Raw genomic sequence first — 72,089 nt, 5'->3', positions numbered from 1 at the left:
ACTTGTTATTGTACACACTTTTTTAAAATGGGACTGTTTTATTAGTTTTCAGGAAAATGTAAATCAAAACCACAATGCAAAATTACTATACACCCAACAGAGTGGCTAAATTTTTTAAAAGCAGACAATATTAAATGTTAGTAAAATATGGGGAAAAATGAATTGTCACAACTGCCACAGTAAAGTAAGTTTGCACAAATACCCTGGATAAAATGTTTGGCAGTATCCACCAAGCTGAAGTTTATAGTATGACCCAGAAATTCCATCCCTAGTTAAAAAGCCAACAAAATTTGCTGTGTATGTTTACAAAAATGAAAACGACCTAAGTATCCATCAATGGAAGAGAACATAATTAAACTGAGGTGTAGTCAAACCAAGCAGCATAGCAGTGAGAGTAAAAGAATTACATATAGTAGTGTTGATGCATCTCACAGACATAATAATGAGGGAAAGTGACCAAACAGATGGGTTCCTACTCTTTGATTCCACTTATCTAAATTTCACACTTTCCATATGTATGCTATAATTCAATTACACCTTCTAAAATTACAAAGAATATTCCTGCCTCTGATTCTGAGACTGCACATTCATTGCCCTATTTCAGAGAGTTCTGACCCTAATAATTTTATATAAATATATTATTTCATTTGCTTCTATATGATACAAATTGAATCACAAATTAAGTGAATTTAAGGCAAGGGGTACTGGATGAAATCTGTAAATAAAACAATGAAAGCCTTTCTCTAAATTATATATATATATATACTTTTTTTGGTATTGGTATCTCCAGTCTTTCTTTGGACAGAATTCCACTCTTCTCGAATTTAAAGTATGTTCAATTATAAAAGAAACATTTATCTAAAATACTTAAGTCTCTATTACTAAAAAATAGTAAGTTAGTGCAGAGATGGCAAATACCCCCTCACAGACCACCACCCTCCCTGGAATGCTCTTGGCAGAGAGAATGAATCAGCCACATACGCTACTCCATTCTACTGAGCTTGACAGCTCAGCCTTCTACTCAAACAGCACTTAGGGAAGACACAAGGTATAGAGCAAGGCTGACAGGAAATGCGGAGATTTTCCCTTTTTCATCACCTACTTTCACCTCCTGCTTGTTTGACCCACCCTGTCTTTATGCTCCATAGTGGCCTCCTGTTCTGCTGCTTCCTCGGGACAAGTCCTATCCATTAGGGCAGTGAAAAGATTCAGAGTGCCGTCCAAGTCTCATCGCCAGAGTGGACCACGCAATAGAACACGGACGTGCTACGACATTGCTTATTCCCTCCACAGGCTCCACTCAAGGTCAACAGGAGAAGCGAAATGTCAGCTATACAAAGAGGCTCTCTCCAGAACTCAGCACCCAAAGTCCTTTACATCAACTCGAATTCTTCCCCTTTCCCTGGTTGTGAGAAGGTCCTTTCAAACTCTCCCTCAGGGGAAATCTAACAAGAACACATGGCCCTACTTCTAATTACTCTTTACTTCACTGGCAGACATTTTTTCTCATTATAGTGCAATTATCATCAACTGATATCTCTTTTTTTTTTTTTTTTTTGGCTTTACGCGGGCCTCTCACTGTTGTGGACTCTCCCGTTGCGGAGCACAGGCTCCGGATGCGCAGGCTCAGCGGACATGGCTCACGGGCCCAGCCGCTCTGCGGCATGTGGGATCCTCCCGGACCGGGGCACGAACCCGCGTCCCCTACATTGACAGGCGGACTCTCAACCACTGCGCCACCAGGGAAGCCCCAGCTGATATCTCTTAAAACCAAGGCAACCAACGGGGGCTTTGGCCAAGCCCTTCCACTCACTTTGGTCATTCTTTCTGTGCTCTCAGCTCCTCTCACCTGTATGATTAATAAAAGTATGCAAACTATTCTATTGTCAGCTTATTTTACTCTTCTCCCTCCGTGAGGTCTAACCTGAACATTTTCTACAAAAAAATTCCCAAATGTATCTCCTTGATGCTTTCCCCCTTCCTATTTATTACCATCCCTCTGCACAAGACATCCCACCCACCACAGAGAGCTGGTACTACTAAGAGGCTGCTGTCACCTGACACTGCTCACTGCCCACATCCAAAAACCTTTGGCCCCGTGATGCTTCAGTTCCTGCTTCCTTTCCATGCTTCACCTCTTCACTGCTGCCAGCTTGTCTGGCTACAAACTCACCCATCAGATCATCAAATCGGATTTTGCTCCTGTAGTGCCAGCCATGCTGCTCTTCTGAAACAATGTGCATTTGCCCAAAGGACTATGCAGAGGTCCGGTTTGTAGGGACAATGTTTATAGTTAAATAACATATAGAAAAAGAAATGCTGCAAGAGTGAGCAAAGATACCTAGTTTTTAAGCAAGAGATCACTTGGGAAATATTTGTTAAATAGGAACAGGAGAAATTGTCTGTAACGTAACTGCTGAGCTAAAAGATAATGGATACCATCTCGTCAAAGGAGTGGCATTAATATATACGGTCGGAGTTTTACTCTCCAAACAGTATAGGATAGTTTATCATGATTATTAGTTAGGACGTTCATTTTTGCACTGGTAACAGAGACCCAAGTAAACTGTGGTTTAAGCTAGAGGACCAAACATCATAAACTAGATAGATGTTTATTTCTCTCTCACATAATCCCATCTGGTGTCGCAGTTCAATTCTGCCAGGTCTTCAGAGGCCTGGACACTTTCAATTTTGCTGCCAAATATTTCTCATACCATCATTAAGGTGTGACCTTTGTCTCTGGTCCAAGACAGCTTCCTTTCCTTGTCTACAAAACAGACAAGTATAAGGAGAAAAGGGAAGGAGGTGCCAAGTTCCTTCCATTCAAGGGCACACCTGGAAATGACACCCATCACCCTTGCTCACATCCCACTGGCTAGAAAGGAATCACATGGTCACACCTAGCTACAAGTTAGAATTGAAAACGCAGTCTCTATTTTGGACTACAAATCTGGGCATCTATTGTTACAGAAGAGGTGAACAGATTTGGGGAGAGAACTAGCAGTCTATGCCATAGCATTGTTTAAAATAGTCATTTAGCACTAAGATAGACTTTGTGTAAATAATTATTGAAGCTGGATCACATACCCAGAGATTCATTATACTACTTTATTTATGTTTGAAAATTTCATAGTTAGGAGTCCTAAAAAATTAATTGCACCAGCATATATGATGGGATTTTGTTGGTATTTAAGAAATAGGATCTGGCAAGGTTCAATAAGCAAACAGAGGCTTAAAAGCGCTTGCTCATAGTTTCCCCTCTCTTGCTGCACTTGGAGACTAGGGAATGAAGCTGAGCTAGGCTGCTGGTGAGTGAGAGTCCACACAGAGGAGAACAGGGGTGCCTCAGCTGATAGCTTGCCACCTACCAGTCGTGTGAGTGAAGCTGTCCTAGCTGGTCCAGCTGCGATCCACAATGCTAGCCAGCCACAGCCCCGTGACAGACAGCAGCCAAAGCTGAGCTGCCCTAGATATCATCACTGGGCAGAAAGGGATGTGGGCTTTACTGGGCTTTGCAGGGCTCCAGAGGAGCTGGACTACCTGTGTGGTACTGTCTCGCCTTCATCTGAGTCAACCGTTAACACAAAAGCAGAAACAAACAGAAAAAATACTGACCTGATAATTCTTTGAAATTGCTCAATGAAATTTCTCAATCTCTGTATCATGCTGGTGGCTCCAGGGTGGACACAAATACCCAGAGTGAGGATTCTGTTTCTAAGAGACAATTTTTTTTTTTTTTTCTGGTGAAAAGGGTTTATTCAAGAAGAGGTTACATGAAGAAGGACAAACAGGACAATGGAACAAGCAAAGTTTCAGAGAGGACATTACTGGCTCAATCCCACTGGGAAAGTCCGGAGACAGTGTAAGTAACCCTTAGATTTGTCCTGATCAGGACACAGGAGCTGGAGCATTTAGCCTCCGTCAATTTTAAAGACTATCCCCAGGGCGTGTACATTCCCAGGCATCTCCCGACTCCTTATTCACAGACTGAGGGTAGTCCACTTGCCCGTGAAGATTTAAATATGATTGTCTCAAACTACCACAATCTTATAGTGAGAAATAAAGTACCCTTCAACTGTAAGAGACAATTTTTGATTCAGGCTATTCCAAGCACTGCCCTTCTCATCCCACTTGTGCTGTAGGGGCTGCCAGGGGCCAGCACACACACCCACTGTTCCCACCAGTTCTTCTTCCAAACTCCAGAGAAGGAAGGTGGGTGCTCTCTGATTATTTCTTTTAAAGAACATCGTGCACAACTTAATAAATCTAGAATTTGATTTTGTCATTATTCCTTTCTTCTTGAAAATTTTTAACTCATCCCTAACCTGACGCCCCTGGCTAACACATGGCACCTGCCCTCTAGCAAATGAGACAGTATTGAGGACTCTAAAGGGTTTACCAGAACAGCGCTTCTCAGAGAAGACTCATTAGCCCTGAGGGCTGATGAAAACTCTCCCACTCATATGCTCTGGAGCCTTAGAAACTTGAGGCAACTGAGGTTCATCTCCTTTATTTACGCAGTGAAGATAATAAGTCCTCTAAAACCAGCCTTAGTGAAGTAGGCATCAAAACATAAGTGAAAGTGATCGCTATTCATAAGTAAAGGGTTTTTTTCCAGTTCTTTCTCCTCCTTAAGTTTAATGTTTGTAAGGATTTAGGGACAGTTTGTTTTCTTAAGTTCTATAAGTTTCCCCTGACCTCATGATGCTGGCGATAAGAGGAGGGTTGCATTCAGAGCTTCATACTGCGTCTTCTGACTCTGCATCCACCCACAGTTATAAGACCTCCACTTCCCCTTATTGGATATGGTATCCTTATAAACTCCTGGAAGTTCTCAGAGGTGTTTCCTGAACAATCATCATTTTAGTCCTTTCAGACACTAGGTGACTTTTACCATGGTTATTCTTGCTGCTCCCCTCTCTGGTAATCTCCCAGGTCTCCGAGGCTCACAAAGCCGTCACCACAATTAAGGTCACCTCTCTAGGAGAACTGCAGTGGCCCAAGACATATATGGAAGATGCTGCTAATTTACGAGTTCTTCTCTTGCCTTTGGTTATAATCAGCTCAGCTATTTTTCTGTTTGGAATTCATCCCCATTTTTTCCCTTTTAACCTAGTACATGTTATTATCACAACAGAGTGCTGTCAGCTGTCACCTCCATTATGAAGGGCAGACGGGCTCTCACCACCTTCGTGTTACATTCAGCTTGTGGGTGTTGGCGCTGGGCTTCTAGTGTCCCCACTTAGTGAGGCTTTGATGAGCTTGCTCTTCTGACTTATTTGTAGCCCTTTATTCAGAACACTCAGACGTGAGTCCATGACACTGGGCTGGAAGAGAACTTGAGAAAAGGATATTACACCCCAAATCTCCTTCCTCTCTGATTCTAATGCATGATTCTTGAATCAAGCTACTGCTTCTCATGTCTTCCTTCCTTCATCATAACTCTACATAGGAGGTGCTTCTGCCCTTCGTGCAAATAGTCTCACCCCGTCACTCCTCTGTGCCCAGGCACTTAGGAATTCAAGGAATGACACAGCTCTGGCCAAATCTGAAATAGCCACGACACTTCTTTTTGAGCTCCTGTCCCTATAAGTGACAATCTCTTCTCACAACCTTATATGAAAAATGAAATACCACGGATTAATGAGCTAGTTCAACTATTCAGTTTACTTTAGTTTGCCATTTGCCAATATTTGTGGATTGCTACTATATACAGAGAGAACATCATTGGGATTTGGTGCAGGTACAATGTGAACTCTGAACTGGAGAAATGTCACCATATAATCATCTTTCATGGAAGAGAAAACAAGACCATTATAATTGTCTGTATGTTCTCCTTTCTCATTGAATTTCTTGTTCCTTTTCTTCTTGGTTCTCTGTCTTATTTCTGGATCTTAATAAATTCAAAAGAGATTGTTTACTACTTAACATTTCTTTGTTTTATACCTTGAGCTAAATACCAAGGAAAAAAACATTTCCAGTCAATCAAACATACCAAGTCTTCGCTATAAAAAGAGAGAAGAATATTCAGAACGTTCCAGACATAAAACTATTCCGATTTTTAATCCTGTTTTACAGAAATTAGAGACTTGGCTCTAAATTGAGCTGGATATGACCTGCTTCACCTAACTCACTTACCATTAACAATGGGAAAGAGTTTTAAAACTCCCCAATACCTGTCAGCTCCTGTTATTAATAAGAAAAGCATTTCCATAATCCCTCACCCCAAGGGCAGTTTCATTACAGTTTCAAAGTTAGTATAGAGAATTCTGCTTGAGATGTAATAACTTTTTAAGAAAATCTGATTTTAAAAGAAATGGAAACTAAGTATAACATTATGTTTGTGAGCTATTCATTTTTTAAAGGAAAATTCAAAGGGATGGAAGTATGCTCATCTCATGAATTTGTACTAAAAATTGTAACTGCTTCGTTAAAGAGATATGGAATAGCAGGTGGCCAGGAAGTAGTCTTTATTAAATGGAAAATCTCTTGACCCTGAGTCACCAGCTTTTCAGTTTTCCTTTAGAGAAGGAAAGGGTTAATTCATATTCTTTCCATTTTTCCATGAAAGAGAGGCTCTAGGTTCTGAATTGCTGAGTTCAGTGCCAGGGTTGCACAAAATAAAGACGGATCATATTACAAATCCTTTCATCAGCGTCTCAAAGGGCTTATACCCATTCAAATACCACTGTACCCTTCCTGAGTAAATAAGTATGCAGTATGGTGTGAGAATAAGAAATTAAGTCTCCCTGCAAGTGCCTTTTCCCATTTGTTTCACTTTGTCTTAATTTCTTTGCAATCCATTCAGTACCACAAATTTAAGATAAAGGAGGCTGGACAGTCGGGTATTTAGCAGCTTTGGACATGTCACTCCAAGTAGAGAAGGCTTCCTGATACGTCAGCCAAAGGAAAGCATGGCAGAGCCCCTGGGAGCAGCTTCGAGGACTGTCCCCCCTGAGACTCTTTGACCACAGATTTGGTCCTCAGATGACATGTATTTCTCTCCTAGCACTTTGACCTAAATAAATCTTCATCCTTTGAAGGGAGGGACTGAGCACAGGAAATGGGGCAAAATCAATCTGAACCAAAGCTGATGACGCAGGGCATTTTCGGTAATGAGATTGTATTGGCAAGAGCCAGTTCCCAAGGAGAGATCTGAGTTAGGGAAATATTCCTGAAAATAAGGCCAACTCCTTAAGTGACCGTGAAAAAGGATAACAGATATTTGGAGATACAAGTTACAATACTTTTTTAATATTTGTGTTTTATACTCATAACCCTGTATTCAAAGCCAGAAAGAATCGCAAGGCCAACTTTTATTCTAAATCTAATAGCTGTATGCAGCCATATGCACTGTGAATCTTAGTCCTATATTTATTTCCCTATCTTTAAGTCCCCTCAAACATGTATGTTAACCTTCACTATTATGTTCTCATTTGCCTTGAATGATTACAGAATGAGGGAAGATGGCAAAAACCTAAAGAGAGAACACAGACGAAAGAATATGTTAAAGGAGTTGGGGCCATGAAGAGCAATAAGACACTGTCCCTGTTCTTAAAGAATTTACAGACTAATGAGAGAAAACCAGAAACAGAGAAACATATCATTTCACCATAATATGGCAAGTGCTATGCAAAGATATACCCTGGATGTAATGTGGGTTCAGGATTGGGGTATCAGTAATGACAGTGAGATTTGCTGTGCTCCCATCTGCTTCTCCTTAACTTTGCAGCAGCCTTAAAAAATAGCAGTCTCACTACCGAGATAGCTGTGAAACACAGCAGCCTAGTGGACACTGGAGGGGGCAGAGTGTGTTTGAAACACTGCAAAAGGCCCATCCCCAGAGAACTGTCACTATTTGTCCTCTCTGGCAGCTCTCTATAAAAGTCCCATTCACAGGATTTATCTTCAGGTGACATCACTCAGAGGGAAAATTCCTAATCCCAGGGCATTTGTCAAAAGCAGCAATTGTTTAACCTCACAGATGCCTGAGCTAGGGATATAGTTTAGGAAATAAGAGGCTTCCCAAAAAACTTAAGAGGAAATTCTAGGGAATGAAATGTCTATAGAAGGTTTTGAAAAGTTCTAACATATTCCTGGGGATCTAGAAGGCCATGTACACGCCAATAAAGAACCGAGAAGACCATAAGCTCTCATTCCTGGCTAACCTTAAGGCTCTTTGCAAGTAGTAAGTGAAAAATAAGGTGGAGCTGTAAATTGCCAAAGTGCTGAAGGCATGCCACAACAACCTAACGAGTGGGAGATGGACTGCTCAAGGCATTTAAGGAAATCTCTGTCCAATCATGATTTGCCCCCTAGGCTGACTGAGCAAAGACTTTAGTGACCACACGCAACAAAGGATACAGACATTACACAACTACTTCAGAAAACTCATTAAACAAACAACAACTAACAAAAACAACAAACTCTAGGTAGGGGGAATACCTGATTTCCAAAAGTGCCACTAAGAAGAGAACGCAACAAAATATACAGAAAAACCACAATTAAAGTGAAGTACTAGAAAATATCTATTTGACAGAATAGAAGATAATGGAGCTAAAATGCAAATATACTGTAAAACACTGAAAAGTACTGCCATAACTTGAACAACTGAATTTTCTCTAATTGTGCAATTATCTAAGAATTTATAGTTTTAAAGGAAATTTTACACCTTATAATGCTTTAATAAAGTTCCACCTTGCAGCAATGGAGTTTTCAAGAAAAAAAGAAGATAATGGCAAAATAGAAAAATAAAACACAAATGATATAGAAAAGAAATAACAAAATGGCAGATGTAAACACTACCTTAACAGTAACTACATTAAATTGAAATAGAATAAGTAATCAAAAGGCAGGGTGTGGCAGAATGAATGCAAAACATGATCCAACTATTGACTTTCTATAAGGGATACACTTGAGATTAAAAGACACAAATAGGTTGAAAGTGCAAGAATAGCATGTAAACAGTAGTCAAAAGAGAGTCAAATGACTATGTTAATATCAGACAAAACAGATTTTAAGATAAAAATTATTTCTAGAGACAAAGAAGGACAGTTCATAATGATAAAATTATCAATCCAGCAGGAAGCTATAATCATTATAAACATCAAATTTTTGTTCCTTCTTCAAAATCATGTATGAAGTAAAAGATGTACACATAAACCTCAAGTGTATACTAAGAGTGGAATAATATAAAAATATTCACATAGAGAAAAATATGATTTAATAAGTGCTATTGGTGGAGGGTAGGAAGATTGGGTTACTGTATGAGCTTGAATCCAAGTATTCAGGGATTCTAAGAGCATAGTCATGCCTTTAGCTAGAGATTTGGTGTATTTACCCTTGAAAAGACGAAGAAACACACAAACACACAAACATGCACACACACAGACATGACTAGCTCAGAGTCCACATTCTTCCTTTATGCCTATCAAGAGTCTATAGAAATATAAAACTTTCCAAACTTCAGGCAAGCTCAGGCCCTTGTTCCCTGCAGATGTTGTTCAGCTGTGCTGTGCTGACCTTCAGAAGAAAAGTCTAGAAGGAGGTCAATGGAAAGCAACATTAGGAAACCATGTCATATCGTTTTTTTTTTTAATCCCAATATCACTTAATCTATTTTTCACCTGCTACTTCTTGGTTTTTCTTTCAAATCTTTACTGGAGTATAATTGCTTTAAAATGGTGTGTTAATTTCTGCTTTATAACAAAGTGAATCAGCTATACATATACATATATCCTCATATCTCCTCCCTCTTGCGTCTCCCTCCCACCCACCCTATCCCACCTGTCTATGTGGTCACAGAGCACGGAGCTGATCTCCCTGTGCTATGTGGCTACTTCCCACTAGCTATCTATTTTACATTTGGCAGTGTATATATGTCCATGCCACTCTCTCACTTTGTCCCAGCTTACCCTTCCCCCTCCCCGTGTCCTCAAGTCCATTCTCTACATCTGCATCTTTATTCCTGTCCTGCCCCTAAGTTCTTCAGAACCATTTTGTTTTTTTTTTTTAGATTCCATATATATGTGTTAGCATATGGTATTTGTTTTTCCCTTTCTGATGTACTTCTCTCTGTATGACAGACTGTAGGTCCATCCAACTCACTACAAACAACTCAATTTCATTTCTTTTTATGGCTGAGTAATATTCCATTGTATATATATACCACAACTTCTTTATCCATTCATCTGTGCATAGACATTTAGGTTGCTTCCATGTCCTGACTATTGTAGGTAGAGCTGCAATGAACATTGTGGTACATTAATCTTTTTGAATTATGGTTTTCTCAGGGTATATGTCCAGTAGGGGGATTGCTGGGTCGTATGGTGGTTGTATTTTTAGTTTTTTAAGGAACGTCCATACTGTTCTCCATAGTGGCTGTATCAATTTACATTCCCACCAACAGTGCGAGAGGGTTCCCTTTTCTCCACACCCTCTCCAGCATTTATTGTTTCTAGATATTTTGATGATGGCCATTCTGACTGGTGTGAGGTGATACCTCATTGTAGTTTTGATTTGCATTTCTCTAATGATTAATGATGTTGAGCATCCTTTCATGTGTTTGTTGGCAATCTGTATACCTTTGGAGAAATGTCTATTTAGGTCTTCTGCCCATTTTTGGATTAGGTTGTTTGTTTTTTTGCTATTGAGCTGCATGAGCTGCTTATAAATTTTGGAGATTAATCCTTTGTCAGATGCTTCATTTGCAAAAATTTTCGCCCATTCTGAGGGTTGTCTTTTGGTCTTGTTTATGGTTTCCTTTGCTGTGCAAAAGCTTTGAAGTTTCATTAGGTCCCATTTGTTTATTTTTGTTTTTATTTCCATTTCTCTAGGAGGTGGGTCAAAAAGGATCTTGCTGTGATTTATGTAATAGAGTGTTCTGCCTATGCTTTCGTCTAAGAGTTTTATAGTGTCTGGCCTTACATTTAGGTCTTTAATCCATTTTGAGCTTATTTTTGTGTATGGTGTTAGGGAGTGTTCTAATTTCATTCTTTTACATGTAGCTGTGCAGTTTTCCCAGCAGCACTTATTGAAGAGGCTGTCTTTCCTCCATTGTATATTCTTGCCTCCTTTATCAAGGATAAGGTGAACATATGTATGTGGGTTTATCTCTGGGCTTTCTATCCTGTTCCATTGATGTATATTTCTGTTTTTGTGCCAGTACCATACTGTCTTGATTCCTGTGGCTTTGTAGTATAGTCTGAAGTCAGAGAGCCTGATTCCTCCAGCTCCATTTTTCGTTCTCAAGATTGCTTTGGCTATTTGAAGTCTTTTGTGTTTCAATACAAATTGTGAAATTTTTTGCTCTAGTTCTGTGAAAAATGCCAGTGGTAGTTTCATAGGGATTGCACTGAACCTGTACATTGCTATGGATAGTATAGTCATTTTCACAATGTTGATTCTTCCAATCCAAGAACATAGTATATCTCTCCATCTGTTTGTATCATCTTTAATTTCTTTCATCAGTGCCTTGTAGTTTTCTGCATACAGGTCTTCTGTCTCCTTAGGTAGGTTTATTCCTAGGTATTTTATTCTTTTTGTTGCAATGGTAAATGGGAGTGTTTCCTTAATTTCTCTTTCATATTTCTCATCATTAGTGTACAGAAATGCAAGAGATTTCTGTGCATTAGTTTTGTATCCTGCTACTTTACCAAATTCATTGATTAGCTCTAGTAGTTTTCTGGTGTCATCTTTAGGATTCTCTCTATATAGTATCATGTCATCTGCAAGCAGTGACAGCTTTACTTCTTCTTTTACAATTTTGCTTCCTTTTATTTATTTTTCTTCTCTGATTGCTGTGACTAAAACTTCCAAAATGATGTTGAACAATAGTGGTGATAGTGGACAACCTTGTGTTGTTCCTGATCTTAGTGGAAATGGTTTCAGTTTTCCACCATGAGAATGAAGTTGGCTGTGGATTTGTCATATATGTCCTTTATTATGTTGAGGTACGTTCTCTCTATGCCTACTTTCTGGAGGGGTTTTATCATAAATGAGTGTTGAATTTTGTCGAAAGCTTTTTCTGCATCTATTGAGATGATCATATGGTTTTTCTCCTTCAATTTGTTAATATGGCTTATCACATTGACTGATTTGCATATATTGAAGAATCCTTGCATTCCTGGGATAAACCCCTCTTCATCATACTAAAAAGAACAAAAAACAGCAACAAAAGGAAAGACAGAACCCTAGGAGAAATGGTAAAAGCAAAGCTATACAGACAAAATCACACAAAGAAGCCTACACATACACACTCACAAAAAGAGAAAAAGGAACAAAAAATATCTATATATAAAAAAAAGAGGAAAAGAGCAACCAAATCATTAAACAAATCTACCAATGATAATAAACTCTAAATACTAAACTAAGATAAACATAAAACCAGAAACAAATTAGATGCAAAAAGCAAACCCCAAGTCTACAGTTGCTCCCAAAGTCCACTGCCTCAATTTTGGGATGATTCATTGTCTATTCAGGTATTCCAGAGATGCAGGGTACATCAAGTTGATTGTGGAGATTTAATCCACTGCTCCTGAGACTGCATGGAGAGATTTCCCTTTCTCTTCTTTGTTGGCACAGCTCCTGGGGTTCAGCTTTGGATTTGGCCCTGCCTCTGCGTGTAGGTCACCTGAGGGCGTCAGTTCTTCGCTCATACAGGACGGGGTTAAAGGAGCAGCTGATTTGGGGGGTCTGTCTCACTCAGGCTGGGGGAAGGGAGGGGTTCGGATGCGGGGCGAGCCTGTGGCAGCAGAGGCCAGCATGACGTTGCACCAGCCTGAGGCGCGCTGTGTGTTCTCCCGGGGAAGTTGTCCCTGGATCACGGGACCCTGGCAGTGGCGGGCTGCACAGCCTCCCGGGAGGGGAGGTGTGGAGAGTGACCTGTGCTTGCACACAGGCTTCTTGGTGGCTGCAGGAGCAGCCTTAGAGTTTCATGCCTGTCTCTGGTGTTGGCGCTGATAGCTGAGGCTTGCGCCCATCTCTGTAGCTCATTTAGGCGGTGCTCTGAATCCCCTCTCCTCGCGTGCCCCGAAACAATGGTCTCTTGCCTCCTCAGCAGGTCCAGACTTTCTCCCAGACTCCCTCCCGGCTAGCTGTGGTGCACTAGCCCCTTTCAGGCTGTGTTCATGCAGCCAACCCCAGTCCTCTCCCTGTGATCCGACCTCCGAAGCCCGACCTTAAGCTCCCAGCCGCTGCCCGCCCCAGCAGGTGAGCAGACAAGCCTCTCTGGCCAGTGAGTGCTGGTCGGCACCGATCCTCTGTGCGGGAATATCTCCGTTTTGCCCTCTGCACCCTTGTTGCTGTGCTCTCCTCTGCGGCTCTGAAGCTTCCCCCCTCCACCACGCGCAGTCTGCACCAGTGAAGGGGCTTCCTAGTGTGTGGAAACCTTTCCTCCTTCACAGCTCCCTCCCAGAGGTGCAGGTCCCATCCCTATTCTTTTGTCTCTGTTTTTTCTTTTTTCTTTTGCCCTACCCAGGTATGTGGGGAGTTTCTTGCCTTTTGGGAAGTCTGAGGTCTTCTGCCAGCGTTCAGTAGGTGTTCTGTAGCAGTTGTTCCACATGTAAATGTATTTCTGATGTATTTATGGGGAGGAAGGTGATCTCCACGTCTTTCTCCTCCGCCATCTTGAAGGTCCCCCCACCCCATATCATTTCAATAACGCTTTTGTGTATGTCTCAAGAAATCCTTACTCATTCAGAAATTCTAGTTAATTCAATGCATTCATACAATTACACATGATTCTACAATGGACACTGTGAGGATCTCATTTGTAAGTTTGTTTTTCAATAAAATTTGTGTGAGAAAAGAAAACTGATGGAATGAAGTGTCAGGAAAATTATTGATAGGTCTTATTTTTTTCTGTTAATTTTAATTATCCTAATTAATCTGAGCTCTCCTAGACCTCTCTTCCGGTTCTGCCATTAATCAGTGATTTGACCTTATGTGAGTCACTCTTTATCTCTTTACCTGTCTAATGATGGAGTTGAACTAGAAACCATCTAAGTTTCCTTTCAGCTCCAATAATATTTGTGTTTCTGAAGTAGGGATTAAAGTTTAGTCATAATCTAATTACATGTTGAATTTCCCTTACCCCACCATACTAACTATATTAACTAAATTGCTAATAAACTCTAAACAGCAGAGAAAATGTTTCGGTTTTGTTCAGGGAATGAGTTAAATGAAGAATTGCTAACTTATTTGATTAAATGTTAATTTCACAATTGCCTTTTTATCTATTATTGTCAAAAAGTCCAAGATATAGTTCCCGGCTACAGCCAAATTGCATTAAAAACCTTTTTTGGAATTTTGGAAGGTTGAAAAATAATAGCTAACTATTTCATTTTTAAACTGCTTGCTTCAGAAGTTTTTATAGAATCACTAATAGAAATGTGTTTTCAAAGAAAAGTAGGTTATTTGTTCCTATAGATCTAAAACTGCTTGGCATATATTTCTGAGCCCTGTATAGCCCATGGAGTTGTATGAAATGCTGTGATGCACTCTCCTAGATTATGTAAACCTGTTCTCAGACTTACACCTATCACGCAATAAATACTATGCAATAGATGTATGATAAACGTTATTATCTCCATTAAGTTTTTCAGTTGGCGGTTATACTTTCATTACTATCCAAATACTTTTAAACATGACCCATTTAATGTATGTCCATAATTACAAAAGTAGATAATACCAATATTACGTTTCCTCTGATTCAGCCAAGCATAAATGTGACAAATAGGTTTATTGCTTTACTGTGTTCAGTTCAAATCAGAGATTTAAATTTGAATACTCCTAAATAGCTCTCAACACCCAGGTAGCACTCCCTTCACCATCTGCCAATGTACACGTTTCCTAATATAGAACGCTGCTCCCTCTGGCAAATTCATTTTCTCAATTTTCTAGAAGCTACAAAAAAGCAGAGGCACAGGCTAAAGCCTTCCCTTAGAAATGGTAAACACCTCAAACAATGGAAGTCATCCATTTCCTTGAAAAGATTAAAATACAATTTGGCGAACATAGTTTCTCTGGGCAGGGCCTTCCATCAGTAACATGCTCTGTGGTTGACTAGTCATTTATATGAATCATTTAGGAGCTATTTGAAGACAGATGAGTTTAAATCACAACCTTAAGCAAAGCAAAATAGATTTAGACTTCCCCAAACATCTGTTCATTTTCCACACACTGACTCCATTAAGATAATTCACCTTCTGGAGTAACTCACAACAAGTAGCTCCCTCCACAACACGGAAGAAGGAAAATTCAGTTATGCAAATGATTTCCATTTAAACTCTGCCCAGCGAGCAACAGAGAGTACGTGATGCAAATTGCATGTTAATCACCTTCACATTTACAGAGTTCCAGGAAAGCCAAGGCTGATACGGTCAGATTTTCTGCAGGATTCTAAAATGACAGTATCCTGAGGATGGGAGCCCTGTTAGATCACCCACATGATGGAGAACCAATGGGCTGCTAGGGGTTCCTCTACTGGAATCTACTTCATGGGTGACTTTTTCCTCTGCTGGGATATTAGGAATGATAACATAATACCTGATGATCTTTCTCAAATTATTCAACTTGGCCCAAATTAAAAAGTGACTGTGATTACCTTGCAACTGTGGCTAAAACCACCATTGGTCCTTATTAATTGAGGCAGAGATACTGGCTTTTGCTACTTGGAAGCAGCCCCAAGAATGTCTGAGTTAGAAAAAAAATCACTCCTGACTTCTTGTGAGATTTGAGATTCCATTGATCATGACCAAGAAGATAATTCTACAGCTGAAAACTTTGATCGGGTGATACCAGTATTTGGGACTTCTTCAAGGATCTCATGTGCTTAGAGTAGCAAATTCTGGCACAGAAATGTCTTTTGAACATCTCTGGTTTTAACACATTTACATATATATATATATATATATATATATATATATATATATATATATATACCATCCTTTATTTTCCCAAGGGCTTTCTATTTAGAGTATTTTTAAAGTACTGAGGACCTACTTCTGGGCCAGAAACTGTACTAAACGGTGTATAGTTCCATTTAATCTTCAGAACAATATTATGAAATAGGAAACATTATATTCATTCTACAGTTAAGGTTTGGCTTAGGGAGTTTAAGTTATTTACACCAAAAGCAAGGACAAAGCTAGAATTTAAACCCTGGTCTGAATGACTTTCAAACTCCATGCTGGTACTGATATGCTACTCTAGGTTCTGCGTAGCAAGAAACAGTTAGGATCACCTTGGTCTCCAAGGGCATAAGGTTTGTTCCTCCACCTCTAGGTTTAGTTTGAAGTGTCTGTCTAGAGTTTAAAACTCACATGACTGGAACTTTCTTCAAAGGATTCTAAACAATGGGCCTGGGTGCCAGGCAGGTCTAGTTTTCAAAAGTTCTTCAGTTGATTCCAATGCACACTTTCCATCAAGAACTACTGATATCACTATATGTGGAATCTTAAAAAAATGATACAAATGAAGTTATTTACAAAACAGAAATAGACTCACAGACATAGAAAACAAATTTATGGTTACCAAAGGGAATAGTGGGAGTGGACAAATTAGGAGTTTGAGATTAACAGATACACACCACTATATATAAAACAGATAAACACAAGGACCTACTGTGTAGCACAGGGAATCATATTCAATATCTGGTAACAACCTATAGTGGAAAAGAATATATATATATATATATATACACACACACATATATATGGATAACTGAATCACTTTGCTGTACATCTGAAACTAACATAGCACTGTAAATCAACTATACTTCAAATAAAAAAAAAAAAGAACAACTGATCACATAATGTAGTAATCCTGTCACATGGGAGTCCATGTACACATTCTCAGACATCCTTGGAGACACACAGGAAACTTTAAGGTTGTATTCTCATTTCAAGAGCAATTTTTTAAAACTACTCTTTAAGTTAATTCTTGATCTGGATAACCAAGCCCTGCCAGCTGACTTTACTCCTTTCTATTGGTTTCAGCTTTCTATTTGTAATCATTAATTTATTCACTCAACGGATATATGTGAGAGTTCAACAAAGATGGCAGAGTAGGAGGACGTGCTCTCACTCCCTCTTGCGAGAACACCAGAATCACAACTAACTGCTGAACAATCATCGACAGGAAGACACTGGAACTCACCCAAAAAGACATCCCACATCCAAAGACAAAGGAGAAGCTACAATGAGATGGCAGGAGGGGTGCAATCACAATAAAATCAAATCCCATAACTGCTGGGTGGGTGACTCACAAACTGGAGAACACTTATACTACAGAAGTCCACCCACTGGAGTGAAGGTTCTGAGCCCCACATCAGGCTTCCCAACATGGGGGTCAGGCAATGGGAGGAGGAATTCCTAGAGAATCAGAATTTGAAGGATAGCGGGATTTGATTGCAGGACTCTGACAGGACTGGAGGAAACAGAGACTCCACTCTTGGAGGGCATACACAAAGTAGTGTGCACATCGGGACCCAGGGGAAGGAGCAGTGACCGCATAGGAGACTGAACCAGACCTACCTGCTACTGTTGGAAGGTCTCCTGCAGAGGTGGGGGGTGGCTGTGGCTCACCATGAAGACAAGGACACTGGCAGTAGAAATTTTGGGAAGTACTCCTTGGCGTGAGCCCTCCCAGAGTGCACCATTAGCCCCACCAAAGAGCCCAGGTAGGCTCCAGTGTTGGGTCGCCTCAGGCCAAACAATCAACATGGGAGAGCCCAGCCTCACCCATCAGCAGTCGAGCAGATTAAAGTTTTACTGAGCTCTGCGCACCAGAGCAACACCCAGCTCTACCCACCACCAGTCCCTCCTACCAGGAAACTGGCACAACCCTCTTAGATAGCCTCGTCCACCAGAGAGCAGACAGCAGAAGCAAGAAGAACAACAATGCTGCAGCCTGTGGAAGGAAAACCACATTCACAGAAAGATAGACAAAATGAAAAGGCAGAGGACTTTGTACCAGATGAAGGAACAAGAAAAAACCCCAGAAAAACAACTAAAAGAAGTGCAGATAGGCAATATTCCAGAAAAAGAAGTCAGAATAATCATAGTAAAGGTGATCCAGGACCTCAGAAAAAGAATGGAGGCAAAGCTCGAGAAGATGCAAGAAATGTTGAACAAAGACATTAGAAGACTTAAAGAACAAACACCTAGAAGACTTCAAGAACAAACAAACAGAGATGAACAATACAATAACTGAAATGAAAAATACACTAGAAGGAATCAATAGCAGAATAACTGAGGCAGAAGAACGGATAAGTGACCTGGAAGAAAGAATGGTGGAATTCACTGCCATGGAACAGAATGAAGAAAAAGAATGAAAAGAAATGAAGACAGCCTAAGAGACCTCTGGGACAACATTAAACGCAACAACATTCGCATTATAGGGGTCCCAGAAGGAGAAGAGTGAGAAAAAGGACCCGAGAAAATATTTGAAGAGATTATAGTCGAAAACTTCCCTAACATGGGAAAGGAAATAGCCACCCAAATCCAGGAAGCTCAGAGAGTCCCATACAGGATAAAGGCAAGGAGAAGCACACCGAGACACATAGTCATCAAATTGGCAAAAGTTAAAGACAAAGAAAAATTATTGAAAGCAGCAAGGGCAAAACGACAAATAACACACAGGGGAACTGCCATAAGGTTAACAGCTGATTCCTCATCAGAAACTCTACAAGCCAGAAGGGAGTGGCATGATATACTTTAAGTGATGAAAAGGAAGAACCTACAACCAAGATTACTCTACCTGGCAAGGATCTCATTCAGATTCGATGGAGAAATCAAAAGCTTTACAGACAAGCAAAAATTAAGGGAATTCAGCACCACCAAACCAGCTCTACAACAAATGCTAAAGGAACTTCTCTAAGTGGGAAACAGAAGAGAAGAAAAGGACCTACAAAAACAAACCCAAAACAATTAAGAAAATGGTCATAGGAACATACATATCGATAATTACCTTAAACGTGAATGGATTAAATGCTCCAACCAAGAGACACAGGCTTGCTGAATGGATACAAAACCAAGACCCATATATATGCTGTCTACAAGAGAGCCACTTCAGACCTAGAGACACATACAGACTGAAAGTGAGGGGATGGAAAAAGATATTCCATGCAAATGTAAATCAAAAGAGAACTGGCGTAGCAATACTCATAACAGATAAAATAGACTTTAAAATAAAGAATGTTACAAGAGAAGGAAGGACACTACATAATGATCAAGGGATCAATCCAAGAAGAAGACATAACAATTATAAATATATATGCACCCAAAATAGGAGCACCTCAATACATAAGGCCAATGCTAACAGCTATAAAACAGGAAATTGCCAGTAACACAATAATAGTGGGGGACTTTAATATCTCACTTACACCAATGGACAGATCATCCAGACAGAAAATTAATAAGGAAACAAAGCTTTAAATGACACAATAGACCAGATAGGTTTAATTGATATTTATAAGACATTCCATCCAAAAACAGCAGATCACACTTTCTTCTCAAGTGCACACAGATCATTCTCCAGGATAGATCACATCTTGCATGACAAATCAAGCCTTGGTAAATTTAAGAAAATTGAAATCATATCAAGCATCTTTTCTGACCATAACACTATGAGATTAGAAATGAATTACAGGGATAAAAACGTAAAAAACACAAACACATGGAGGCTAAACAATACGTCACTAAATAACCAAGAGAGCACTGAAGAAATCAAAGAGGAAATCAAAAAGTACCTAGAGACAAATGACAATGAAAACACGATGATATACAACCTATGGGATGTAGCAAAAGCAGTTCTGAGAGGGACGTTTATAGCTATACAAGCCTACCTCAAGAAACAAGAAAAATCTCAAATAAACAATCTAACCTTACACCTAAAGGACCTAGAGAAAGAAGAACAAACAAAATGCAAAGTTAGCAGAAGGAAAGAAATCATAAAGATCAGAGCAGAAATAAATGAAATAGAAACAAAGAAAACAATAGCAAAGATCAATGAGGCTAAAAGCTGGCTCTTTGAGAAGATAAACAAAATTGATAAACCATTAGCCAGACTCATCAAGAAAAAGAGGGAGAGGACTCAAATCAGTAAAATTAGAAATGAAAAAGGAGAAGTTGCAACAGACACCAGAGAAATACAAAGCATCAGAAGAGACTACTAAAAGCAACACTATGCCAATAAAATGGACAAGCTGGAAGAAATGGACAAATTCTTGGAAAGGTATAACCTTCCAAGACTGAACCAGGAAGAAATAGGAGATATGAACAGACAAATCACAAGTGATGAAACTGAAACTGATTAAAAATCTTCCAACAACAAAAGTCCAGGACCATATGGGTTCAGAGGTGAATTCTACCAAACATTTAGAGAAAAGCTAACACCCATCCTTCTCAAACTCTTCCAAAAAATTGCAGAGGAAGGAACTCTCCCAAACTCATTCTATGAGGCCACAATCACCCTGATACCAAAACCAGACAAAGATACCCCAAAAAAGTAACTTATAGAACAATATCACTGATTAATATAGATGCAAAAATCCTCAACAAAATACTAGCGAAAAGAATCCAACAACACATTAAAAGGATCATACACCACGATCAAGTGGGATTTATCCCAGGGATGCAAGAGTTCTTCAATATACACAAATCAATCAATGTGATACACCATATTAACAAATTGAAGAAGAAAAACCATATGATCATCTCAATAGATGCAGAAAGAGCTTTTGACAAAATTCAACACCCATTTATGATAAAACTCTCCAGAAAGTGGGCATAGAGGGAACCTACCTCAACATAATAAAGGCCATATACAATAAACCCACAGCAAACATCATTCTCAATGTTGAAAAACTGAAAGCATTTCCTCTAAGATCAGGAACAAGACAAGGATGTCCACTCTCACCACTATTATTCAACATAATTTTGGAAGTCCTAGCCACAGCAATCAGAGAAGAAAAAGAAATAAAAGGAATAAAAATTGGAAAAGAAGAATTAAAACGGTCACTGTTTGCAGATGCCATGATACTATACATAGAGAATCCTAAAGAGGCCACCAGAAAACTACTAGAGCTAATCAATGAATTTGGTAAAGTAGCAGGATACAAAATTAATGCACAGATATCTCTTGCATTCCTATACACTAATGATGAAAAATCTGAAAGAGAAATTAAGGAAACACTCCCATTTACCACTGCAACAAAAAGAATAATATACCTAGTAATAAACCTACCTAGGGAGACAAAAGACCTGTATGCAAAACACTATAAGACACTGATGAAAGAAATTAAAGATGATACCAACAGATGGAGAGATACACCATGTTCTTGGATTAGAAGAATCAATATTGTGAAAATGACTATACTACCCAAAGCAATCTAAAGATTCAGTGCAATCCCTCTCAAATTACCAATGGCATTTTTTACAGAACTAGAACAAAAAATCTTAAAATTTGTATGGAGACACAAAAGACCCCCAATAGCCAAAGCAGTCTTGAGGGAAAAAAACAGAGCTGGAGGAATCAGACTCCCTGACTGCAGACTATACTACAAAGTTACAGTAATCAAGACAATATGGTAGTGGCACAAAAACTGAAACACACATCAATGGAACAAGATAGAAAGCCCAGAGAGAAACCCACGCACCTATGGTCAACTAATCTATGACAAAGGAGGCAAGGATATACAGTGGAGAAAAGACAGTCTCTTTAATAAGTGCTGCTGGGAAAACTGGACAGTTACATGTAAAAGAATGAAATTAGAACACTCCCTAACACTATACACAAAAATAAACTCAAAATGGATTAGATACCTACATGTAAGACCAGGCTCTATAAAACTCTTAGAGGAAAACATAGGAAGAACACTCTTTGACATAAATCACAGCAAGATCTTTTTTGATCCACCTCCTAGAGTAATGGAGATAAAAACAAAAATAAACAAATGAGACCTAATGAAACTTCAAAGTTTTGCACAGCAAAGGAAACCATAAACAAGACGAAAAGACAACCCTCAGAATGGGAGAAAATATTTGCAAATGAATCAACGGACAAAGGATTAATCTCTAAAATTTATAAACAGTTCATGCAGCTCAATAGCAAAAAACCAAACAACCCAATCCAAAAATAGGCAGAAGACCTAAATAGACATTTCTCCAAAGAAGACATACAGATGGCCAGGAAGCACATGAAAAGCTGCTCAACATCACTAATTATTAGAGAAATGCAAATCAAAACTACAATGAGGTATCACCTCACACCAGTTAGAAGAGGCATCATCAAAAACTCTACAAACAATAAATGCTGGAGAGGGTGTGGAGAAAAGGGAACCCTCTTGCACTGTTGGTGGGAATGTAAATTGATACAGCCACTATGGAGAACAGTATGGAGACTCCTTAGAAAACTAAAAATAGAATTACCATATGACCCAGCAATCCCACTACTGGGCATATACCCTGAGAAAACCACAATTCAAAATGACACATGCACCCCAATATTCATTGCAGCACTGTTTACAATAGCCAGGTCATGGAAGCAACCTAAATGCCCATCAACAGACAAATGGATAAAGAAGATGTGGTACATATATAGAATGGAATATTACTCAGCCATAAAAAGGAATGAAATTGGTCATTTGTTGAGACGTGGATGGACCTAGAGACTGTCATACGGAGTGAAGTAAGTCAGAAAGAGAAAAACAAATATCATATATTAACGCATATATGTGGAACCTAGAAAAATGGTACAGATGAACTGGTTTGCAAGGCAGAAACTGAGACACAGATGTAGAGAACAAACATATGGACACCAAGGGGGGGAAAGCGGTGGGGTGGTAAGGTTGGTGGTGGGCGATTGGGATTGACATATATACACTGATGTGCATAAAATGGATGATTAATAAGAACCTGCTGTATAAAAAAATAAAATTCTAAAATTCTAAAAAAAACCCAGATATATGTAATTCCTAATATGTGTCATGCAATGCACACTGGTAGTCACGGCAATAAACACATTTTTTCATTTGCAAAACAGTGTTAAAAATAGTGACAACCTGACAGGTTTGCTGTGAAATTTAATGAAAAGTGCTTAAAGACGGGTTTAACATAAAAACTCAATGAACGTTAGATATATTTGTTATCTTTTATTCTTTCATGTAAACAAAAGTTCTAAACTTCATGTAGTACTAAGTGCTGTGAACAAAATAAAACAGGGTAAAGTAATAGACACTGGTAGATGATGGGGGTAAGATAAAAGCACTGCTTGGTGAACTGGGAGGTCCTCTCTATTTAAGTGATCTTTAATCAAAGGCCTAAATAAAGTGATGGAGCAAGCCACATAGCTGTGTAGAGAAGAACATTCTAGGTGAAGGAAAAAGCCATTGCAAACATTGTTGGGCAGGAATAAACTAAGGGGTTCACATTCCTTTACTCATTTAGTTACAGGTGATCATGGGACAGAGTGTAATTTTTGATGCAGTGTTTCTCAAAGGGCTAAAAATCTTATTATGGATGGATTCTGCATCCCCACCCCCAGTTTATACGATGAAGCCCTGATCCCCAGTACTTCAGAATGTACTTATATTTGGAGATAGGGTCTTTACAGAGGTAATTAAGTTAAAATGAGGGCATTAGGGTTGGTCCTAATCCAATATGAATGAAAATTTGGACTCAGACATGTACAAATGGAAGACAATATAAAGACACAGGAAGGAGATAACCAGCTATAAGCCAAAGAGAGAGGCCTGGAACAGATCCTTCCTTCATGGCCCTCAGAAGAAAACAACCCAGGCAACACTTTGATCTTGAACTTCTAGCCTACAGAACAGTGAGAAAATATATTTCTATTGTTTAAGCTGGTCTATGGTATTTTGTTATGGCAGCCCAAGCAAACTAAATACAGGCCTGATTCTCAAGAATAAAGAGAATTTTTTCCCTTCTATTTATTATTCAAATTTAAAAGTTTATACTTAAAAGATTTTGATCTACAAAAGGATAGTAAATGCTAATTCAGATTAGATTTCCCAAGGCTTTTGTCAAGTGGGTTGGTGAAATGGGAAGAAGTCTAGAAGCAAACTAGTCTTCTAGGAGTTGGGGCTCCACTGACATCTTTGAAAGCTTCCTGAACAGCACAGGATTAAGGTTTCTCAGGAATGGATTTAACTCTGTGGAAAGAGTACAGAAAAAGTCCTCTGGTAAGCCACCAAAGACTTTCATTCCTCTTATCATCACAAGGTCCCCAGCCTTCTGGATGGAGGACAAGTTACTGAAAGTCATACCATTTCTGAGCCTAACCCCCCAGGCTGTGTACTCAGTAGGAACAGGCCAAGGTTGGCATCTAAGAATTAGAAGTGCCAGGGTTGTAACAAAGAGGAGCATGGTGAGTAGACTGGTGTTATACCCTTGGAAGTGCCTGGCCAGCAAAAGAGAGCTATGGGGCTTCCCTGGTGGCGCAGTGGTTGAGAGTCCGCCTGCCGATGCAGGGGACACGGGTTCGTGCCCCGGTCCAGGAAGATCCCACATGCTGCTGAGCGGCTGGGCCCATGAGCCATGGCCACTGAGGCTGCGCGTCCGGAGCCTGTGCTCCGCAACGGGAGAGGCCACAACAGTGAGAGGCCCGCACACCACAAAAAAAAAAAAGAGAGAGCTGTGGCTGAGAAAACTGGGCCACGTGTTCATCAGGACTGGAGGGACAAAAGCAGGAACAGGAACAGGAGGAAGAGCTGCCAATGGGGAGGCCCGTAGACGGGAGTGGACACTGAAGCCAGACCTAACGGCTCCATCACAGACGGGTTGCGTGGGTCTCTTTAAAGGATGAGAAAGTGCACTCTATCAAATGGAGGGTGGGTGCTTAAGGGGTGGGACTGGTTCTGAAAATAGACACACTGTAGGGCAAAGACTTGATTGCAATTTAATGGAAGTCGTGCTCAAGCAACCAGAAAGAAAAAAACATTTTCACCAAGAATAAGATGCTCCAGCAGGCAATGCTACAATGGCATCTCAGAGTGCTGGTTGCACCAGAATCTTGGTGGTAAATTAAAATGGAGCCATAATCATTTGGCATTCTAACGCTGGCATGCTATAATTAAGTAATGATTTGAACCAATGGTTTTATTAAGTCTCTCTGCACAAAAGCCGGCACCTGTCTTCAATTCCTGCTACATTCATTATATTTAGCTCCTGCTTGATATTTCCTAGTAGAAAGGCTAAATGTCCACAGTTTCCTTTACTTGTTTATAAATATTAATATAATGGTTTAAACTAAAATATTGGAAGTGTATCATTTATTAAAATATAGTCAAACCTTCTTAGAGTGAATCAGTCACACATAAAGAAAAAAATAATTTCATATATAGATTCACGTTATGAAGAAAATGGAACTGGTTAAAAAGACAGAAAACGACTCAGGGACTGTCTATTTGCTTCTCTAGGACAAGGACATTTGAGCAGAGATAAGAATAATGAGAAGGATGCACCCATAATAAGGTTCAAAAGAAAATCATTCCAACCAGAAGAAACAGGAAGTGCAAAGGCCCTGAGGTAGGAATGAACTTGACATGATTGGGTGACAATAAGAACAGTCTAAACATTAGTGTGTGAGGGGCAAGAGGGGAAGATGAGATTGGAAAGTCAGGCAAGGGATGGATTATGCAAGACTCTGTGGGGTGAAGTAAAGAATCTGGATTTTATTCTAGTTGCAATCAGAGACTCCTAAAGACCTTTAGCAGGAAGGTGATATTATTTGATTTATTTTTCCAAAAGACCCCACTGGCTTCTCTGAGGAAACTGCAAAGGAAGCAACAAGACCAGCTATGAGGCATTATCAAGCCAAACGATGAGGTTGGCTTGAATTACAGTTTGGTTAGTGATGATGGTGAGGATAAATTACTAATTGACCAAGGGATGTAAGGAAAAGAAGAATTATAGGAAAGTCAAAGAGGAATCCTAGGCTGGGGGCTGAGGATAGCAATACAATTTATAGAGATGGAAAATCTAAGGAAAGAACAGATACGATGGGAGGGGCTATTAATAGTTCTGTTTTGATCATGTTAACTTTGAGATGTCACTTAGGCCTCCACATAGAGATATTGAATAGACAGTTGAATATATGAATCTTGTGCTCAGATTAGAGTTTTGGACTAAATCTATAGGTTTGGGTTCCACTAGCACAAATATGGTACCCTTTAGAGACACAGATATGAACGAGATCACCTAGGGTGTGAATTAAATAGCCAAGAGAAGAAGCTCTGGGTCACATCTACATTTTGATATCTGGTGGAGGGATGAAGCCAGCAAGGGAGATGGAGAGGAAATGGCCAATATAGTAGGAAGAAAACCAAAGAAAAGAGCATGGTCAACCATTACAAATGCTTCTAGGAATTCAAATTAAATAAGGACAGGGAAATGACCATTAGGTCTGGGATTAAATGGGAGAAGAAGGAAATAAAGACTCTGAGTGAAAAAGAAGACTCACAAAGTTGTTCTTTGAACAGAAAACAGACAAATGGGCTGGAGGATGTTCTGAGGCCAAGAGAAAGGATATTTTCTAGGAGATCAGTATTAATGAACATATGGTTAATCCAATAGGAATAATCCAGTGGAGAGATGTTGATTGATTGCATTAATGAGGCTAGGCTAAATTATTCTGTAGTAAGAAATAAAAAACAAAATCTCATTGGACACAATAAAATTTTACTGCTTACTCTCAACTGTAGTCACTGGAGGAAGGGGTCTGGGAGTGGGAGTGCATTTCTCTGTTCTGGGTTTTGCCGTCATTCAAAGAAGCCCCTTCCACCTCAACACAAAGCATCTAAATTCCTTTAAGGGAAAGAGAGAACATAGAGGTCATGCAGAGGGTTTGACTGTCAGGTCTAGGAGTGGTGCCCATCACTTCTACCCACGTCCCATTGGCCAGAGCTCATTCATTTGGTTCCACTAATACAATAAGAAAATGAGCAAAAGGTCCTCCAATGTATTCAGGGGAAATGAATTGGTTTTGATAAATACCTATCACTGTCACTGTAAATGTCCCTGCTTCTGGTTTCCAAATATGCATTTCATTCTTTCTCCCACACATAGAACATGCTCACACCCTCCCCGAGGAGGCAACCTGGAGATCCTGTCTGCATCGAAACTAGCTCAAAGTCTAGGATTTCTGAGTGAGCTTTCCATTTACATCTGCACGTGGCTCTTTATTGTACAACAAGCTATGAACTAAAAAGACAAGATACCCTCTTCCACTCCCACATACAGTGTGCAGTTGTGGGAAAGGGAAAAAATAACCATGTAGACACTTCCAGTCAGAAATGGAAAAAGTGGTGACGCTTGGCAGGCACTGGTCTCTAGCAATTCTGAAATACAACTGGGCTAGCTTTGTGAAGGTCTTCAACCATGGAAGGCATGAAAGCTTCTTGAATTGAACCCAATTCTGCTCTCTTCAAGGAGGAAATCGCCTGCCCTTTGTTCTTCATGATTCTAGACTTCAGAGACATTCTTTCTTGTTTACTTATCCACGTTGGCCACATCTAATGTGGGTGTTGAAGAGGTGCCCTTTTGAGAGCTACACAGCTCACACAGCCCACTTCCTGCATGAAGGATGTTTTAAGACTCAGTTTAGCTTTTTTTAAGCAAGGCTCAAGAATTCTTTGGCAGCAAACTCTCTAATTAGTATGCTTCTGATTTATTTGCTTCTAGTTAGATCCATGTGCTATTAACTATATTCAAAGTTCTTTTGTAGATCGGGATCACAGATTTTGTATTTTTTCACTTCCTCACCCCCATGCCTGCCCCTCTCAACCTAATGGCAACTACCTTGAGGCTACAAGGCTTGAGTGGACAGGCCGTTTCCCTGACTCAAAGCTGGTCTCTGACTCAAAGCTGAGTCACTCCATACAACTAAGAAGTCTCACTGGGTCTTGGTCTTTCAAGGTCTTTTCAAACCACATCTCTTCCTTGGAGTCTAGAAGCAGTTGACTTTTCCAACTCTGCAGGATCCTGACTTTCTAGAACTTATTCCCTTTCTTTTTTGCGTATAAACTGTCCAATTATTACTCTTGTTTATACCATATTTTATAGATTATAAGATGCATATTCATTTTAACATCTTTGTGATTGGGCTGCATTTCATAATTGATGTCATAAAAAGACATTATATCAAAGCTTAATTGATGTGTTTCATCCTTTCTGAGTGGTACACAAAATAAAGGCGTCTTGCAATCTGTGACATGTCATAGTCTGTGAACTTTAGAAATAATTTGCAAAATGAAGTTAATAACAATCAATTTAAACCTGCTAACATCATGGTTCAGTCCCTTCCTCTAGAACTGTAGGCTCAGCACAAAGTCCTCTAAGTGATCACAGGTGTCAGTTTTGCCAAAGTTTTGCCACCTCATATATGGATCTTCAACCATCTAGATTTCTATTTTTGTTTGCTCACCACTTGCCACCCAACTGCTAAGCAAATATCATGGTACCACTAGTCAGGCACAGTGATTTTCTCTGTCACATCTGAGAAGCTATACACATGCTTGCATGATTTGGTTTGGCCTTTTGCCCCTGTCCTTCCATAACCAGAGCATGCCTCAAGTAAAATCTGATCCTTCGGTCTAAGTCCCAAGATAAGACACATGGAGCAATGCTGAGCACATGAGACAAATCATAAAATCCAAAAGATACTCAGCCTAGACGGTTTTAGATGATTTCCATTACCCATTCAAGGATCAAAAATTCTTTTTTTATGCAAATTGCTTCACAGACTACAAATAAATAAAGGAAAACTACAAACTCAGCCTATGAGGCTAATGTGACATTTATACCAAAACTAGATAAAGATAGCACAAGAAAAAATATTTAAGTCAATCTTACTTAAAAATATAGAGGCAAAAATTTTAACTCATACAAGTAAAATAAATTTAGCAGTCTGTTAACAAAGAATTCACCACAATTAAGATGGGTAATCCCAGGAAAGCAAAGATAATTCTACATTAAAAAAAAATCTATTACTATAATCACCAGAAAAACATATTACAGGTGGAAAAAACGTAATTCTCTCAACAAATGAAAAAATCATGTTACAAAAATAATTTCATGATGAAAACCTCTAAGCAAACTAAAAAAGAAGGAAAAATATTTTTCTTAATGAAAGTTAAATATCAAAGAAAACCACACTAAATTTATTTCTTAATGACCAAACCTTAGAGGAATTCCTTAAAACAAAAGTATAAGAATGCAAATAAGATAGTTTACATTCAGCAATATACAAGGCCCTAGACAAGATAAAGAAATAAGGTGAAAGAATTTAAAAGTAATAAAAAAAATGTGTCCTGATTTGCAAACAGTATAACTGTAGGAATTCCTAGATAATCTGCCAAAAAACTAGTAGAACTAAAATAATTCAACAAGGTTTCTAGATGCAACATCAGAAAGTGAGCAGCCTTCCTTACACCATTAATAGTTCAGTTAGAATATAGAAAACAGTTAATTTATAATATCAACAAATAATTTTTAAGATGTGTAGAAATAAATTTAACAAAAGATTTTTGAGACCTTGATGAAGAAAGTTATAAACCATTACTAAAAGGGGAAAAATTCAAAGAAGCTGCCCTAGATAAATGAAGAAATAAACCATGTTGATGAATAGGAAGAATCAACCTTAAATTGTCCCAAATTTTTTATTGAATGCAATAAAGTTTCAATGACAGGGTTTTTTGGTTGCTTTGTATCATATTGTTTTTGTGGAATATGGCAAGCCAAGTGCAAACTACACATGGAATATAACAGATTTTGAAGAAAGTAGGAAAATTGTTCTATCTGATTGCAAGAACCATAACTAAGTTACAATAATTGAGACAGTCTGATACCAGCACAGGAATAGATGGCTTACTATATACACACTACTGTATATAAAACAGATAACCAAGGACCTACTGTATAGCACAGGGAACTATACTCAGTATTTTATAGTAACCTATAAGGGAAAAGAATCTGATAATTATCTGAATCACTGGGCTGTACACCTAAAACTAACACAATATAGTACATCAACTATATTTCAATAAATAAATAAATGCCTACATCACCTCTACCAAAAAACCCCAAAATTCCAGTAGATTAAAAGTATAGAATTGTTGGAGGGGAAGATGGCGGAAGAGTAAGACGCGGAGATCACCTTCCTCTGCAGACACACCAGAAATACATCTACACGTGGATCAACTCCTACTGAACACCTACTGAACGCTGGCAGAAGACCTCAGACCTCCCGAAAGGCAAGAAACTCCCCACGTACCTGGGTAGGGTAAAAGAAAAAAGAACAAACAGAGACAAAAGGATAGGGATGGGACCTGCACCAGTGGGAGGGAGCTGTGAAGGAGGAAAGGTTTCCACACACTAGGAAGCCCCTTCGTGGGCGGAGACTGCGGGTGGCGGAGGGGGAAGCTTCGGGGCCGCAGAGGAGAGGGCAGCAACAGGGGTGTTAAGGGCAAAGCAAACGCACAGAGGATTGGTGCTGACCAGTACTCACCAGCCCGAGAGGCTTTTCTGCTCACCCACCGGCGCGGGAGGGGCCGGAAGCTAAGGTTCGGGCTTTGGGCGGATCCGAGGGAGAGGACTGGGGTTGGTGGCGTGAACACAACCTGCACGTGGTTAGTACGCCACGGCTAGTCGGGAGGGAGTCCGGGTCAAAGTCTGGAGCTGCCGAAGAGGCAAGAGACTTTTTCTTACCTCTTTGTTTCCTGGTGCGCGAGGAGAGGGGATTAAGAGCCTGCTTAAAGGAGCTCCAGAGACGGGCGTGAGCCGCGGCTAAAAGCACGGACCCCAGAGACGGGCATGAGATGCTAAGGCTGCTGCTGCCGCCATCAAGAAGCCTGTGTGTGAACACAGGTCACTATCCACACCTCCTTTCCGGGGAGCCTGTGCAGCCCGCCACTGCCAGAGTCCCGGGATCCAGGGACAACTTCCCCGGGAGAACGCACAGCGCGCCTCAGGCTGGTGCAACGTCATGCTGGCCTCTGCCACCGCAGGCTTGCCCCGCACTCCATACCCCTCCCTCCACCCCCGGCCTGAGTAAGCCAGCGTCCCCGAAGCAGCTGGTCCTTTAACCCCATCCTGTCTGAGCGAAAAACAGACGCCCTCCGGCGACCTACACGCAGAGGCAGGGCCAAATCCAAAGCAGAGCCCCGGAGCTGTGCGAACAAAGAAGAGAAAGGGAAACCTCTCCCAGCAGCCTCAGAAGCACCGGATTAAATCTCCACAATCAACTTGATGTACCCTGGATCTGTGGAATACATGAATAGACAATGAATTATCCCAAATTGAGGAGGTGGACTTTGAGAGCAAGATTTATTATTTTTTCCCCTTTTCCTCTTTTTGTGAGTGCGTATGTGTATGCTTCTGTGTGAGATTTTGTCTGTATAGCTTTGCTTTCACCATTTGTCCTAGGGTTCTATCTGACCGTTTTTGTTTTTTTTTTTCTTTTTCTTCTTAAAAAATTTTTTTCCTAATATTTATTTTAATAAATTTATCTTATTTTATTTTATCTTTCTTTCTTTCCCTTCCTTCCTACCTTCCTTCCTTCCTTTCTTTCTTTCTTTCTTTCTTTATTTCTTCTTTCTTTCTACTTTTTCTCCCTTTTATTCTGAGCCGTGTGGATGAAAGGCTCTTGGTGCTGCAGCCAGGAGTCAGTGCTGTGCCTCTGAGGTCGGAGAGCCAACTTCAGGACACTGGTCCAAAAGAGAACTCCCAGCTCCAGGTAATATCACACAGCGAAAATCTCCCAGAGAACTCCATCTCAACACCAGCACCCAGCTTCACTCAACGACCAACAAGCTACAGTGCTGGACACCCTATGCCAAACAACTAGCAAGACAGGAACACAACCCCACCCATTAGCAGAGAGGCTGCCTAAAATCATAATAAGTCCACAGACACCCCAAAACACACCACCAAACGTGGACCTGCCTACCAGAAAGACAAGATCAAGCCTCATCCACCAGAACACAGGCACTAGTCCCCTCCACCAGGAAGCCTACACAACCCACTGAACCAACTTTAGCCACTGGGGACAGACACCAAAAACAACTGGAACTATGAACCTGCAGCCTGCAAAAGGGAGACCCCAAACACAGTAAGATAAGCAAAATGAGAAGACAGAGAAACACACAGCAGATGAAGGAGCAATATAAAAACCCACCAGACCTAACAAATGAAGAGGAAATAGGCAGTCTACCTGAAAAAGAATTGAGAATAATGATAGTAAAGATGATCCGAAATCTTGGAAATAGAATAGACAAAATGCAAGAAACATTTAACAAGGACCTAGAAGAACTAAAGATGAAACAAGCAATGATGAACAACACAATAAATGAAATTAAAAATACTCTAGATGGGATTAATGGCAGAATAACTGAGGCAGAAGAATGGATAAGTGACCTGGAAGATAAAATAGTGGAAATAACTACAGCAGAGCAGAATAAAGAAAAAAGAATGAAAAGAATTGAGGATAGTCTCAGAGACTTCTGGGACAACATTAAACGCACCAACATTTGAACTATAGGGGTTCCAGAAGAAGAAGAGAAAAAGAAAGGGACTGAGAAAATATTTGAAGAGATTATAGTTGAAAACTTCCCTAATATGGGAAAGGAAATAGTTAATCAAGTCCAGGAAGCACAGAGAGTCCCATACAGGATAAATCCAAGGAGAAATACACCAAGACACATATTAAACAAACTGTCAAAAATTAAATACAAAGAGAACATATTAAAAGCAGCAAGGGAAAACAACAAATAACACACAAGGGAATCCCCATAAGGTTAACAGCTGATCCTTCAGCAGAAACTCTGCAAGCCAGAAGGGACTGGCAGGACATATTTAAAGCGATGAAAGAGAAAAACCTGCAACCAAGATTACTCTACCCAGCAAGGATCTCATTCAGATTTGGTGGAGAAATTAAAACCTTTACAGACAAGCAAAAGCTGAGAGAGTTCAGCACCACCAAACCAGCTTTACAACAAATGCTAAAGGAACTTCTCTAGGCAAGAAACACAAGAGAAGGAAAAGACCTACAACAATGAACCCAAAACAATCAAGAAAATGGGAACAGGAACATACATATCAATAATTACCTTAAATGTAAATGGACTAAATGCCCCCACCAAAAGACACAGATTGGCTGAATGGATACAAAGACAAGACCCATATATATGCTGTCTACAGAGAACCACTTCAGACCTAGGGACACATACAGACTGAAAGTGAGGAGATGGAAAAAGATATTCTGTGCAAATGGAAACCAAAAGAAAGCTGGTGTAGCAATTCTCATATCACACAAAATAGACTTAAAGACTATTAGAAGAGACAAAGAAGAACACTACATAATGACCAAGGGATCGATCCAAGAAGATATAACAATTGTAAATATTTATGCACCCAACATAGGAGCACCTCAACACATAAGGCAAATACTAAGAGCCATAAAAGGGGAAATCGACAGTAACACATTCATAGTAGGGGACTTTAACACCCCACTTTCACCAATGGACAGATCATCCAAAATGAAAATAAATAAGGAAACACAAGCTTTAAATGATACATTAAACAAGATGGACTTAATTGATATATATACAACATTCTATTCTAAAACAACAGAATACACATTTCCTCAAGTGCTCATGGAACATATTCCAGGATAGATCATATCTTGGGTCACAAATCAAGCCTTGGTAAACTTAAGAAAATTGAAATTTTATCAAGTATCTTTTCCGAACACGCTATGAGACTAGATATCAATTACAGGAAAAGATCTGTAAAAAATACAAACACATGGAGGCTAAACATTACACTACTTAATAACGAAGTAATCACTGAAGAAATCAAAGAGGAAATTAAAAAATACCTAGAAACAAATGACAATGGAGACACGACGACCCAAAACCTATGGGATGCAGCAAAAGCAGTTCTAAGAGGGTAGATTATAGCAATACAATCTTACCTTAAGAAATAGGAAACATCTCAAATAAACAACCTAATCTTGCACCTAAAGCAATTAGAGAAAGAAGAACAAAAACCCCCCCTAAGTTAGCAGAAGGAAAGAAATCATAAAAATCAGATCAGAAATAAATGAAAAAGAAATGAAGGAAACAATAGCAAAGATCAATAAAACTAAAAGCTGGTTCTTTGAGAAGATAAACAAAATTGATAAACCATTAGCCAGACTCATCAAGAAAAAAGGGAAGAAGACTCAAATCAATAGAATTAGAAATAAAAAAGGGGAAGAAACAACTGACACTGCAGAAATACAAAGCATCCTAAGAGACTACTACAAGCAACTCTATGCCAATAAAATGGACAACCTGGAAGAAATGGACAAATCCTCAGAAAAGCACAACCTTCCAAGACTGAACCAGGAAGAAATAGAAAGTATGAACAGACCAATCACAAGCACTGAAATTGAAACTGTGATTAAAAATCTTCCAACAAACAAAAGCCCAGGACCAGATGGCTTCACAGGCGAATTCTATCAAACATTTAGAGAAGAGCTAACATCAATCCTTCTCAAACTCTTCCAAAATATAGCAGAGGGAGGAACATTCCCAAACTCATTTTACGAGGCCACCATCACCTTGATACCAAAACCAGACAAGGATGTCACAAAGAAAGAAAACTACAGGCCAATATCACTGATGAACACAGATGCAAAAATTCTCAACAAAATACTAGCAAACAGAATCCAACAGCACATTGAAAGGATCATACACCATGATCAAGTGGGGTTTATTCCAGGAATGCAAGGATTCTTCAATATACGCAAATCAATCAAGGTGATACACCATATTAACAAACTGAAGGAGAAAAACCATATGATCATCTCAATAGATGCAGAGAAAGCTTTTGACAAAATTCAACACCCATTTATGATAAAAACCCTGCAGAAAGTAGGCATAGAGGGAACTTTCCTCAACATAATAAAGGCCATCTATGACAAACCCACAGCCAACATCGTCCTCAATGGTGAAAAACTGAAAGCATTTCCACCAAGATCTGGAACAAGACAAGGTTGCCCACTCTCACCACTCTTATTCAACATAGTTTTGGAAGTTTTAGCCACAGCAATCAGAGAAGAAAAGGAAATAAAAGGAATCCAAATCAGAAAAGAAGAAGTAAAGCTTTCACTGTTTGCAGATGACATGATACTATACATAGAGAATCCTAAAGATGCTACCAGAAAACTACTAGAGCTAATCAATGAATTTGGTAAAGTAGCAGGATACAAAATTAATGCACAGATATCTCTTGCATTCCTACACACTAATGATGAAAAATCTGAAAGTGAAATCAAGAAAACACTCCCATTTACCATTGCAACAAAAAGAATAAAATATCTAGAAATAAACCTACCTAAGGAGACAAAAGACCTGTATGCAGAAAATTATAAGACACTGATGAAAGAAATTAAAGATGATACACATAGATGGAGAGATATATCATGTTCTTGGATTGGAAGAATCAACATTGTGAAAATGACTCTACTACCCAAAGCAATCTACAGATTCAATGCAATCCTTGTCAAACTACCACTGGCATTTTTCACAGAACTAGAACAAAAATTTTCTCAATTTGTATGGAAACACAAAAGACCCCGAATAGCCAAAGCAATCTTGAGAACAAAAAGCGGAGGTGGATGAATCAGGCTCCCTGACTTCAGACTATACTACAAAGCTACAGTAAGCAAGACAGTATGGTACTGGCAAAGAAACAGAAAGATAGATCAATGGAACAGGATAGAAAGCCTAGAGATAAACCCACGCACGTATGGTCACCTTATCTTTGATAAAGGAGGCAGGAATGTACAGTGTAGAAAGTACAGCCTCTTCAATAAGTGGTGCTGGGAAAACTGGAGAGGTACATGTAAAAGTATGAGATTAGATCACTCCCTAACACTATACACAAAAATAAGCTCAAAATGGATTAAAGACCTAAATGTAAGGCCAGAAAATATCAACCTCTTAGAGGAAAACATAGGCAGAACACTCTATGACATAAATCACAGCAAGATCCTTTTTGATCCACCTCCTAGAGAAATGGAAATAAAAACAAAAATAAACAAATGGGACCTAATGAAACTGCAAAGCTTTTTCACAGCAAAGGAAACCATAAACAAGACCAAAAGACAACCCTCAGAATGGGAGAAAATATTTGCCAATGAAGCAACGGACAAAGGATTAATCTCCAAAATGTATAAGCAGCTCATGCAGCTCTATAACATAAAACAAACAACCCAATCCAAAAATAGACAGAAGACCTAAATAGACATTTCTCCAAAGAAGATATACAGACTGCCAACAAACACATGAAATAATGCTCAACATCATTAATCATTAGAGAAATGCAGATCAAAACTACGATGAGATATCATCTCACACCAGTCAGAATGGCCATGATCTAAAAATCTCGAAACAATAAATGCTGGAGAGGGTGTGGAGAAAAGGGAACACTCTTGCACTGCTCGTGGGTATGTGCATTGGTACAACCACTATGGAGAACAGTACAGAGGTTCCTTAAAAAACTACAAATAGAACTACCATATGATCCAGCAATCCCACTACTGGGCATATGCCCTGAGGAAACCATAATTCAAAGAGAGTCATGTACCAAAATGTTCATTGCAGCTCTATTTACAATAGCCCGGAGATGGAAACAACCTAAGTGTCCATCATCGGATGAATGGATAAAGAAGATGTGGCACATATATACAATGGAATATTACTCAGCCATAAAAAGAAACGAAATTGAGCTATTTGTAATGAGGCGGATGGACCTAGAGTCTGTCATACAGAGTGAAGTAAGTCAGAAAGAGAAAAACAAATACCGTATGCTAACATATATATATGGAATTTAAGAAAAAGAAAGTCATGAAGAACCTAGGGGTAAGACAGGAATAAAGACACAGACCTACTAGAGAATGGACTTGAGGATATTGGGAGGGGGAAGGGTAAGCTGTGACAAAGCGAGAGAGTGGCATGGACATATATACACTACCAAACGTAAATTAGAGAGCCTGTGGGAAGCAGCCGCATAGCACAGGGAGATCAGCACGGTGCTTTGTGACCACCTATAAAGGGGTGGGATAGGGAGGGTGGGAGGGAGGGAGACGCAAGAGGGAAGAGCTATGGGAACATATGTATATGTATAACTGATTCACTTTGTTATAAAGCAGAAACTAACACACCATTGTAAAGCAATTATACTCCAATAAAGATGTAAAAAATATATATAGAGATAGATAGATAAAAAAACAAAACTTCAAAACGTTTAGATTGAAATACAGGAAAATATTTTCATAACCTTGGGATGAGAAGGGATTGTTTTAAGTACATATCCTGAAGAAGATTTTGAAATGTTAACTACATTAAAATTTTAATCTTTTATTGAAACTTCAAACTCTGGTTTTGCCCTTTGACTTGTATTCAGCTGTGTCTGCTTCCAGGCCACGCCCCCCTAGTCCACTGACCTCTCTGTCAATGCCACGGGAGAAAGGAGAATGTCAAATGCTGTCCTCCCAGAAGTAGTAACTTCAGGATTGGCTATATTGTAAAGACAGATGGTCCACTGCATAGGAGATGGACAGCATGCGCTTCCCACGCAACACTGTTCAACATACTCCCTGACAGAAGGCACTCAAAGTCACACTGTATAATCATTTCATTCTCAAGATTGCTAGACAGTGCCTGCTCCATGTAGCATATTGTCCAGGAAAGAACTGCTTTGGCTTGACTCATAATGATTTTCCTATGATATTTTTCCTTCAGGAAGAAAATAAGTATTAGGAAGCAGGTGTATTTGGAATCAAAGGGAAAACCAGTGTGGGAGAAAAGATGTACATTGTCATCTATCTTTTCCATCAGGCTGCTCTGACACTAAATTAGGAGTTTTCAACGACCTTTTTATGTTCTACATTTAAGCTCCTGTTCATAAACAGGAATGAATTTAAAATATAAAAGATAATACCCAAAGATTCCTACATTTAAAATCCTGCAAGAATTCCTGGTTCCAGATTTCAATTTAGTCTACGCCTGTGGAGACTCCTGGGTGCTTATGTTTAACCAAATCGTATTTTATCTTTGGATTCTCTTCTGCTACAGGTAGAAGAGCTTAACTAAGGCAGTTGCAGCCACCTTTTTATCCAAGTGGGTGCTATTCTAAATTCTAAGATTATGTACAGACAAAGCGATGAGGATTGGTCCTCAATGTTCCCTTGACTGTTATTCCTTCCGAGTGCCAAAGGGAGCCGGGGAGCTAAAAGGCTGTCAGGGACACTCTCTTTAAAACCAGTAACATATCAAGTGCCTCAAATATCTCCTGCTTTCAGCCAATTCCTTTGGCAGACGGCGCAAGTGCTACTGTCACTTGAATTTCTCTGACGGAAGCAAGGAAAGGGCCAGCTAGGTTTTCTTGCATCTGTGATCACGTGGAAACATTGTCATTACCTGTGCTTCCTCCACTGGATTTGACAGCTGTTCAAGCTACAACAACCAGACCTAATTTTTGCTCAGTTCAAGTTAGGTTGTTTTTGTCATTCTTTTTATTATCACAACATGGGGAGCAAGTGGGATTTAAGAAGAAAAGGACATGCATCTTTATATTCAGCTACTTTCTCTTTTCTCTGAGAGGTTCTCTGTTCTCTTTCTCAGAGTTCTGAGAATCTTTCTATTCTGGTTCAGGAAACCAGAGCTAAAACCAGTAGGAAATATGTTTCAATCTCTGCAACAGCACTTCCTGCCATTCTTTTTCCATACTAATCACTATGCACTGAGAATGACAATATCAACTCTCCCCATTATCCCTTCCATATAGTGTATAAATCCCAAATCACCACTTCATTCTTGCAATAATATCCTTTAAGCCCTGTCAGGATTAGCACTGTCTTCTAGGGATATAAAGGTAGATGGAATATGGTTCCCCGCCCAGTAGGAGCCCCAGATTCATGAAGAGGACAGTGGAGAACCAATAAAAGGTGCAATGCTAGGAAGGCTGTGTATGGGAGCACAGAAGGGTAGCACCTGGCCCAGCCTGGAGAAATGAGAAAGGTCTTCCTAGAGGAAGTGACACACCAGCTGGGTCATAAATGAGTAGGAGACATCCAGCTAAGAGGAGAAGGGAATAAGAACAGACCAGACAGAGGGAATGAGAAGCACTAATGCAGGATTTCTCAATCTCAGCATCACTAACATTTTGGGACAGATAATTCTTTTCTGGTTGGGGGGAGGGTTTGTCCTGTCCAGTTCAAGATGTTTAGCAGCAGCATCCCTGGATTCTATTCATTAGATGACAGTAGCATCCCCTTCCTCAACTGTGACATTCATTAATGCCTCCAGATAATGTCAGATTTTACCCCTGGAGGACAAAATTGCCCCCAGTTGAGAGTCATCGCACTAAGCGTGGAAGGAAGAACTAGAAGCAGCGTGGTATAGCTGGAGCGTAAATCTTGAGACAGAGAGTGACTGGCATTGGAGATAAGCAAAAGTCAGATCTTCAAAGGTCTTTATGCCTTTCAGCTCCAGGAAAGTTACTTAACCAAATAAGAGTGTTTCCTCTTTTGACAAATGGGAATGGCAATACTTTTCCCTGAGGAATGTGGCGAGGGCTAAATCAGATCACATATGTAAAGAACTTAGTATAGTGCTTGTCATACATAAAAAGCTTTGTTCCCTCTCTCCTGCTTGGCTCCGCTGTCCGGACTGGGAGTTAGGGTGATGAATTGAAGGGCAGTCAGAGGCCGGAGGGAGAGGTGGGCAGGGCCTCGGAGGCAGGAAGAATTAAGCCACAGGCAGAGCTGATGACTGCAGAGCTGGACGTGCTCCCACCTGGCCAGTGGAAGCGTGAAGTCCTCCATCCCCACACATTGCCCTTACCCAGGGTTTATCTTTCCAGAACACCTGGCTCACGTGTGTTAGTCAGACACACTTCCTTGTCTAATATTTATCTTAACCCAGCAAACAGCTGCAGTGTTCCCTACATAGACACGCCAGGTCATGGAAAAGAGGGGAGCAGACATGATAATAGACAGAAATTTTAGCCTCCAGGACTTTCATCTCAGGGCTGGGGAAAATAGCATCCCTGCTCCTTTTGTCAACAAAAGCTCCCTGTCTCTAAGCCAACAAGGTGAGGTCCAGCTCAGGCAACTATTCCTCTCAGAAGCCTGTCCTGGTGGCTACCCTGCCCCCATCAGAGCTGGCGCTTCCTTTCTCTAAGTGAATCACAGCACTCGCAAAACCCCTCTGTTGGAGCCCTTGGCGCCTTGCCCTACAACTGAACTGTTGGTTGGTTTGTTCACTAGTCAATGACTTAAGTTACTTGAAGGTAGATTCTGTATTTCTCAAATGAGGATTGAATTAATGCACCAGGACACAGAGCTCTGATAAAGCATCTTTCAAGACCCTGTGAATGCAAGCAAGGAGACATTTTAAAAATAGGGCATCTTTGCCCTCTCCACAGGCCAATGCTTGCATGTGAATTACATCCTAGCTAGCACACAACTTGTTTTCATTTCTTTGTCTCAGAGTTTTAACTGCCTGTATTAGTTATCTAGGGCTGCTGTTAACATACTGCAAAATTAAAACAATCTTGGTGACTTAAATTAACAGAAATTTACTCTCTCACAGTTCTGGAGGCCAGAAGTCTGAAATCAGTATAACAGGGCTGAAATCAAGATGTTGGCAGCGTTGTGATGCCCCAGAGGCTCTAGGAACCTTCCGGTCCTTTTGCCTCTTCTAGCTTCTGGTGGTGGCTGTGGGCATTTCTGGGCTTGGGGACTGCAGGACTCCAATCTCTGTCTCCGTGGTCACACTGCCTCCTTCTTTTCTTTGTGTGTAACTCCTCTGTCTCTTATAAGGACACTTGTCATTAGATTTAGGGCTTGGATAATCTAGGATGATCTTTTCATCTCAAGATCCTTACCTTAATGACATCGGCGAGGACCCTTTTTCAAATAAGGGTGCACTCACGTGTTCTGGGGATTAGTCATGGACATACCTTTTTGGAGGCTGCAACTCAAGCCACTATCCCATCCTGCACCCATGATGCAGCATTTAGAAACCCAACTGGCTGTGGCCACATCCTGCATCCATTTAGCCTGTTGGGATCCAGATTCATATAGTTAGAATTAAACAGATAATGTGGGTTCTTCTGAGCATACTTATATATAGTTACATTACATAACATGTGCTTTTTATAGGTATTTCTCTTTGCTTGAGCCCATTGAAAGATTACTGTGCTGAGTTAAGCACATGAGAATGGAGTCCTGAGTTTGTACATTATAAACAAGTCAGCTGCATTTTCTCAGGTGTAAATTGAGGGACTTGGATGAGTTCATGTTTTTGTTTTTGTTTTTTTCACCTTGTTATCCGTATCTTCTTTCATTTATTCTTCCTAAGAAGCCTACAGGGTGGGAAGTATTGCAATACTGTTTCTTAGAAATCAGGAAACTGCAGTTTAATATACTTAAGCAATTTGCCCATGATCACAAAGCATGTCAGTCTAAAGCGTGGTCTGTCCTTTGAACCCAGTTTTTGCTCAACTCCAAAATCTCTCCTTTCCATTAACCATGATATCCATTTTGTCAAGCATATCTGGGACAGGAAGCTCTCTATTTTATCCTGAGTTGCTCTAATATAGGATTTCATCAGAGATCCAAACCCAAAGTATTTACTACACACACACACTCTATTTGTAAGAGTCTATGAATAATTAAAAATGCGCTTTGACAATCAGTAAAGTTGCTGCCAAACTGCACACATTAAAAAAAAATCAGTTTTCATCTACTCGATACTAAGTGTCGATGGCCCCGAACAGGGCCTGTGTCAGCATTCTACAGAGGCTTTGCCGGTACTTGACAACTGCTTGCAGCTAAACTAATCCCTGTCAAGAAGGCTAGGTTTGGCATAAAAGTTTCTGCAAAGGAAAAAATCTCTTCTCCTGGATTGTCAACCCAGCCTCAACGAAGAAGTGATCCTGTTATGACTGTCTTCCCATCAGTGCCGGCTTTTATTCTGATCCCGTGGTATGGCAGACAAACAGCCAACACCATTCGAGGGCGAAAGCTGCAGGGAGCAAAGAAAGAGCACAGTCATAAGAGTTGTAAACTGAAAAGGAAGCTGCCTTCGTCGGATAGATGGGTATTCCCTCCAAAGAACATGTTTTGAAATATTTGGTCCTCCATATTGTACTTGCAAAGTTATAACTCATCATTTTTATTAATTGCAGATCCAAGTAAATACCAGAGATTCTAATCAGCAAGAGTTCATCAGTATTTTCATTCTGAGTTAATGTACTTTTACCCAAAAAGTTCCAACTCGTAGCTCCAACGTCTAATACAGTCCTAGGCCTCAACATCTCAGAGGATGAGAAAGTCAGAATATTAAGGGGTGGGACGGGGTTGGTGAGACAAGGAAGTGGCGGGAAAAGGAAATCTTGAGCTCCCTTTTAGAGGCTGGAGTGCCAACCCCTCACGCGTGGGGCTCACAGATGGAAAACCACCATATTACGGGGAATGGACATCATTCTGGAGAAGGGCCTGCACTGATGGCTCATGCTGACTGCAGGTAGGTGAATTGTCAAGAGGAAGCTTGTGATTACCCTAAGGCAAAGCTAGTGTGTCACTGAGAAAGGACAGGTTACACTTTTAATTTTCTCGAGTCTGATAAGGCCAAGATTATGGGACCAAACTGTACATAGAACCCTTCCCTCTGACTTTGCCCAGGACCACAGGTAACCCTGAGTCTCCTAGGCCAGGCCTCTAAGATCACTCAGCCTCCGGGTCACATGACCACCACTACCCATCAACACACAGGGTGCATTCCCTTGCTTCCAAGTCTTTGTTCAACTATCACCTTCTCAGTGACACTTGTACTGATCACTCTATTTTAAATTACCACCTCCCATGCCCAGCAAGGCACACCTGATGCTTCTTACACTTCTTTCTTTTTCTTGTATCTGCAGTAATGATCAGCTTCTAATAAATCCTATAGCTTAATTATATGCTCTATTTATTTTCCATTTTCTATCTCCCCTGGTATAATATGAGATCCATGAGGCCAGGGATCTTTGTCAGTTTTACTCCTGATGGAATCCAAGCACCTAAAAGTGTCTGGCATATTGTAATCGCTCAGTAGAAAACATATTGAATAACTGAATGCAAGCATCAGCACAAAATGCGAAACATAGATTATCCTGACATAGAGAAATAGTGAATGGTAGAAGAATTATGCTCAGAGGCTGGTCTTTTTCTGTTTTTTAGGGTGAAGTAGCTTTTATTTATTTATTTGGCTCCGTTGGGTCTTCGTTGCTGTGCACAGGCTTTTTCTCTAGTTGTGGTGAAGGGGGGCTACTCTTCGTTGCGGTGCACAGGCTTCTTATTGTGGTGGCTTCTCTTGTTGCAGAGCATGGGCTCTAGGCACGTGGGTTTCAGTAGCTGCAGCACACGGGCTCAGTAGTTGCGGAACATGGGCCCTAGAGCGTGCGGGCTTCATTCGTTGCAGTGAGTGGGCTCAGTAGTTGTGGTGCACGGGCTTAGTTGCTCTGCGGCATGTGGGATCCTCCCAGACCAGGAGTCGAACCCATGTCCCCTGCGTTGGCAGGCAGATTCTTAACCACTGTGCCACCAGGGAAGTCCTATTTATTTATTTCTTGTCACAGAAGTGACTGTCAGTAACTCGGGAACCAGATATATGGGGTGAGAAAAAAATTAGGAGAATAGTCCATGGTAAGGCCAGGGTACACCCTACTTTTGTAGACTGCTAGTTTAGAGTCCAAACCTTAGAGTCAGTTTCCAAAGATTCAAGTCCTGAATCTACCACTTTCCTTACCTTGTGCATGATACCTAAACTCTCTACACCTCAGTGCTCCATTTATAAAACGAGGGTAATAATAATACCAGATTTAACTAAGATAGTCCATGGAAAAGCCTAGAACTCTGCCTGGTATATAGCAATCACCATTATTATTATTATTTATTTAAACTAAATTCTAAAACATTCTCAGTCCATCTTGACCTGATAAACTTTCAGCCAACAGAACATACCCACATATATATTAACAAGTAAAAACTACAACAAACACCCACCCCTGCACACAGTGATTTCCTGGAACCCTCCTAAATTATAGCCAGCTCATTCCTGAATCTGTTGCACCATGGTCCCAGTTCTTAAGTCCAATTCTTATTGATGATCATGTTCTATCACTTTGCTTTCTAGCTCTTAATGCTGCCTCAGAGAATCTGACTCAAATCAACTTCATCAGCTCTCCCAACTTAGACCAAGTAATTAAGATATGCAGCCAAAATAGCACATCAAGATCTGAGTCTTGGGCTTTTGGGCTTAACTCTGGCCTAACCAACCCACCTCATTCTCCTTGGCCAGAAGACTTGAACGTTCTCAAGCTTAAAACTTGAATGTTGAATCCACCACTTACTTTCTTTGATGTTATACAAGCTATTAACTCAATCATTCATTCACTCAGTGTTTATGGTGCATTGTTCTACGTGTCTATGTACTGATATTGACACTGGGATAAAAAAACTTAATATATAAAACCAAAATACACTGTGTAAATTATTCCGAAGACTTGTAGTATATTCAATGACATGCAATATATTTTTCTAGCATAGTCAATAGAAACTGGGTGACTATACATCTTTCTACCTGTGAATCACAGTAATAAACTATCAAAGCAAAAGGCAGATATACTAATTCAGATCAATAGAGCTTAAGGTTGCTGCAAACTTATTAAATGCCAGGCCACCGCTGCCTTTCTCATGAAGGAAGAATTGCCTAAGGAATATTACTAAATTTCCGAAATGAAAAATCTTATAGAACGCCATACCTGAGACATATATCATTCCTTTTACAATTCCGATTTTCAAATGCATAAATGGGACAATCACTTTTAGGGAAGCTGTTCAACATGCAATGGCTTCAGCTCTTGCTCCCAGCATTCTCTGTTAGCTACAGTATCATTAACGCAAGTCCAAAGAATTGAGCTCTATTTTGACCTTTGGGAAAAATCCAATTTTAGAACAGCAAAAATGAATTACTCTCTCCTTTTACCATTACCATATATATATGTATGCATATATGTATATAGACATACATGTCTTTGATTTGATATGATTAAATGGCAATCCTTGTTTTGTTATTACTTTTGCTCCTCTCAAATTGGATTTTCCTAAGGGACTCATTCTTTGTGAAATGCTAGTCATGGCAGTGCCGCTTGGTGCCCAGAGAGCTTTAAGAGTGTTCCTTTCAGTACTCTGATGACATACACTCATGTGGACAAGACTGCAGAAGCAAATGACTGAGTCTGCAGGCTTGGAGATAAAGGCATTTAATTATAGTTTTAGTTCAGTCTGTATTTCTTGGGGCACATCCAAGGTTTCTGCCTCAGTGTGGGCACCTATAAAACAGGTAAAGCACAACTCTTCACCTATCTTCTCACAAGAAAATTATTTATTTTTTAACTTACTTTTTTAACATCTTTATTGGAGTATAATTGCTTTATATTGTTGTGTTACTTTCTGCTGTATAACAACGTGAATCAGCTATACGTATACATATATCCCTATATCCCCTCTCTCTTATGTCTCCCTCCCACCCTCCCTATCCCACCCCTCTAGGTGGTCACAAAGCACCGAGCTGATCTCCCTGTGCTATGCAGCTGCTTCCCACTAGTTATTTTACATTTGGTAGTATATATAAGTCCATGCCATTCTCTCACTTCGTCCCAACTTACCCTTCCCCCTCCCCATGTCCGTAAGTCCATTCTCTACATCTGCATCTTTATTCCTGTCCTACCCCTGCGTTCTTCAGAACCTTTATTTTTTTAGATTCTATATATATATATGTGTTAGCATACGGTATTTGTTTTTCTCTTTTTGACATACTTCACTCTGTATGACAGATTCTAGGTCCATCCACCTCACTACAAAATAACTCAATTTCATTTCTTTTTATGGTCACAAGAAAATTATTACCCACATCAATTCCTATTCAGAAGTCCTGGCTCTTGCAAGGCCAGTTAGGTGGGAATAACAGTTTTTAAAATACAGTTTGATATCTGGTTGTGAAATACGCCAAATTAAACTGTCATGATTATTAAATGTAGAGAAAAGACAATAGAATTAAGACAAGAGTAATAATGGGCACCATGCATTGAACACATTGCAAATTTGAGGCATTCTGCCAGTTGCTTTACATACATCCTTGGAAATCCTCACTGTCAAATTGTGAAATAAGTATTCTTATTCTCACCTTTTCAGACAGATGAGCCAACCGAGATTTATAGTATTTGTAGATATCAAATACTTTGGCCAAGTTCCCACATGGAACAAGTAGCAAAGCCTGTGATTGAACCCAGCTTCACCTCTGACTCTTACAAACAAGCTATAGCTATGCAATCAATTGCCATAAGATTTAGAAGAATTTAGATGACAGAGGCAGGCTTCCATGCATGTTGCAGATATCTGAACATCTCAAGTGATCAGGAATGTGCGTGTGTCTGTCTGTTTGTAAAACACCAACTCACATGCTCCTTTCTTCCTTTTTAGTCGTTTCCTAAACCATGGCAAATCTTCAGCCATCTTTGGGCTCTTCCACAAAAGATGGAACTACTTAGTTCACTGGCCTTATGCATTGCTCCTTTTTTAACATTGAGGTATAATTGACATATAACATTAGTTTCAGATGTACAACATAATGATTCCATATTTGCATATATTGAGAAATGATCTCCACAGTGAGTCAGGTTAACATCTGCTGGTGGGACAGCTCTTCTTATATGTTCAACAGTTATTATCGCTACCCTTCTACGACACAGTTCCAAAGTCTCTGGTAGCCATAACTCTCCAAAAGCAATGGAAATAACCATTTCTGAGGCCATTGTGTCCATATTTGATTTTTTAACTTGTAGTAAAAATCTCCTGTTGGAGGATGAGCAGCTAGGCCACTTGTCATTCTCCCCAACACACAGCACCCTTTGTTAGCTCTAGACTTTCAACCAGGCTGTTTTCTCTATCTGAAATGTCTTTTCCCCTTTCTCTATCTGGTGAAATTATATAGACTGTGTTCATTCTTCATGGCCAAGGTCAAATACCACAGCTTCTAGAAAGCTTTCTCTAAACTTCTCAGATAAAATTAATCAACTTCTTTTCTGTGTTTCTATTAATACATTGTGTGGACAAAAGGTTTGTTCATGTTTTTCTGTAAGATGACTCTAAAAGCACTTAGTTGTCTTTAACTTCATTCGAAACCATTTTGTTAGATTGTATGTGACAGCTGTCATATCAGCATGCATTTAAAAAAAGACTTATCAAAATTGGTGAATTTTAATATTGAAGATGGAAGAAAAAAAGCAACATTTCAGCATATTATGCTTTATTATTTCAAGAAAGGTAAAAATGCAACTGAAACACATAAAAAGATTTATGGAGAAGGTGCTGTGACTGATCGAACACGTCAAAAGTGGTTTGCAACGTTTCATGCTGGAGATTTCTCACCGGACGATGCTCCATGGTTGGGTAGACCAGTTGAAGCTGATAGCGATCAAATCGAGACATTGAGAACAATCAATGTTATACCACGTGGGAGATGGCCAACATACTCAAAATATCCAAATCAAGCGATGAAAGTCATTTGCACCAGCTTGGTTATGTTAATTGCTTTAATGTTTGGGTTCCACATAAGTTAAGTGAAAAAACCTTCTTGACCATAATTCCACATGTGATTCTCTACTTAAACGTAAAAAAAGTTCTGTTTTTAAAACAAATTGTGATGGGCAATGAAAAGTGGATACTGTACAATAATGTGGAGCGGAAGAGATCATGAGGCAAGCGAAATGAACCACCACCAACCACACCAAAGGCCGGTCTTCATCCAAAGAAGGTGATGTTGTGTATATGGTGGGGTTGGAAGGGAGTCCTCTATTATCAGCTCCTTCTGGAAAACCAAACGATTAATTCCAACAAGTACTGCTCCCGATTAGACCAACTGAAAGCAGCACTCAATGAAAAGCATCCAGAATTAGTCAACAGAAAACGCGTAATTTTCCATGAGGATAACGTAAGACTGCATGTTTCTTTGATGACCAGGCAAAAACTGTTACAGCTTGGCTGGGAAGTTCTGATTCATCCGCCATATTCACCAGACATTGCACCTTCGGATTTCCACTTATTTCAGTCTTTACAAAATTCTCTTAATGGAAAAAGTTTCAATTCCCTGGAAGACTGTAAAAGGAACCTGGAACAGTTCTTTGCTCAAAAAGATAAAAAGTTTTGGGAAGATGGAATTATGAAGTTGCCTGAAAAATGGGAGAAGGCAGTGGAACAAAAAGGTGAGTACATTGTTCAATAAAGTTCCTGGTGAAAATAAAAAATGTGTCTTTCATTTTTCCTTAAAAAAACCAAAGGCACTTTTTGGCCAACCCAGTACTTTAATATGAACGCTTAGCATCTGAGTAGAATCAGTAGAATCATCTCCTCTATTGTACCTCATCCCTGTATTCTCTGCACCTAACACAGGGCTTCGCACATAATAGCAACTCATAAGCATTCATTGAGTTGCACTGACAAATGATTTCATATTTGCAAATGTTTAGAGTTTGCAAGGATGGTGTGTCAATGATCATACCGGATACACTGAAAAGGATACCTTGGGGAGTAAACACTGAAGTTGCAACTTCCATGTAAGGATTGTCTGGAGATAAGATTCTGAAGAGATTGAAGAAAGAGAAACAGAGACAACTTGCACTGGGGTGAGCAGAAGCAAAGGTAGGGCAGTGAGGCAAAGATACGGAGATGCCATGCATGCAATGTAAAAGTCAGCTTTGCATCAACGTTCTCATCTGTAATCTTTGACTACATATTTATAGAATGCTGGGCAGTTCACAAAATGTATATTAAAAGAATCGTCTGATGCAAAAAGTATGACTCCCCTTGGATAACCAAAAACACTGAGTCTCAGAAAACTGATTAAAGGTCACAGGTCAAAGGTGATATAATTACTCAGAGACTGAGTTCAAACTAGAACTTAGGTGTTTTCCTTTTTTTTTTTTACGTCCAACCCTGTGCTCTTTGCCTTACAGTGTATACTGTCAGGCAGCAACTTTCACTTGGCAGTTGGCCTCAGCTCACTCTTCTTCATTATCCTTTTGTTTCTGTTTTTCCAGTTCCCTTCACTTTTCTCCTTGAAATCCCTGCACAGACTCTTTGAGATTGTCACTGTGAAGAAAGAGTGCTGTAAACAATGCCAGGTGTTGTGCCTCACCTTAAATCACTAAACCCAGAGTCTGCAGCAGGAAAGTGACTAGTGGCAGCAAATTGGTCTTTTCAGATACACCTGTTCACACAAAGAACCGTCACTCGTTGGAGAACCATCCTAAAATATTGACTCTTCTACTTTCAGTGTTCTCCAAGGTACTGCCATTTAACGCACTTGGAAAAAAAAGTTCAGTTTGCTAATAGTATTTCATGTCTACTGCTCCATAGCTCCACAAATTTCAAGTCAACAAAAGTATATTGAGCATTTAATATGGGTCATGCTCTGTTTGAACACTGAAGAGTCTTCAGGTTAAATGAAACATGGTCCCTGTCATCCCTGTGGCCCTAATGATAATAAGTCATAATACAATGCAGGGTCACGTTATGCATCACGAACTGAGCAGAATGGTACCACTGCCAGTTTATGGTTTCCTTCAGCCCTTTCAAAGCCACTAACCTACCCAGCCGCCGTCTGTCTCTTCCTAGGCTACTTTCCTTTCTCTTGTGCCAACAGTTCAAACCTTCACTCTCCCCGAGTTTCTTATCTAACACCTTGGTTCAAAAATCTTGTCTATTACCTCTTAGAGAAAGTTCAAAAGTTCAAAAGTCTCTCAGCCTTCTAAGCACTGCTACCCCATCCACTATGCCAGCACGGACTTACCTGCATCCTCTTTCCTCTTTACCTTCTGATCTCCCACCTCAGTGGAAGGGGTTTCTCCTTCCACTGGCATCCCGGGTCCTCTTGCTTCTCCAAGACGGACATCAAACAGCCTTCCTCTGTCCCATCTATCCAACATTTTCACCACCACTGGTTCTTTGCTCTTAGCAGACAAACAGATGCAAGTCTCTTCCATCTTCCGGTACCCAAGTCAGAAACATAATAGTCATCCTCGGCTCCTCTACTTCCACATATTGAGTTGGCCAAAAATTTCATTCAGGTTTTTCCATAACAGCTTACAGAAAACCCGAATGAAATTCTTGGCCAACCCAATACAATCAGGCACCATATTTATAGACTCAAACACCTAAGGTGGACCTCTTACATCCACCCCCTTGTCCCAAATCACTGCTACTGCCTCAGTTCAAGCCATCATCCTCTCTTACAAGGATTATTCCAGTAGCCTCATGACTAGTCCTCTCTTGTTCCATTCTTACTTCTTTCCAATACAGTGGCCACCATACTTCCAGTGAGCTTTCTAAAATCTGAAACTAATCATGTTACTCCTCTGCTTCACATCATTTCATGGCTTCCTTTTGCCTGTAGAATAAAATTAGACTTCTTTGCATAATGCAAAAGTGTTTCCAGAGCTGCCTCTGAACTACCTGGCCAGCTATTCCACGTCTCACACTTGGCGTCCCAGCCTCCGGAAACTTCTTTACTCCCACATCTATCTTTTTGTTCACATTCTCCCTCTGCCTAAAATGCATCACCCTTCCCATACTCTAGCTTTGACAAGTCCTCTTCCTTCAAAAATCCTTCAGGAAGGTTTTGCTGATTTCTGTTAGGTCCCTCCCACACGTTCAAACACACTCTGACAGGGTGGTCAGTAATGTCAAATGTTCAGGGAAAAGGAAAATAATTTCGCCTGTTAAAATACTGTTTGTTTTAGGTACGTTTAATCTCTAAACAGTTTCAGCCCATGTACTATTTAGGCCTGCTTCTTTGAACATCTAGCACTAAATTATTACACCCTCTACTCATTTTCCTTTTTGATGTGGAACTTCTGTTTGTATGAAACCTAATTTTCATGTCAGGAGGGGCTGCTTTTTGGAAATTTCAGTTGCAAAGCACAGCAGATGCAGATGGCTTTGGGAAAAGCACAGTCAAAGGCAGTTAGTCATGAGTTCCTGCTTTTCTGTAAGCAGAGCCAGATGCTATCTTTGTAGGTCAGTGACAGGTAAACTGCAAATAAAGTAAATTATCACACAGGCCACATCAGGTATCAAAGCCTTTACTGAGGTTGAAGTTCTTCATTCTTCAGTAGAAAACACATACCTCTTTTCCATCAGAAGTAAATAAAGACATAATAAAGACATATCAGTCTTCTGTATGGATCAGAAATCACACAATCGACCTACAACACTGTGTTAGCTCCTGTTAACAACATGGTGATTCAATATGTCTGCACATTTCAAAATGATCACCACTATAAATCTAGTTGCCATCTGTCACCATACAAAGATATTACATAATCATTGTTATATTCCCCATTGAATATTCCCTGTACATTTCATACCCATGACTCATTTATTTTGCAACTGGAAGTTTGTACCTCTTAATTTCCCTCACCTATTTCTCTCCTCCCCCCACCTCCTTCCCCTCCGGCAACCACCTGTTTTTTCTCTGTATGTATAATTCTGTTTCTTTTTTGTTATGTTTGTTTGTTTTGTTTTTTTAGATTCCACATATAAGTGAATCACACAGTATTTCTTTCTCTGCCTGACTTACTTCACTAAACATAATACCCTCTTGGTGTATTCATGTTGTCACAAATGGCAAGACTGCATTATTTTTTAAGGCTGAGTAGTATTCCATTGTGAGTAGTATTCCATTGTGTGTGTATTATATATACATATATATATATATATATATATAAATAACACATCTTCTTTATCCATTCATCTGTTGATAGACAACTAGGTCATTTCCATATCTTGGCTATTGTAAATAAGATTGTAAATCATGCTGCTATGAACATAGGGGTACATATATCTTTTCAATTAGTGTTTTCATTTCCTTCCGATAAATACCCAGGAGTGGAATTGCTGGGTCATATGTACACCTTATACAGTGCTGTATGTCAATTATATCTTGATAAAACTAGAAGAAAAAAATAAAAACAAATAAAATATTTAAAAATTTTTAAAAAATCTCCCAATCATATATAATCAGTCCACTGGTAGCCCCCGTCCTAAGGACAGATTCTGATTGCTACCAACGTGAGTTGCAATGGCACACAGCATAGCTCGTGGCCTGAGGAATCCATTTGCCTGGACTTAAACCCTGACTCAGCTACTTACTGGCCTCACAGCACGAGCATGTTTCTTGACCTCTCAGTGCTCCAGTCTGCTCATCTGTAAGAGACGAATAAGAAAGATAAGATTTACTTCACAAAGTTGCTGCAAAGATTTAACATGCAAAATTCCTGACACATGTTAAATGTCCAATAAATATTAAGAGTTACCTTACTGTTAAATGACAAAATCTAACAGAATCTCTTAGGAGGGAAGTATTCTTATTTTGAAAGTTTTGCTCACATTTCACCCCTATCCTAAAATTTACCTCTAACCATTGTTCTTTATAGTGGAGCTTCATTAGGGCCCTTGGTTGAAAAGGGCTTTGAACTGATGCAGTCAATTTTACCACCGAGATTTTTTTTTTTAATCCCAACATTTATTCAACGATTTTAATTTTAAGAGGGAGATCTCAAGTCCCTGACTATACACTTCAGGAAAAGACCTCAGCCCAAGATTTGGTTTGCTTCCTGTTGGAAGATGGCTGGTCAACAGTGCACCAGTGTTTCACACCATCACTCTGGGCACTTGAGTCATGGAGGAATGTCTTTACAAAGATTAATGTTGCTCAGCCTGTGAATAAAGGAAAATGCCCAGCACTCGTCAGATGTCGACGTCAGCAGAACTTACCTTGGCACTTACTTTAAAAACTTCATTGTGGCCCTTTGTACCTAAAACAAAATTTTAAGTTCATCAAAACTGTGTAAGATATTCCAAAGTTACAGGAAGAAATGTTTTGATATCTGGTCACTTCAAAAACAAAACAAAACAAAAAACAAGCAAGGATGAAGAGGAAGAGAAGGAGATTTCAACTTTTTGTTTACAAAATGTTGATTTTTACATATTTACATATCAGTTGCTAAAAAGTCTACCACTAATTAAAATACATGAACAAATACGGACAAATGCAGTCTGAGATATGAATGGAAAGAGAGATACAGACATATAGGTACACATAGACATAGTATTTAGGATGGGATGACATCAGAGGAAACATATTCTAGTTCCTTTTTGCAAGGGTTTGAATGATTTTTGAACATGTACAATCGGATCTGCTACACTGTGTTTTGTATTTCCCGCTTTTTTGTTTTCTCAGGTTTGTTTCATCATATTCTCTTAAAGAATAGCCTATGAGTTCGTGAATTCAGAGAAAATTGTCAAGAGGGTGAGTAGCATCTTGTGTAGAAACCAGGGACTGAGTTCAATGCCTCACATACACAACCCCAATTAACCCTAATGTAAGGGAAAATGGCTATTATCCACATTTTATAGGTACAAATGAAATAAGACAGCCAAGAATAGGCACTTCTCATGTCACAGAGCTGCCTCATTTTATAACATTCTTATCTCTAAATTTCACAACATCAACTGTGCCCTTTTCTTCTCTTAGCACGTATTTTCCATTCCCTTTATGGGTTTCAGTGTTTTTCTCTGAGACTGTCTTATAGTCTTCAGGTCTATCCAGAACTTTAATATCTGTCTGTCTGTCTCTCACATGCATGGGTGTACACACACACACACACACAAACACACACGTGTGCATGCGTTTGAGTATAGACCTAGAATTCCTCATTCATTCAACAAACCTATATTGAGCACCTACTATGCTGCAGGCTCTATTCCAGGCATGTGGGACACAAGAAGGCTTCCTGAAGCTTGCACTTTGCAGGAGTAACAGATATTAAAGAAACATGGCAAACAAAAAATTATTTTATTATAGTTGTAATAAATGCTAGAGTAGAACATAGTGTGAACTGACAGCTCCTAACATGGGGACCTAACCCTAAGACTGAGAAGAAGAGAACTAAAATATCATCTTTGTTAAGAACATATTGCAGTGATCGCTCTGTGGGCAGATCTGCCTGCTTCCTGATGGTGGGAACTAGTTCCCCTCCCCCTTGCTTTCCGCCTGCCTGAAGCAACTGTACAGTCTTGCTCTGTGATACTTTGTCCTCCATGCCAGACCAAAGGTAACAGAAATCTCGAAGCTTTTGAGCTTTTTGAGGTGACTGGATTCTGTCATGAGTCATCCTCCTACACTAGTTTTTTTAAACATATGTATGCTGTGGTTTCTATTTTAACTCATGGATAGGCAGCACTGGATCTGAGATTCTACCCTAGGTATTTCTTTCTCTTAATTACCCTTACTTGTTAAATGAGCACTATAAAAACTGACATAGGAGGGTTTTCACTGTAACTTGCGAGTCTCTCTCAGCTCTTATTCATTCATTCTCTGAATCACAAGATATATATTGGACACCTGTTATGGGCCAGGCATTGTGTTACCTACAGGATACATAGCTGGGAACAGAATAGGCATGACCCCAGCCCTCATGGAGCTTATATACTAGACTGATTCTTTGTTGCTGTGTTTACTAACATTTAAAAAAATGTTTAGCACTGTGGAAGATGCAGAGGTTGCAGAACATAACATACTTGCCTTGCAGAATTCACGTTCTTATGAGGGAGACAAGATCCAGGCACACAAAGCAACACATGAGAATATACGGTCAAAAAAGAAATGAATATAGAGTTTAGTGTCCAGGGAAGACTTCCTTGAAAAGATGAGGTTTGAAAAGTGACTTGAAGGAAAAGTAAACTTGGAAAAGTGATTGGAAAAGAGGAGATCATCCAAGGTGAAAAATGACACAGGATCATCTGAAAAGGTCGGGGAGAGGACAGCAAAGAGATGTGATTGTCTAGACTGCAAGCTTACCAAAAATAAGGGAAGGTGGGGCCTTAAGAGCTAAGATGTGTTGTTAAAAATTGTCTTGACAGGTAATGCAAAGCTCTCCTTTTCGTGGTAAGTGAAGAGTTCTTAGATCCTTTTCTATCTTTTTTTTTTTTTTTTTTTTTGCGGTATGCAGGCCTCACTGTTGTGGCCTCTCCCGTTGTGGAGCACAGGCTCCGGACGCCCAGGCTCAGCGGCCATGGCTCACGGGCCCAGCCGCTCCGCGGCATGTGGGATCTTCTTGGACCAGGGCACGAACCCGTGTCCCCTGCAACAGCAGGCGGACTCTCAACCACTGCGCCACCAGGGAAGCCCCTTTTCTATCATTTTTATGCTGCTAATACTATTTCTGAAAATGTATCTGGATTTGAAGGGCAAAGGAATAAGAGGCAGGGAGACAGAAGGGGGCATTAATGACTTGATTTAGGTGTGATGATGTCTGTACAAGTGTGTACCCAATGGGACTAGAAGAAACGAATCTAAGAGATAATATATAAGACTGTGCTACAGTCTGAACAGAAGGGATGAGGAAATGATGGAAGGGAATATAGGAGACGGAGTGTGGGGGATGAGGGAGTGAAAGATAGACACAAGTGTATGGCAGAGTAGCCTTGGTTAAGTTGGGTTTGTCGAATTTTATACAGTGGTTGAGCTTTTGCATGAAAATATCCTGGGATCATTTAAAGCCTGGTGCTTGGGTAAGAAGTCCAGCCTGGAAATCAGGATGTCATTGGGACAGAAGTGATTGTATAGCTCTGAAACCAGATGAGCTCTGTGGATGGAGGGGATGCAGAGACAAACCCAAACTCCCAGAAGCCAAAAATGTTAGCAATAGCTAGTTATCTACTAGAAAAAAGAAAATAGAATAATTAGACTTCAGATAATAAGAATGTCTATGCCATTATCAGACATTTATTATGGTTATATAAATTTCTTGGGAAAATATAAATGCTAATTGGAAGAAAAAAAATCTCTTCATAAAGTCATCCACATTCTAATTTTGTGGTTTCTAGAGAGGTCACCACTTTGGACTTCAAAGAGGCCAGATTCCATAATTACCTGACAAATTCTCACTATTCCTGGGAAATGGGTAAACTCCCCATAAAGACAATGAGAAGACAGAAGCTGATTTATTTCCAATAGCTCCATAAATCATAATAAAAACTTGAAAGATTCAATTAAGAACAGGAATGGCCCCCTGAAAATGTAATAAAGGTGGTGGGGTTTTTTGCAGATTCTTGTCACTGTTAGCTCAAGTCTCCCTACGTTAAAAGCTTTCATGACAGATAATTAAATGAGCTTTTATTTCCAAGACTCTTGCAAATGATTTGTGATTTTGTCACTGAGTATGTTCGGTATATGCCAGATTTGCCAATAAATTCTCATGACCTCTCTTCTCAATCATGCACACATACAAAAACCCCATAAAAGTATTTAAATTTTAAATTGCAATTTCACCTTTAAAAATACCAGAGAGTGACAGTATAATTGGAAAGATATAAACCATGTGTTAACTTCTGAGTGTAGACCCCAGTTCTGACACCCCAAATTTTTTAAAAATGAAAACATGTTCCAAGGGTACTCTGTCTTAGTCTGTCTGGCTGCACAGAGCGAAGCTTATTTCAATCCATACTATGCCTGCTTATCAGGAAGTTATTCCCAATTGGAATGTGAGCCATGATATTGCCAGTTCCTTACGTTTACATTTCTCTCTCACGAGGCAATTTGGGAACAAACAATAGCTTATAGTTTTAAATCCACACTCCACCCTCTTGATCTAATAAGAGTTTACCTAGTTCTAATATCATCTTGCTTATGAAATCATTCATTCCACGAATATCTAATGCTAAGTGCTTATCTAATGCTAAAAGGCCCTTGATCTTGTGAAGCTCACATTTGAGTGTGTGTGTAGAGGGCAAAGGTAAGGAGGGATTGGGAAGGAAAGATAAAGAAATGATATACCAAGATAATTTCAGATATAGGAAAGTGTTGTGAAGAATTAAAAAGAGTGAGTTGATAGAGAGTGAGGACATGACTTCTGGGTTAAGATCTGCAAGTAAAGAAGAAGCCATCCATGGGCATATCTGGGGGAAAAGAGTTTCATTCAGAAAGTTTGAGGTGAGAGCAAGCTAGACATATTTAAAAACAGAAAGAGGGTTGATGCACACAGCCGCATTAATATAACTTGTAGCAACCAAGATGGTGCGCTATTTGTATATTTCATCACTATTATAAAGTGGAACTGAGCAGAAAAGGGAAGGAGATGAAGAAGGAAAAGAAGGCTTGGGATAAATCATGCTGGACCTTGTAGGTCAAAGTCCAATGTTGGGTAAAATTTTAAATGTAACGGGAAGCCACTGAAGGACTTTAGGCAGTAGAATGACATAATTTGATTTATATGTTTACACATCATATTTACGGCTGTGTGGAGAATGCATTGTAGGGTGGCAAAAATGGAAGCAGGGAGACAAAGGAAATTGGTTATTGAAGAGGACCAGAGGAGATATGATGGGAGCTGGAATTTGAGGGGTAACAGTGGGGAGACAGAAGTCTTGGCAGGTTTAAAATACAGCTTAGGGAAAGGTTTGGCTGGACCAGCTGGTGGATTGAATGTGGGAGATTAAGGAAAGGGCCGATTCATGGCCGATGCCTAGATTTTTGGCTTCACCAACTGGGAACACCCAGGGAGAACAGGTTGTTTGGAAGAAGCAGGAAATCAAGAGATTCCTCCCCAACTTTCTCTTCTATATCTGTAGTAGCCTCCTCAATACCTTAAACACACCTTTGTTGCTGTGCATACCGTGATTTATTGTAATTTGTATGTTTAATGGATTTTGAGTCCCTGGAGAGTAAGGATCTTGTTTTATTCATCTCTCAGATACTACCAAAGTGTCAGGCACATAGTAGGTGCCCAAAATATACTTATTTAATACACATACGAATTGAAGTAAAATATTTCAAGTCCAGCTGCTTGCATTTTTGGAAAATTAGCATCTTGCATAATTGAATATATCCTTCTACTCTGATTTATGAAGTATCTTATTCACCCTGGGAAATACATGCCATATAAAATAAAAAGAGCTATGATTGCAATTTGGATGTTCCATAATTAAAAGAAACCTCTATTTATATGTAAAACAGATTGTATTTCATGTAGAGAAGAAAGGAAATAAGTTGTTTATGAACAGGAAATCTTTGGAGCCCTGTAGGGGTTTAAATTAGTCCCTCTGAATTTAGTAGTGTTTCAATATATATTTATTTAATAAATGGAATTGAATGCAATAGAGTATTTTACCTAAAAGTCTCCATTGGTCTATAAAAATTATATATGAGCAGAGTACTTTGCAATAAACCATGAAAATATCGGGAGGATTTGAATTTAATATACTGGGAGAGAGAGAGTCATTGATATTTAAAGGAATCAGTCACTTTTCATGTGAATTGGCCACTGGAGATTGTACAGCATGTTATTTCAATACGGTATTCATCTGTGTAACTTACTGTTTCTGTTGTTGTTGTTTCACTAAATCTCATACTTACAGGAAAATGAAATGTTTAAACCCCAAAATCCCAGGTGGTTCAGCTGACAGGTATAAAAGGCAACGTGCTACTGAAATAAAACATTAAGTCAGTTTTTGATTAATGGGAGGAGAAGTTTTGATGTAGCATGCAGCCTTGATTCTTTTTCTCTTTCCTGAGTCAGAGTGTTCTATAAAATTCCCACCCACACAACTACTACCAAAAAGCACAGAGAGAAAGAATTCTCTGCAGTAGGGAACACATTTGAAAAAATACTGGTCCCTCTCCAGTGTCAGCATCGCAGTAGCTAATGGACAAGAAACTATAGAAACACAAGAGCCAAGATGGAGGAATAGGACTGATGACAACTCTGTGGTTAAGAGCTGGAAACTTGAGTAAATGCAGGCTGTGAATTCCACCTTTCCTGTCTATCAGGACCTGACCAATCTACCACACAGTAGGGTGGGCCACAGAAAAAGATAATGTTAAAAAGAACAACAAAGTAATAAACCATAGCGTTATTCATGCAATCTTTGTATAAATTTGAGCTCTGTGACACACATCACCATAAGCTTCAAATTTCTTATCACCCATTCCCACAATCATCCCATAAGGTAAAGTTATTTTCCCCACTTTTAGCTGTAGGAACTGCAATTCAAAAGTGGTGGATAGGGCTTCCCTGGTGGCACAGTGGTTGGGAGTCCGCCTGCCGATGCAGGGGACACGGGTTCGTGCCCCGGTCCGGGAGGATCCCACATGCCACGGAGCGGCTGGGCCCGTGAGCCATGGCCGCTGAGCCTGCGCGTCCAGAGCCTGTGCTCTGCAACGGGAGAGGCCACAACAGTGAGAGACCCGCGTAGCGCAACAACAACAAAAAAAAAATGGTGGATAAACTTATTCAAAACTATATTTCTAGTAAGAAGTAGGCCCGAATCCAAACTTAAACACACCTGGATCCAAATGCACCGCCCAAGTAGTGAATGATGCAGAAACAGGTGACACGTGAGGGCCCAGGCAAGAATGAGAATAGAAAGGCCTCCCTTAGCCACCGCTGTTAAGGGTTTTTTACCAGTTCCTAGGAGTACACCATCCTGATAGTAAGCATATGACAGAGTACTTGTTACGTTTCATTTATTTATTTAGTGAATACAGCTTCTTTCTAGGTTTAGGTTCAGTTTTCCTCAACTAATCCTTGCTCTCTTTCTAAGGTACCAAGTAAACCACCATCTGGGGTATTACTGAGAAATGTACCTGAAATGAACTAACCCACCTGATCACAGCAGTTGGGGTTCTCCTTCCCAGAGAGGCGGACCAGGTAAGCAGACCCCCTCAGTGTAACAGAGTCCATTGTTACCTCTGTGCCACGTGCTTGAATAGATAACATTATTCTCCCTCCTCCCATCCCCCAAAATGACTAAATGTCTGTAGCATTTAGCACCTATGTATACATGTTCACACCAAAATAGTTTCCATGGGAATGTATTCCCTGAGTATATTTCTGGTTCATTTTCAGGTACTCTCGTTGTATGAGCACCATCAAGTTCAGCATTTATGGTAGTTCAACAACCATAATTTTATGGGCCTTTCTAGCCCTGAAAATTTATGATCATCAATTACCAACTCTGTGTTCATTAACTCTCTAGGTACCCTGGAGTTTATGAGAAGTTTTTCTTAGAGAGTTACAATCATGTTAGTGAGTAAAGGCTAATTTTAAAAACTATACAGCACAGGGAAACATAGCCATTATTTTATAATAACTTTAAATGGAATATAACCTATAAAAATACTGAATCGCTGTGTTGTGCATCTGAAATTTATATTAGTTTCTTTTTTTACTTTAATGAAAAATGAAAAACTACATTCTTTGACAAGAGAAGGGAATATCGGAGTTTAAAGAAGTGGGGAAAGGAGCTGGAATTATCAGAGAAGAAAGGATTTGTGAAAGCAGTAAGGATCACTTTGGCTGTGAAAATTATGTAGGGATCATGATGTTACAAAGATGTCAACACTTACTAAGCAGTTATTATGTACCTAGCACCTTTCTAATTACTTCACGTAATTTCCCTTTGTCAGATCTCATGAGGTAGTTATTACTATTCCATCTGACAGAAGTTGTGGAGAATTATGACCATGGCCAATTGTCATATAACAGTAACAGGCACTCCAATATTCAGACTCAAATCTGGATATCTGAAAATCCTGTGCCATTTTCAGTGTGCCAGTAAAGGGAGCACCACATCACGGCCAGGGTTAGCTAACAATATCCTGGAGCTTCCCTCTGTTCTCAGGTGTGCCCCTCTTTGTAGTGTGTCCTTGGCTAGCAGTCTTCTTCCTACTTTTCCCTTGGCTAATGTCTAACTTGCCTTTCACGTTTCAGCTTAAACATCAATTCATCAAGAAGTGAAACATGGAAAAACTGTGGAGAGTCAGAATGTTCCCTGAACTCCAAAGTGGATTAACCTGCCCCGCCCCCATAGCCACCTGTACCTTCACAATGCATTAGTAGGCTTAGCTAAAAGCTCTGCCCTTTGAGTTGCTGGTCTCTGATTAGGCGTGGCGGAGAAGGCAGCTTCCTAAATCTGATGTTTGCTTCAGGCCTGTCTCACCTTGCCTTCCAGAGATTTCAATATGACATTGTGGGAGAAGGTTAGGGACGCCAGTCCTACTGAGTAAATTCTTTAGAGCCACCTGTCAACTGCTTCCATTGGGGTGCGGAGCTCTGCTGCACCTCACATGATTTAACTCTGTCATTCAGGATTTAATCTGAAGTAAGAGAGCCTCCATCCGCGCAGAGGTCTGTTCCCTCCCTGCTGTACTCGCAGGCTGGCTAGCTCTGGTCTCAGTGCATTGCTCTCCTAGGGCTTTGCTGGAATGACCAATAAGAACACACACCAGCATTCTGAATGTTTTTCTTTTCCCTAAAGCTGCAGGCTTAGTCAGCGTGTGGTCAGCTTTCCAGGGTATCACAAGGAAATGTTATACCCACGCTTCAGCACAACGCATGAGGGTCACCAGCTTTCCAGCCCGCACACCTGTACCCTCCCTTCACAGCCTGACTGCTAAGCCAATGTCGCATTTTTAGGTTAAGTCCAGGGATCCCATTCAAAGTGTGAAACTCTGGATAAGGAGTATGTTGGGGAGGAGTATTATGGAAAGCAATTAAACCAAATTTCTTACCTTAAATCTGTTATTAAGTACTGTGAATACGCTAAATTTTAAGTTCTTATGCAAAATAGTCCTTAACAATAATGAAAACCACCATTCAGCATGCTTACTCATGAACTTCCAACATTTTTTTCTATCATTATCAAAAGTCTTTCCATACATTTTGTATATTTTCCCCAAATTGCCTTAGATCACAAACCGCAAGCGTGTTTCCTGCTAACAAATCACAACACCCCCAGGAGATGAGTCTGTGAAATGTCCTCATTCCTAGGTGCAGTGTCCCTCCACCCCTCTGCTTAACCTGGCTAGTAGCCTTGAGTTTAAAACCCAAATTAGATAAAACCTAACATTTCACTTGGGTCTCAGGAGTGACCTCAGGTCTTTATGAATGTGTGTGTCTGTGTGTGTTCCTCTGACATCATACTGAAAAGTGATATATCCGTGTGTGTGTGTGTTTATTGACATGCAGCACTTAATATCTGTTGGCAGAATAATGAATCTCTTAATTCCAGCCTGGATCTCAAAGGAACAGCTTTCAGGATTTGACCCATTTCTTCTTGTTCCAGATAATGTGGGTTTGACTTTGTCTTTTCATAGATAGATAGACAGATAATAGATTGACAGATAACAGATAGAGAGAGAGAGAGGCGTGTAAGTGTGTGATCTGGTTGACTCTAAATCTGGATTGGGTCATCCAGAATGAAAACCTATTTTGGTGCTGAAGCTCCGGAGAACGTTTCTTCTCTCACCTCTGGGTCCCTTTGAGCCATCTGACTCTGGTCTGCTTTCTTTCACTGCAAAGCAGCAGGCAGCGGTAGCAGCTCCTCTGGAAACTTTGGCCTGCTGTTTCCTGCACTAATTTATCCTCTCTCTGATTTCACCCCAGCTGTTTCCCCACCTCGTGCTCCCTGACTCACTGCCATAACAGCAGAGGTCCAGGGCATTCTGGGAAGTCTGCTCTCAGAAGGCACGGCAGGCCCCTAAATTCCCCCAGGCCCCTGGCAGCACTGCAAATGCCAACTGACAGGTGAGTTTTCTTTCTGTACAAGGCCTGTCATCTTTGCCCCTTCCCACCATGCAATGTGTGCCATCACTTCCGAAAGACATCAAGCAGGGGTCCTGACGCTGATGAGCCTGTGGGTTCTGGAGTAAACAATGGGAAAATACACTGAACCACCAGCTACGACCCCTGACCCAGAACAGACTCGTAGGTGCAGGCAATGTGTCAGGAATTCTCTTCCTCCCGGGGCTGGATGGTACATCAATTAGAGACTTTTTTTTTTTTTTTTTGCTACGTGGTAGATATTTCCAAATCTGTTTAGGCAAAAAGAGACTTATTCTTATTGACAAGCGCCTTAGTGAGAACTCTATATTCAATTGAGTTCTATTCAATAACTAACACATAGTTATCTTCATTTTCATGGAAGCAAGGGATATTGTTTAAGGGGGAAAGAAGAAAACATTTGGGAGACATGGGATATTTGAAGAAGGAAGTTTAAGTCCTGGGTAAAACTACTATAGTACCTTATCAGGGAATGTGGGAAATAGGGATGCAGACCCTCTCAGTCTTGGTGCAAAAGCTCCAGGACTCAGAGAGGGTGGCGAGAGAAAGGGGATCATGTCCTTCCACTGTCACTACAGGTTTGTTTTTTTTTAATCAAATAAACCTCATTTTTCATTTCTCATTATTTCTGTTCAGATTCTTCCTTACCCCATTCAGGCCACTCCAGCCTCCCTGATGTCCACGCCCCCTTCCATCCCAGACATGCCACCTGCTTTTGCAACAGGTCACCATGTGGCTCACCTCTCACCCTTTCAAGTCTTTACACAAATGTCACCTTCTCGTGAGGCCTTCATTATCCCACCGCCCCCCACCTCCAAAAATTCCTGAGGCTCTTTTCTAACTTATTTTTTACTTTATCACTTAGTGCCCTCTAACATACATTTTACATATTTTACTTACTTATAAACAGACTTTCATCTGTTTTGCTCTCCTCTGTAGCCCCAGAGCCTGGAGAAGTTTCTGGCCAGAGCACTTTTTGCTTGTCCTCCTGCTTGTTGACAGACTGCATGAATGAATGCACAAATGATGGCCTGGCTGTCAACAGGGAACCCGTACCAGAACTTGACCCATTCCCTCTCCCTTCAGATGATGTGGTTTGATTTTTTCTTTTTTTCTGTTGATCAGAAGCAAAAGTCAACATCTTGATCACCTATTTCTAAAACAAAAGAAGGTGTCACTTTCCCCAGAATCTCAGCATTATACTCGACACATCAAGTGAAGATAAGGTTGTAGAGAAGGGTTTGTCAGCCTGGGCACATGACAGATTCCACAGCCAGCAAGGATGAAGTCTTGAAGTCACCTGCAGGCTGGATTTTAGATGCCAGGGGCCTCCTGAGCTGCCTGCTGCTCCTAAAACCCTGGTCGATATCACAGGTGTGGAGGAGAGAGAATGGAGGACTGGAATAACAGTGGTTGCTTGAAGGCAACACTGCAGGGCCCAGAGTCACCTGTGCAGTTTCTGTACCTGACACCCACCTGCCAGGGTTCTGATTTCCTCCTTTGAAAGATGCTGAGCGGCAACTTCGATACCCAAACAGGACTGAGATCCAGGGGTTTAGGGAAATAATACATCCCTATTCTTTACTTTGTCTGCAGTTCCTCCGGATCAGCTCTTCAGCTTAAGAATCGGCGTAGTTTCGGATTTCCTTCCCATTTAGGTCACCACAGAGCATTGAGTAGAGTCCCCTGTGCTATACAGCAGGTTCTTATTAATTATCTATTTATACATATTAGTGTATATATGTCCATCCCAATCTCCCAATTCATCCCACCTCCCCTTTCCCCCCTTGGTGTCCATATGTCTGTTCTCTACATCTGTGTCTCTATTTCTGTCTTGCGAACAGGTTCATCTGTACCATTTTTTTAGATTTCACATATAGGCGTTAATATATGATATTTGACCGAAATGGGAAGGAAATCCAAAAAAGAGGGGATATGTGTATACATATAGCTGATTCACTTCGCTGTACAGCAGAAAGTAACACAAGCATTGGAAAGCAACTATACCCCAAATAAAAAAAAATCGGCGTAATTTCCCCGTGCGCAGGTGTGCGCATGGATAGATGTGCCGGGCACGTGAAGCACAGCCTGTGGCTACTGCAGGGTTAACCACTAAGGGTAACTGCCTGACTTCTCAGAATTTTGCTTAAAGTGGACCCAGTGCCCAGGAAAGTGGGTTACACCACTGACAACATTCCCTTTACGGGCAAAGACACTCTCATTTCTAAACAATAAGGTCACAAAATAAATTTTGAAAGAAAATTGATTTTTAATTTGGGAGTTGCCTATAATAGAGATTTACAGTTTTAAACACAAGCCCAATCAGAGGTCAAACTGGCAGAGACATGTTCTGAAAGGTATACTAATCTATGAACTGTTTACATTGGTTTTAGTGGAATATGTGCAGAAGGGATGGCTTACAGCTTGTGTATCCCAAAGCACAGTAAGAACTTAAGCAATAGGCCAAAAACTGTAGTTAACGTCTGATGTGAAAAATCTAAGACACCGTGGTTGTTTTTAGAAACTGAACTTTATAAAGATCTGCAAATTGTTGCCCCTTTTAGTTACTTAAGCGTAAGGAACTATTTTTTTTCCCTATGCTCTCAATTTCTTGTCTGGCCCTAAATGTGCTCTCCTGTGAATCTGTACTTCTCATCCTCATTTCTGAAGGAACTCCCTGCTAAGGCGCTCTGAGGATCCAGGTGTGTTACCTGCACTGGAGGCAGAGGTCTTCTCAATGGTCTTCAAGCCTTCAGCCATAAATAACACATCATACACTGGTCCTGCAGCCTACTTCTGGTGTTGGAGGCGCCCCCCCAACTAGGAAGTGGTCAGGTGCAGAATCACAAAAAAAGAATCAGGAGAATTATTGCTATGAATGATCTCCATTTTCACTCTTCTTTCCTCCATAGTGGATGTATATGCTTTACCGTCATCATAGATCTCCAAAGGCCTTTCTCAATTTATGAATTTTCCCCTTCACCCCATTACTTCCCCCGTCTCTGGTCCCTGCATCTCTGTTGTGTATATGTCCTTGGATATGTATGTATCCTTATAAGATTACAGGGGTTGATTCATATGAATATATGGTCTTACCTTATATAAATTGTATCGACCTATAAATCTGGTTCTCTTTATTATTTTCCACTCAACAATACACTTTCAAGATGTATATAGCTACCTACATGTCACACCCTGATTATTCCTTCTAAATGCTACACAAAAGGGAAGGGTAAGCTGGGACTAAGTGAGAGAGTAGCATTGACATACACACACTACCAAATGTAAAATAGATAGCTAGTGGGAAGCAGCCGCATAGCACAGGGAGATCAGCTCGGTGCTTTGTGACCACCTAGAGGGGTGGGATAGGGAGGGTGGGAGGGAGACGCAAGAGGGAGGAGATATGGGGATATACGTATATGTATAGCTGATTCACTTTGTTATACAGCAGAAACTAACACATCATTGTAAAGCAATTACACTCCAATAAAGATGTTAAAAAAAAAAAAAAAGTCCTCGTGTGCGTCGGCCTCATTTTACCTATTCTTTCCCCATTGACAGGTTCCTCCAGTTTCTCACCACCACAAACAGGGATGCAGGAAACATCCTTAGACATGTTGAAGAGCAGTCGGTAACCAACAGCAGCGTTGCAGGAGTGTTAGAGTATACACGTATGTTATTTCATGAGGTATTGCCAGATTTCTCTCCCCAAGGTTTCTACCAAATTCTACTCTCTCCAGCAGAGTATGAGGGTTCCCATTTCATTACCACCACCAGTGTTTGCTAGCATCCTAATTTCTAATTACCAAGCTGAGGAGTTTTAAGGACTGTATCAATATTATATTACCAATCTGAAAAGTATAAAGGATTACATAATTTTTTTTTTTTTTTTTTTTTTTTGCGGTACGCGGGCCTCTCACTGTTGTGGCCTCTCCCATTGTGGAGCACAGGCTCCGGATGCGCAGGCTCAGCGGCCATGGCTCACGGGCCCAGCCGCTCCGTGGCATGTGGGATCCTCCCGGACTGGGGCACGAACCCGTGTCCCCTGCATCGGCAGGCGGACTCTCAACCACTGCGCCACCAGGGAAGCCCCGGATTACATAATTTTTAATTTATATTTATGTGATTATTAGTGAGGGTAAGAATCTATTATAAGACATTCAGGCTTCCCCGTTTATTAATTGTCAACTCACATCCATTGATTATTTTCAATTTTATCTTAACTGCAGATCAACAGACATTTCTATTATATTCTCGATAATAATCCCTTGGTTTCTGGTGTTGCAAATATGGTTCTCAGTTCCCAGTTTATCAGCTGTTTGTTACCTTCAGTGTCCTTCACTTACAAAAAAACCCTTAATTTAGATGTAGTCAATTCAACCCACTTTTTTTCTGAGATCTGTAATTTTTTTCACATTTATACATTTACTTCATGGAAATATGTTCACAACATATTGTTAAAGAAAAAGGTAAGTTATAAAACAGCATGTATACTATGTTCCTATTTATATAAAATGATTCACAATATCAGTCTTCTTCATCAGTTTGGGTATAAAAAGAGTCATTTTTTTTATTGTTCAAATTATAAAAACCCCAATCTTATTCTGTTCAATTTAGGGAAAAATACAATTTTCCTTTTTGGGTCTCCTGCCCCAAGATTTCTCAGGGACATTCCTCAATGTCAGTTTTGTTGACCTTTTCACAGAACCAACTCTTGGTTTTGTTGATTTTTTTCCTACTGTTTTTCTATTCTCTATTTCATTTATCTCTGCTTTAATCATTATTTTCTTCCCTCTGCTAGCTTTTCCCAATCAACTTTTGACTTTTAGGGTATGTGAATTAGGGTTTTGTCTAAAAAGTCATATTTATAAAAGTTAGCTTTCTATTTGGTGTAGATTTAAAAAATACCGATGTACATTTTTCCTATATAAAAAGCCAATTTCTTCAACAAGTTTAATTAAAAAGTCATTCTGTTTCCCATGATTTGTGGTGAAATTTATAGCATTTAATAAGGATTAGATTCTGGGATATCCATTATATTTAATTGGCCCTTTTGAATTCATTTATTCTATTATCCATTAATGTACTTAAGAAATATTTACTGAGCACCTATTATAACCCAGACATTATTTTATGTCCTGGGGAAACAGACAAAAGTTTCTGACTACCACAGAGCTTATCTTAGGATAGGGAGATAGTGTAGAGCCTTAAAGGTCATTATAAAAATTTGGGCATTTACTAAAATAACAGTAACTGCTGACACATATCTTGCATTACTATTTGTCAGGCACTGTTCGAAGGGTTTTATCTAATCCTCTCAACAACCCTGTGAGATACTAACTACTAGTATCCCACACTTTACAGATGAAGACACCATGGCACATACAGCTTAAGTAATTTGCCAAAGGTCAGGCAATTGATGAGTGACAAAGCTGGGATTCCAACCCAGTCAGCCCAATTCTGGAGCCTCTGCTCTTACACACTGTCCTGCACCACCTTTGAGTGGGATGGAAAACCATAGGAGAAGAACCATGACTGACCCACATGTCAGGTTTACTTAGGCTACTGTGTTGCAATTAGGTGGTAGGTGGGGCAAGAGTAGAAAAGAGAGACCAGTTAGGGCCTATTTCAACAGTGTAAATGAGAGATGATGGTGATTTGGATGATTTAGTAGCAATGGAGGAGGTAAGGAGGAGTCAGATTCTGGATTCGTTGACAAATGGGCAGTGGAGTCTGGGAAAGAAGGAAGGATCATTGACGATTTCAAAGTTTTTATCCTGAATGACTTAAAGGACAGAGTTGCCACTTACTGAATGCAGAAGACTACTTAAAGAACAAATTAAGGAAAAAACTCCCTTAATCTTTTAGATGTCTTCTAAAAAAGGGATCTAAAGCATCATTTTAGATGTCATTAGACACTCAAGTGAGATTGGAATAGACAGCTGTATATGTGAGTCTGGAGTTCAGAGGCAAAATCTGTCTACAAGATATAAATTTGAGCAACATTACCATATAAGCTTAAAAGACTATAATAAATCACCAAGGAAAAGAGAAAAGGGGAAAAAAGAAGTCCAAGGACTGATCCTGGTGTACTCCAACATCACTCCAGAGATGCAGGGGAAATGAACAAATATTAAGAAGGGTGGCCGGTGAAGGTGGAGTAAACCTGGAAGGTTACAAGTTTGTAGAAGCCAAGTGAATAGAAGTTTAGGGGAAGTAATCTACTTTGCCAAATACTAATGATAGGTCAAATTAGAAAAGATCTGAGAAACCATTACTGGATTCACAACATAGAAGTCAGTAATCATCATGGAAAGAATGGTAAAAGATTGTTGGTTCAAGAGACAAAGATGGGAGAGCAATTAGAGATAGCAAGAACAGGCAACTCTTTCAAGTTTTGCTCTTAAGTGTAACAACTAAATGGGATGGGAGTTAGAGGTGGATGTGCAACCAACAAATAGAGGACTATTAAGATGTGAGAACTTGTAGAATGTTTGAGTGCTGATGGGAAATATTCCAGAATGAATAAAAAATGGAGAGTTGTAATCTGTTTGAATAAGTGAGAGAGATTAGAATCTGGTTCTGAAGTGGTCACGAAGCACAAATATTTCATCCACAGTTAGAGAAGGCAATGGACATGAGCACAGGTGTGTTTAGCACTATTATTTGCTTTGTAAACTGATCATGTATTCAGCAACATTGCCACAAGATCTTATTCGTTATGATAATTGGGCTTTTGGTTTTCTTGTATTTCTTGTTGGTTTATGTAAATACTCTTAAATCTACAAAGAAAGACAGTTCTGTGTCTTGTCTTCTTTTTCAATTAATATGTTTCTGTGGTAGTCATTAGTAACATCCACCAATATTTCCATATCTTCCCTTTCTGGGTCCACGTTAGGATTTTAATTCCTGGGTCTTCTATTCTTGAGTGGAGCCATGTGACTATTTCTCACCAACTGAGTTTTGAGACGAGTGACATGTATCACTTTGGAACCAGAGCATTTAACTGTGGATACTAGACCCTGCCAAGTTGCCATGTTTCCTTGGATACAATAACTGGCAATGCTTAAGATGGTGGCTATTCCACCAGTCTGCCTCTCCGAGTGTTAATGAGCCCAGTCCTTCTGCCAACCCATAAAGAACATTAAGCATGAACAAGATATAAACTCTTGTGGTTTATATAATCTAGCCCATCCTGATTAATATGTCTCTTATTTGTTTATCTTATCTGGTTGCATTGGTCAGTACCTCCAATACCATGATGAAGAGTAATGATGGAAGTGGAGATTTTTGTATTACTAAACACCACTAAGTAATGTTCGCAGTAGATTTTTATTGAGTTAAGTAATTTTCCATTTATTTCTAGTGGTCCAGATTTTTAAAAATCACAAATAGTAATTGGATACTACGAAATACATTTTCTACTTCTATTCAGGTAACGTGATTTTTCTTCTTTAATCCATTAGTGTAGTAAATCTCTGTTATTAAATCATATTTGAATTCCTGGAATAAACCCTACTTTATCATGATATGTTACATTGTTAGACCTAATTAATATCTTATTTGCATTATAGCACTTATATTTCTAAGTGCAAGAGGCCTAAAATTTTCTTTTTCATATCATTTTCATGTTTGGAAGAATGGTTTTTCTAGCCAATTATACTATGAATTGAGCATATGTCTCTGTTTTCTGGAAAAAAAATTAGTGGAGTAGGAATTATCTGTTCCTTGATAATCAGATAAAACTCAACAGAAAAATTATTTATTTTAATATCTTTTAATGGTTATTTAAACTTTTGGTTTGATTAATGTTCTCTACTATTTTTACCCAATTTCATTAATTTCTGCAGTTGTCTTTATTATTGTGGATCAACTGAGTTAAACATTAATTAAATGCCTGGGTCAATGTTACATATAAAAATTACTGTCATAATTTTAATTTTCTTCTTTATTTCTTACTTGGGCTTAACTCTTTTGTACATTGTTAATTCTTTTTATAGATGAACAATCAGTTCAGTTGACTTTAGTTTTTACTGTAGTAAATGTTTTAAAGCTATAAATTTTCCACTGAATACCGCCTTTAACTACATTCCATAAATTTTGTCATGTAACAATTTTATATATTTGTTCTAGTTATGAAGTTATTGCTAATGATTTACAAATAATACTTCATAGTTATTCTAATTATGAAATATCTACACAAGGGTATTTAATAGTATGATTTTAGCTTCTAAACATGTGCCAATTTTTTAGCTTTCCTTTTGTTATTGACTTCTAATCTGATTGAATTATTTCGTGTAGTGTTGATTTTTTATTTATTGAAACTTCTTTGTCACATAGTATTTATACAGTTTTGTGAATGTTTTATGAGCATTCAACAATACTAAAAATTTTCCATGTATATTTTATATTTCTATTTCTGTATAAATCTATTATCCTGGGTATATTAACTATGTTATTCAAATCTTTTTCCTAATGCAATGTATATTCCACAATGATTCACATTCAGTGGGTCACGGTCAAACTCCAATAGGCATAGAAAGGCCTGGAAAGTGACTAAACAAAGTATTGAATAAATTTGTCTAGTACCTACTCACCCCATAGCATCTTCAGATTTGAGTTCAGGGTAGGAAGCCAGCAGCAGCACACGGAGTTCATCCATTTGTCAATAACAACACTCAGCAAGTCCTTGTTACTTGTCACCTGTTTCAGAGTAAGGAGTGTCTTTAGTGCAATACCATGCCATTTCTCCACTCTGGGGCTTTGCTCCATTAATTATCCCCCTTTTTTTCTTTGCGTCATAATTCTCTCTACTGGCTTCATCTCTTCAGCCAAAAAACAAGTTCAATATCCCTCCATCCACCTTTTTTGTTCCTTTCCTTTCCTCTGGCACTTCATTAAATGATTTTTTAATGACTGACTCCACCACGTCACCTCTAGTACCTCGTATGTGGGCTACAGCCGTGAGATGGGGCAATGACAAAACAAGGGTAGAATCAGCCTCTAATGAGATACTGCAATAGTCCAGGTGGAAATGAAAGGGAATTTGGATTGATATGGTAGCAGTGAGGATGGAGGAAAGGCTTAAAGGTTAGAAGAAAGAATTAGAGTTTAGACAGTGGAAAGAAAGTTGTGAAATACTCATCTCAGAAAGTGAGCATTGCTGAAGACAGCGAAATAGGATTTTGCAGCAGTGTTGTGTACCCACTTGAGTTTGACGAACATGAATTTATCAATATAGCAATCTGCCCAGTTGTATGATTTCCTCTAAAAATCTCAAATGCATGGATACTG

This window comes from Monodon monoceros, unplaced genomic scaffold (assembly GCF_005190385.1).
Source record: "Monodon monoceros isolate NGI ecotype Baffin Bay Population unplaced genomic scaffold, NGI_Narwhal_1 Super_Scaffold_20, whole genome shotgun sequence".
Taxonomy (NCBI): domain Eukaryota; kingdom Metazoa; phylum Chordata; class Mammalia; order Artiodactyla; family Monodontidae; genus Monodon; species Monodon monoceros.
The sequence above is the reverse complement of the archived record's forward strand: the minus strand, read 5'-3'. Positions refer to the sequence as shown.